This window comes from Dermacentor variabilis, chromosome 11, assembly GCF_050947875.1.
Source record: "Dermacentor variabilis isolate Ectoservices chromosome 11, ASM5094787v1, whole genome shotgun sequence".
NCBI classification, from domain to species: Eukaryota; Metazoa; Arthropoda; class Arachnida; order Ixodida; family Ixodidae; genus Dermacentor; species Dermacentor variabilis.
In genome coordinates this window covers 121,240,944-121,313,032 of record NC_134578.1, presented here as the reverse complement: position 1 = coordinate 121,313,032, position 72,089 = coordinate 121,240,944, and the positions used below count along the sequence as shown (strand labels likewise).

At 46.7% G+C, this 72,089-nt stretch overlaps 2 protein-coding genes across 2 annotated transcripts; both read right to left on the bottom strand.

The window, feature by feature from the left end:
* Positions 1-39,776: 39,776 nt before the first annotated feature.
* On the bottom strand, positions 39,777-40,428 carry LOC142563481 (achaete-scute homolog 2-like). Its single transcript, XM_075674034.1, has one exon. It carries the CDS (start codon positions 40,426-40,428, stop codon positions 39,811-39,813), a length of 618 nt encoding a protein of 205 aa, XP_075530149.1. The 3' UTR covers positions 39,777-39,810.
* Positions 40,429-43,196: 2,768 nt separating this feature from the next.
* LOC142563480 (uncharacterized) lies at positions 43,197-69,347 on the bottom strand. The gene is made up of 8 exons (XM_075674033.1): positions 69,053-69,347; positions 66,961-67,166; positions 65,457-65,638; positions 61,640-61,733; positions 58,787-58,977; positions 57,684-57,813; positions 49,498-49,727; positions 43,197-43,545 (listed from the first exon to the last, which is right to left on the bottom strand). Exons 1-8 carry the CDS (start codon positions 69,345-69,347, stop codon positions 43,296-43,298), a joined length of 1,578 nt encoding a protein of 525 aa, XP_075530148.1. The 3' UTR covers positions 43,197-43,295.
* Between the last annotated feature and the right edge of the window lie 2,742 nt (positions 69,348-72,089).

Here is a 72,089-nt window from a genome sequence, read left to right as displayed (position 1 = left end):
TTCGGCACAGCAGGGACGCGCGGCGCATGCGTCCAGCACTTCATGAATCCGGCCACAAAATGTGCGGATCACAGTAGAAAAAGCAATCCGTGCATAATTTCGCTACGTTATCTGGTAGCCAGGCAGCACGCGTTCATCGTGAAAACGCACAATGTATTCAGAAGGCTTAAAACCAAAAGGGAAAAAAAATAATTCATTGTAAAACTTCAGCGCGCAAAGCAGTTCGGATGCACCGGTTTTCTTTCGTCATAAATATTATTACACGAGCGCTTTTGCCGTTCGCCGCCATCTACAATACTGTCGAATGTGAGTGGGAAACCAACTTCTCGGTCGCATTCATGAGACGCGCTTCTTTGTTTAAAAGCGCCACCAAAGCTGCTCTGCGCCGATATCTGGCCCACTGTTTCCCCCATTACCGCTGGCTTCGGAAAGTTCATTGTAGTTTTGTATTTCCACTTCTTACTGTTAAAGAATACCGGTGTTTTCCGGAAACCCTGTTCTGATCTCACAGACAAAAAGATTTGCCCAAAATTACTGAAAGAATGACTACGAACTGGATTGCTTCCCTATATTGCATGGTATTGTGCAAGGGAAAATGGCTATAGTTATAAAGAGAGAGCTTGTTTGTAACCTGATAAATGGAGCGCGATCGCAAAACCGACATAAAGTTTAGCACAAAGACATCTAGTGAAGATTGGTCGCCAGAATATCTTGGTTGGCATAACTGAGAACTATGTAGAGATTTTCTTCGAAAGAAAATTTTATACGTGGACGAACTAGCAATCAAGCGAACACGACGATTTTAGCCTTTGAGTTACCTTTTCAACACAACTTAATTTCATATATAGAGGAAGAATTCATTGCCATGCTCCGTATGATAAGGGGAACATTGTTTTATTGGTACGCAAAAAGCAGTGAATGGCTTACAAATCCTGGAAGAGTGAGCTGTGGCGTAAGAAGGAAAAACAGCTTCAAGAAAAATAAAATTGAGGATGACGGATATCCGCAGGAAAACGGAATCACATCTATGAAGCCCGTTTCGTATGTAATTGAAATTGTATAGACTATATTATGTAATATATATATATATATATATATATATATATATATATATATATATATATATATATATATATATATATGTGTGTGTGTGTGTGTGTGTGTGTGTGTGTGTGTGTGTGTGTGTGTGTTACTGCGACTTTGTTGAAGAAAGGTTAATATCAGCAAAAATGTTGAAGTGACTACATATTTTAGGCGCAGGAATCAGTTGTTTGTGCAGTATTTAACAGTATGATTTTGCTGGAGCAGTGTAAGGGAATCATGCAAGACTTCGCTTCCAATATAGAAGAGTAAACTTTCCATTGCGATCAGGGGACCCCAATTACATTAAGTGAAAGCTTATACTAACCTTAACCATGCGTTTTTTTTTCCTTTTTTTTTTACCAACGCGGGCGATCGTGATACCGTGGTCTGCCATTCGCGTAGCTCCAAATTTCATGGGTGAGAGCGTTAAAGAAAAAGCGACATATTTTAAATGTTGTAGAAATTCTACTGCACGTTTTAGCATGTAAAAGGAAGTAACAAGCATAAATGTTGTGCAGCTATTTCCTCTTGATACTAAACTTGGTTCCAAAGTACGGGAAGAAGGTGCCATTGACCATATCGTGACGTCATCAAACATGTAGAAAAGGTTGCTGACGACGTGTAGTAACATGGATATTGACCGCGAGATCGAGTGGCGTCGCCGCCTGGTGGACACTGGCTTAACTACGCATAATGTGGTTGGCGCGTCGCATCGTCTGGTGGCGGCTATCTGTTTACACGTGCGCGTGAGGCATTCACATCCTTGAAAAATGGTTTGTCTTTGGTTGAAACCCAGTCGTCCCTGTGGTATGCATTCTTCTTTTTTTTGGGGGGCGGTATGGAGAAACGTTTGGATTTGCACTGTAGTTTTGCCTCTGTATTAAGATAAGTGACAGCACGATTCCAGCAAGCGATTTCTCATTGTCGCACCCTCCATACGCCGCGATTATTTCAATCTGATTGCCACTTTGCGTTTCAAGCACGTCAAAAAATAAGTTTGGCGTTGTTTTAAGCAAATAAAGTGGTCGTTGCGAGAAAGGATAGCAGCGCTTTAGCGATCCCTTGTCGTGATGTGTTGATGATTCCGCAATACGATCGACGAAACATGAGCAAGGTGGCGTGACGATCACTCAGAAATAGGAAAAGGGATCATAAGCACTTATATGGTCATCATATGGTACAGTCGATCCTGAGCGTATAATTTCGTGACTCTCACATAATAGTTGCACGTTTATCCTTAGCTTTTTCTGAGGTGTCCTTATATTTGCATATGCCACTACGCAAAACTAATTTCGCCTCGCTAGTGAGTTTTGGCGCTTTAATACTGTTGGTTCTCTTCCCCGATGGGAAGGATAAATAGAATATCACAAGAAGATCATGTGTGAAATTGCAGTTGCAAGACGGTGGACGCGAAAACAGCGAGTTTCTGGCGGCTATAGTAATGCGCTGTTTAGTCTAGCGTTGTTAGCTTGACGAAAGCAGTGGGCATTATTTGTTTACGTAGAGAAAACGACATGCGAAGTGTGGCCATTAAAATAATCAAAACTACTACTCATCACCCTCAAGAACTTTATCACCATAATGCATTTTTATGATTTAACGGCAATTTTTTGGTGTTACTGCAATGAAAGTAAACGCGTGCGACGCCACATGGCCATTCTGCTAACCCTCTGTCCGTTAAAGTGGCGGACTTGGAAATTGAACTTGGTAACTATTGCCTACTTCACAGAGAGTTGAAGAAAAGAAATACGCTTAGATATTCGCACCAGCAGTGAAGTAGAGCGCACATTAACTAACTACTTTAAGTTCATCGTAACTTAATGCATGAAGTTTTATAGCCAGTGCAAGAATAGCAGAAATCCGAAATGCGCAACGGCAGCGTGAACAGAGTTGGCGGAAGGCATGCTCAGCACGCACGAAAAACGCCCATGATATACTGGAAGGGAAACTGCATTGCTTTTTTTGCACGTATACTAGGAACGTTCTGCTCGTTTCGCGCAAGAATGCGGCATAGGAGGACAATATATTCTTACTTTACTGCAGTCAGCGTGCTTCCTTACCAAACAATCAGTGAAAATTGCTCAAATCGAAGCGCCGCCAAGTGCATTTCAACGCGCGCCGGAGGCGACCTATCCGCACCAACGCGGCGACGATGCTGCCAACTACAGCTGGACCCCGCGGCCAATAGGTGTGGCCACGTTGCCTACAAAATCATACAGAATGGGGCTGCGCAGCTCTCTTGACAATGACAGCGTGTGACGTTCACAGTGATCAAGGGAACGATGGGACGACAGTACGCTTGCAGCTTCTCGTTACCGAAAGAGAAGTGACAGAAGTATACATTGGCGAAATTTTTGCGACACCCCGGCTCTTGCCAGTTTGTCTTTCTCAGAATTTAGCCTTCGTTCAACGGAAAAGGAAAAATTCCGAGGACGCCGAAGCACTTACGAGTTGTAAAAGTTGTAAATGCAAAAGCGTTAATGTCTACTTGAACGCCGCTGAACGGCGCTTAGAGTGATGAATTCATCGCGGGCAGGCGAGCACGTTGAGACGCCTTTGACACGTTTCGATTTCGCCTTACCGATACGCGGTTAGAACAGAAGCGAGGGCTTCCGCGGATAACACAGGCGTCCGAAAGCGGGAGAGGGTGGCGTGGCGTCGCGGCGATGCCCTCTCACTACATGCAACACCTGGAGCATTTAGGAAGGCCTGCAGGTCTTCCTTTTCGCCCGCTCTGCTCCGTCGAGGTGCGGTCATGACGTGGCGTATATACCTAAGTATATACGGGAATTTTCGCTCATGAACGCTGACGCTGGCACCGGATTTTCTGGGACGCAGGACTCTTCACGCTCTCGCGTTAAAATGCGTGTCAATACTTCTTTAACCTTCTTTCTTAAAGTAAAGCCATGAGCATGAACATCGGACATTGAAGGCGCAGGCAGCGCCCGAACATCAAGCAAAATACAAACCGTGAAAAAAGTAAAGTATATATGTATATTGACCGGTAACAAAGACGCGAGCCCCTTAGGAGCCTTTGTCAACCGAGGAGGTGTGAGGAGAGACAGAGTTGTGTGAAGGCCTTCTTGAAATCTGCCTGGGCAGAAATGGCACGAAAAGTACTGCTATGAAGTGCAAAACGAGCGCCATGGTACATCACAGTGATAGCATCCCCCACACTGTACTCTATTTGACATTTCTACTTTGCTTGTCAAGTGAACTCCTCGCCCTTTAAATTTGGAAAGGGCTTCTGCACAAGCGTGACCGGAAGTGGACTCGGTTGGCTCCTTCAAACACGCGCGCGGCTGCCATGGAAAACATTTTTTTTTTTGCTTTGACAGGTACCGCATACACATCTATTTTTCTTTCCATCTTTCTCCCTCTCTCTCGCTCTGACTCTTTTATTTCCTTTTTTTTGTGTGTGTGTCTGTTACTACAGCTTGAAGCTTCCCTGCTGCTTTCGGTGACAAGACCTTCGTCCACACAATGCAGGGCTCAGGGCGGGGAGAACCCCAGCAGGAAGTGCCGAGTCGGGTTCGCCAGACCAGCGGTCATCTTGACCTTCGCCTGGGGCACACAAATCGAGGGAGGCGACCCTGACCCAGTGCAGCATTAAGCAGGTTGTTTGGACTCTCCATTATGTACTGTCGCTCCTCTTCTTCCGTGTCCACGTTCCTCATCTTTTTTCTCTCCTTTTTTCGACTCACCGTGACGTCCCCGCTGTTTACCCTTAGCTTTCCAAGTTCTGCTGAAAATGCAGGCCCACCGCGGCGCTCCGACCATCGTGTGTTGTTCCGAGCGGAAGTGCTTTGGGAAGTGGAGCCGACGCAGCGTGGGTGGCTGATTGAGTGGAAAGTAGTCGAATAAAATGAAAAGGAAAACATCAGGTGGGTCTCGTGCAAGATTGCCATCAGAGGCGAAGTGCGCAGATACGGTCGCTTCGTATCAGTACGTACTGCATAATGAATACCCCTTATTCTGCGCGAGGGCGCATGGTTATTTTTCTCATTCGTAGGTCGCATTAGCTGTTGTGTGCCGCTACAATGTTGAAATAATTTACCAAGCCAGCTTGTGCTCTCTTTTTATGTTTCCGTACTTAATGTCTTCGTGCCTTAATTCCCCTGTCCATATGCTTGTAGCTTACTGATTATTGCGTTCTCGTACTAAAGATGTTTATGCGAGTTACACTTCCGACCGTGGGGGACTCTCTGTTTGGAGTGAAATGTCAGAACGCCTGTAGGTGAGGAAATGTAGGATGATGTTAAATATCAGGTGATTAAAATTAATTCAGCGCACTTAATTACGGAGTCCGTCAAAGCCACCTGGAAGTTGGGGACGTCTAAGTGATTTATTCCTATCGTTACTTAAGTCGCAATTTGTTCCTCCTCCATACCTAACTGTGTGCCGTCCTTACATTTTGGATGCGTCCGAGACGTACAGGCAGAGACGGTCTCTGCAGGTAAGGATTACTGCCTCTAATAATAGCGGCGATAGGTTCGGTGGAGGCTTCAGATGGATGGAAGCACACACAGATGACACTTGAAGGTACTTTGCATTTGCCCCCATTTACCCAAACATTTAATAAGATGCGTTTTGGCATTACTGACGTACGCATGGTAAACGTTAAGCGAAAGTCACGGAGACAAAGCTTGCAATGTGATTGAAGATAAGGCGAGATTCAGGCACGCAAATTTATCGGCGCGCACTCAGTGCCGATAAAGCCTCCCTGTAATTCGGAATATCTCACTTAGCGACATATTTGTCTAATTACGAATACGCGTGAAGACAATATTATAGAGACGACACTGACCAAACTATCTATATGCCACGAACAAGACAGTTGTGCCGTTGGCTGCGCGTGTGCAGTACATATACGTAACGTTTCCGAGAATCGAACTTGCTTTCGAAAGCTAAGCAGCAATATTCAGAATACTGAAACGCAAGAGGTTATTAAGCACGCGTCTCCGGTGAAGTCTGGCCTTATTTGGTCGTATGTCTTTGCGAGGACAGCCAGAAAGTATGTACGCCAGAACTGTGATGCATGCATTTCTGAACGCCTGCGACATTGCTGAGAGAACTCACCGTACTGCTTCGGTAAGCGCATAATAGTTACTGTCTGCGTCGATACTGTAGCGGATACCCCGATAACGGCGATATGGCTTCGGAGCACCTGCGTGAAGAACCGACACAGCTGCGTGCCTTTCTTTGATTCCAGAGAAATGGTTTTCACACCGAAGTTAGTTCGAAGATTGCGTCAGAGCAGTAGCTTTCGGCAAAGCTACTTCCATCATAGAGGCAAGTTCAGCCTTTAAAACTCAAGCCCGCCACAAGCTCAGCGGTCAGCCAATCCAGCTGTTCGGTAATGTACGTGAGCCGCAGCTGGTGGCGTGCGACGGGATAGTCTGAGTACGTGAGCTCAAAACGTAACATCGAGCCTGCCGACCCAGAAGGCGACTACCAGCCACGCATCCCTGCTGCAGCCCCAAATGAGCACCAAACGACGGCCGAGCTGCGAAAGGGCACGCGTAACGCGTTCGTGGCCTTCTCACGCGCCCAGCGCGGTGCTGGGCACGATCTATCGTTACTGGCGACACGTGTGAACTCACGAGTTCCGGATTTCGGCGAGAACCCTGATCCCAGGCCCGGATATATGGATGGATAGAGCCACGGAGTTCAATTACGCCACCTTCTCCCCTGTCGATTCGAGTGTGTGTATAAGCTTCGCACGGACGCTGGCGCCAAAGTGCAATTAGGCAGGCCCCGCGATATTAGTAAATATCTACAAGTCTCCAATGTACCAGAGGCTTGCCGACAAAAGCCAATCTGGCTCCTGCAAGGGATAGCATAGCTGGGCGAGTGTGGGAGCCGGGGCGGCCGTAATTTGGGTGCCACACGACGGCCGGCCACTTGAAAGGAGCCGCCTCGCCCCGAGGGCGTTTATCTCCCAGGGCGGCCGCCAGAGGTCGTAACCTACCGGGCTGCCTCTGACGGCTTTATCCGGGGGTCGCGTAGGCCTGACCTCTGCCGCGGCGCAAAACTAAAAGTAAGAGCCACCACGCCTTCACACTCTGGCTAGTTGGGGCATTTGGTATCCATCATTTCTTTTCCTTTGTGCGTGCGTGTTTATCACAGTTTATTATTTTGCATACCGCTATGAGTATTTTCACTGCTACTCCCAGGAGGATCAAAGGGTTAAACATTCCCACCGTTTTACGTCGAAATTCGATGGTTGTTTAAGAACTGGCACAAGCAGAAAATATAGAAACACCGTCACCACCTCTTACTGAAACGGATGCGCGTCCTCTGTCACACTGACATGCGGCTGATACGCTTCGAGAGGGTGCTGTCCTTGATAACTCTCCAAGTTCTTGCATGGCTTCCATTATTCACCCCGTGTGTTGTGTAAAGGCTTGATTGTTGCAACTTTCCTAACCTTGTCTTATATTCACCTCGAATGTTCCCTTAATTTGTATTTCGCCAATTAAACTTTCGTATGTTCCCAATATTGGACGAGAGTGTTAAAACATCTTCGCTAATTGGCTTGGGCTACATTCTATGCAATGTTCACGGCGTTATGCATTGGATAGGTTCAATTTGTTTTCCACTCTTCGCATTATTCTGAGAAATCAGATGTTAAGCTAAATGCATTCATAAAGCATCCATACATAAAGATGCTCTCTGTTTCTCTGATATACTGCTTCTTTTGTGAGCGTGTTCTACAGTTCTCCTTAAAAGAGGTACCGGGAAAATATGCAGCAAACACAACCATACCTGCCATGGAGCATGCGCGCACGACGGTATTGTCTTTTTGCAAGCTCTATCGTGCAGTATAGATACAGCATGGTGGTTCCTTACAATTATTGTTTGGGTTTTAGTCAGCTACTAGATTTACACGTATCCGCATCAAAGTATCTGCAAGGATGAGCGATAAGCATAAAGCTTTCTAAAGCAACACGCACATATTATTTAGGAGTGTGATGTTCTCACGAATTTGTCACGTATAATTCGCTCTCACGACTTATAGACTCACCCTATTAAGTGCAGAATTTATCGAGTTGCCTTTATCACTTACATCGTACACAGTTTTACGCTAATGCAACCATGTGAAACGAACAGACAATGAGACAGGAAAACTACACGGATATTATCTGCTATTTTTTATTGATATGCAGAAAGAAAAATGAAAGAAGATATCGGCAGACCTAAGCTATTTTTCCTGCATTGACTGTGACAGCAGCATTCCCCCGAAGTGAAGACCACCGCCTTATTATTGCTTGCTTGCTTGCTTCTCGGCGTGAAACGTTTCTCAGTTTGGTCTCCATAGTAGATTCTCTTGCTAAGACCGCACGCTAGGAAAGCATGTAATGGCATTATCGCTTATATTTTTGTAACCGTACTACGTATGCGTTTTACTTTGGTTTATTATTTATTATTATTATTTGTTTTGAACACATATACACATATATACAGTTAACAGGAAAGGGAAGGCGAGGAGCAGGCTGGCAACTGCCACCGGAAGAGGCACAACGCCTGCCTACTCTTCTGAAGGGAGGTGACAGCAACACAGAAATGGAAGATAGGAAGGAAGGGAGGAAAGAGGAAAGGAAGAGCAACAGGACAAATCTAAAGACTAAAGTAGAATACAGTACACTACAACGTTGTTCCGCCGAGTTGCGACTCTGCAGCCGGAATTAAAGTGACGCCGCATCGAACAGCCTCCACAATTATCAATCACATCCATGGCTAGTTTGCTACGCGGCTAATTGTGCGCTCCACGATGAGACGCCAAGTATAGCTGCACGCAATCACCGTTTCACGGGTAGTCGGTTCACAATATACACTACAAGGTGTTTGAACCCGCCACCTCCCATCTTCGAAGGAAGAAGCGTTAGGATACAGTACAGATCACACACAGTAGGGCCTTGGTTTAGTTGAGTGAAGCCATTACTCGTTCGTGCATGAGTCGTGGACACAGTACAGATCACACACAGTAGGGCCTTGGTTTAGTTGAGTGAAAGACATTACTCGTTCGTGCATGAGTCGTGGACACAGAAGTCGCCATTATTGCTCCATGCATGACGCAATCGAAGCTAAATATGGCCTTTCGATGGTCCCTTGGAGAGGTATATAGCTTGGCAGACTGTGTACTAATACGAGCAGGCTTGGTGGCGTTTGGGGAGCTCACTCGGCCATAGTAGGCATAATCCATAAAACTCAAACTTGTGCACATCAGAACTTGTAAGATTACAAGTGTGCAATTTGCTGCAGAAATTTTACGCCTTCTCGGCTATGAAGTTCTTTCGTTCAACACGCATAGGTTCCAGAAATGGCGTGCATTGAGACTCAAACATTAAGGCCGAGCGATGTCAATCCTCACGAACACGCGTTGACCACAGCAGAACGTGTATAGTCAGTTTGCATGCTGTATGGTGCAGCATGAATAGAGCGTACAAGTCTATATAGACCTTTTGCATCCGCGATGTGGCAGCAGTGAGTTCATGACCCCAGGGAACTTCCGGTCAGTCAACTTCGACAGTCCAGTTAGCCAAGAAAAAAGAAGTATTTGGTCGCATAGTATACTCCAGGCACATATTCTTGGTGTTTTCAGATATAAGGAACGTGCGCTGAACATCAAGCTCATGTAGGGGCTTTTCTTTTGTTGAACTTAATACTACAATTCACCTGTCAAACATTCCAACTCTGCAGCAAAACTCGTGCCAGCTGGAGGGTCCTGTAAGTTTATAGGCTATTGTAACATATGCCGCTACTGAGGGGTTAACCGGAAGTCTTCTGGGAACTCTGTTTGTAAGCATGAAAAGGGTCTATAGGGCGCGCAAGCGCAGGCGTTAGTTTCATGAGTTTCGAAACTTGATTTCGAAAATTGCGTGAGCGGGCCACTCTATACTAACTGTGACATAGGATAAGCATGTAAGTATGGTAATACGTGAATGCCTAAGTTATGTATTTGGTTACAGTCCTTTCAGTACCCTAGTGGCCACACACCCTTTGCAGCAACGGACGAGACGCCCCGCGTACCCCACTGCGGCTGCGTCCCCGACACAACCTACACGACTTTTCCGCTTATAGCTACGCTAACCGACTACGGGGAAAAGGGCAGCGAGAGAGCAGTTACAGCGTTCTTCATTCGTGGAGGTGGGGGGGGGGATGCACAGTCACAAAATAATATAATAATTTTGAGCATGAATGCGAAAAAAAATGCCATTTTTAATTTAATGTTCGAATTGCAATTTTGTCCTGCGCGATATGACTCAGTACCATCTGTGACATTAGAGCTAAATACTTCATTCTTCGTGCACATTTGCAGTGCCGATATATCGGGCAGTTTCACGGCTCTGAATGCGCTGAGCCGTTGTGCAACGAACCTTGTCGCATAATTATCATCACGACGTCACTCATACTTTCTTCGCCGTCTTCCACTAACAGCAAAATTGTGGGCGCCGCCTCTATTCTGAATATCTGCAATATTTGAGGCTTATCATCACCATTATTATGTAAGCCTGTTTCGCCATTCAGCTGTTTTTTCGACCATGATAACAAAGAATTACACGTCAACAAATTGCCACCTTGCCAAAATCAATTCAGAACGATGCGCATATCGCCATTCTCGTACAGCACTGCTTCTTCTGGTTTCTGAAATATATGGGCATGCGTGCACAGACGTCTCGGTGGAACACAATACGTTACATTGATTGCCAAGCGTATTTGCACTATTGTTTGGTGAAGAAGGCCGCCTCATATTTGCTGGTCTCTGTTTTCATTCCCATAATTGGCGGGTTATTTGCGTCCGTACGCGTTTCAAAATGAATGATCAGAAGGCTTTCTTCCTAACTTGCGCTCCGCTGCTAGACACTGATAGAGATGTGGCAGTGTTGGGAAACAGTAGTTTTGTTTCCAACGCCAGAGGTCACTCAAACCTAAGGAATCGTCATGATACCAGTGCTGCTTTAGTTGAATAATTATTGTGTTACCACAACATAATAGACATGGGACCATACACGCCATCTCAGGTGCGTCTTTCGTCTCTCGTGTTCGGTTTGACCAAGCGTACGCCTCCTCGGCTATTTTTTTCTTATGTTTGCAACTGCGCTGTGACGTTTATATTGTGACGTTTAGCAGGTGTTTTATGAGGTCCGCGTAAGTTCGATTATTTTACCTAAACTGGAAATTGTAGAAACTTAACATACAACTTTTGGGCCAGAAAACATTTGCAAGGTCTATGAATTATTTCTGGATATAACAAAGCTCCTACTCTTTGCTCGATTGGAAATGTTCCAAAAGAGGGTCAACTATGAAGCGACTATGAAACTATGAATGCTGAATTTATTTTTATTGTCACAATCTACTTCACAAGCTCGACAGATTTATGGCGATGATGGCGCATCGACGACGGTATGACAACGATTAGTTGACGACGACTGTATTGCTATGGCGCTATACTCCGACGATGGCTTGACCGTGACGGCATATTCTAGATATAATGAAGACAAGCCTTATTATAATAGCATGATGACCAGAGAATCACGTCTAAGGAACGACAAAGGCGGTATGACAACGTCGGCACGCCATAACAGGATGAGGATTCTGAAATGAACGCGACTGTGCGACGAGCGTGTGACGGCGAGAGCATGATGACAATGATATCGCCACGACTGAATCATTTAGGATGTTTATGTTTAGAAGTTTATACGGCCTTGCTTCGTTTAGCTCTCCCCTAATTTGCTATCGCAATCGGCGCTTCGACCTTCGGGAGACACTGCGACTATTTTATTATGACTTCATGCATTACGGAGAGGCTGCATGATCGAATAAAACACCGAGTGACGTCGCTCGCCAACCTATCCTTTTTGTAAAGAAGCGGCTCATGTGCGTGGCTTGGTTCAAATATTTGACTTCGTTCCGGAATGGCTTGCCCTGCTGGACGCTCGTGTTCGTTAGCCTGATTTTAGAAGTTTATACGGGCTCTTGAGCATAAATTCTTGTTTATTTTTTGTGAGTGTCTAAATGTATTGTAAATATTGTTCGCCTTACTTTACTGTCATTGTGTCCACGGAATAAAGAAAAACAGGCGCGCGATTGTTCAGACGTAACGGTGCCCAAATCCCAAACACACACTGCAGCAGTGATAACGCACACAATTCCAGTCACGACGGTTGCAGGTAAAGTTTCACTTTTCTTCTCTCTGTAGCGATACTAAAACGGAGGCTGACGAGATGGCATGATGCCAATAATGGTTTTCGTCAGCGTGATATTATATATGGACAAGCCAAAGGCGGTTTCTAGCACTTGACTGCTGTCGGAGTAAAATGAAGGTGGCCAAAAAGACAATATCTTACAAATTAGGAACGCTGCTATTTGGTGTTTTCATATGGTTCCATTAACAAAAAATATATATACCATCCTCTCGGTTCCCCTTTTTCCTTGCCGTATTGCGCAAGTGTTACTTTAACACCGCCCCGCTGTAGGGCTGAGGATGCTTGCAACGAAACAGGGTTCACTGAATATTTGACACCGCCGACTCAGCGCTAAGCACACTTTATGCAGCTCGACGTTTTCGCATTGTTTGTACAGAAGTATATAGGGATTTTCATAACAAAATCGCGAGCATTTGTAAAACACAAGGACGCTTGCAATCACGAAACACATGGGAAACTATTGGAGAATACGCGTTCGTATGATGAGTGTTCTGCAATTTTAGCCCTTGACTTTAGGTGAACGATCGTATTACCAGTTGGCTAGAACGGTTCTTTTTCCTAATATACATAATTAAAAAAATTCCTTGTGGAACAATACGTTTTTTTTTTCTTTGAGCTGGATTAATAGAGCGGACAGAGGTTACTTGCAGAATAAATCAGAATGAATAATCCGCTAACTTCTGTAGAAATGCACCGTCAATGTTCCTGTAAAAATGTAGTGATCTTCTGTTTACTTTATTGTGAAAACAGCGTATTTTTCTGGTTTTATGATTTTTAACACAATATATTTGTCGAAGGTGCGCACGTGGCTGTACCATTGGGTTTCAGCTTGCATGCGTAGATTGTAAAGAAAGAAAAGAAAGAAATTTTCATTGCAATCGGTGGCCTAGCGAGAACCGACCCCCGGAAGGCAAGAGCTAGTTTCGGTTTCAAGGAACATGCGCGCTCCAAGCGCTTGCGGGACATCTTAACCTATCTTTTTATTTCTCTTTTTGTGAATTATTAATCGGGCAAAGCGCGGGAAGTCCTTGTGTTTGTGCGTCCGTCGATCTTGCCACTCGCTCAGGGATATCAAAAGTCGGATCGCGCTTAGTCATCTGCTTCGGTTGTCGTCCCAAGTATGAAGATGGGAAAGATAAGACAGAGAAGTTTGATCAGGCGTGCAACCAATGCAATACGCAGGAAACCAGGGGCAGAATCTTATAACGGTTCGGAAAACGAACCGTTCATTTCGCCGCTTACGTCACTAAATGGGCCACTCCCAAGCCGGAGGTGGAAGAAGGGGAATGATGATGATGTGTGGTGTTTTATGGCGCAAGGGAAGAAGGGGAAGACGCGACCAATAGAGCAGTTGGTATGCTACGTAAGCTATGCAATAGTCGGTCCGGAATGCGGAGAGATCCACTTTTAATGATATACAAGATGTATGTGCGGCCCATTTTAGAATTTGGATGTGTTTTATTTTCTGGTGCCCCAGCTTATAAATTACGTCCCCTTGTTCTACTTGAGCGGGAAGCCATACGACTGTGTTGCGGATTACCGAAATATGTTGCCAATAACATATTACACCAAGAAGTCAGGTTGCCTTCAATATTGTGTAGATTTCGGTTACTGATGGTGCAAACAGTCTTGAAATTGTATGAATCCCCTATTAGAAGATTGAAATACATATTCATTTCTCAGCCTGCACTTTTCTTCGGAGTACACTGGCATCGTTTTCATACACCACAGGTCGTCTTCGTACAAACATTGATAAATCCCTTAAATGTACGTCTCTGGGAGGTACCGCCTATTTGTGATGTGCGAGAGAACCTAGAAATTATATTTGATGACATCTACCCAAATAATGCAAAACATCTCCCTTATAATATATTAAACGGATTATTACAGGATCATTTATTGAGTTTAGCTATAAGTACGGTCATTGCGACAGACGCCTCACAGTGTGAAGAAAAATCTGGAATTGGCATTTTCTCTCCCTCTCTAAACTGGTCATTTGCAATCAGGATTCCGGACTTTTATTCCGTATTTTTGGCTGAATTTCTGGCTGTAGTCCTAGCCTTACGCAAACTAAATCTGTCAACATCGGCGGTAGTAATTATAACAGATTCTTTATCCTTATGTTCCTCGCTCACAGCAAATGGTGTCACTACCCTTTTACGTACATTTCATTTTCTAGTGCCTGCCCACATAAATTTAATTAGATTGCTTTGGGTGCCTGGACATAAAGGATTAGTCATGAATGAAATGGCTGACAGTCTCGCGAGAGCGGCCCTCAGTGGCCCTGTATTACCATTACTTCCTACAATAGCTTACCTGACGACTACTAGATTCAGGAGATATACAATTACTCAAGACTTCTTGAACCCAGCTGTAGCAAATTTTTCAGAATATCGACACCTCCTATTCCCTTGGCCTAAAAATTCCTTTCATACCAGAAAAACTGAAGTCATCTTTACCCAATTACGTTGTCGAATACCAAAATTAAACTTCTATCGTCACAGGGCAGGTCTGGTGCCCTCCCCTCTGTGCCCAGTCTGTGGAGAAGATGAAACAATAGATCATTTTTTCATATTCTGCCGCCGTTTCACTTCTTTAAGAAAAAATCTAGAATCAAGATTTACACAGCTTGGTTTGAGCTTTTCAATTATAAATATCCTTTCTCTAGGAGCCTCCTCTCTTGGACAGTGCCGCAGGGATATTTGCTCAACCGTGGAGGATTTTATAATTGCTACAAAGAGATTGTCTTGAATTCTTAAACATTTTATTTTTGTTCATTTCCTCCAGTTAGCTTTACCATTTTCAGTTCTTTAATAAAGATAGCCTAATTTCATCCAAATCTTGGCCAATCCACCACAGTGGGTGTGCGCCATCGCATAAGGAATACCATACCATACCATACCACAAGAGGGTGCCGCCTCTGAAGTGCGCGTCATCATATGACGAGCTTATCGAGGAACTGCAGAATGTTCCAGCTTGTTAATTAGACAAAAAATATAAAATAAATATTAAAAGGCAAGTTCTAAGCTCTAAACGTGCGTTGCCGGGCGTTGACTCAATGCTTGAAGTAATTTATTAATGTCATTCTTTTTCATTCTCAGCCGACAGGCGGTATCGAAAGCGTAAATGAATTGGCAGAGCGCAGCGCTATGTCGTCTGCTGTTAGGAGCTCTGCTGCCAGGAATGCACTGCCAGCAGTTCCTAAGTACTGAGTGGAACAAAACCGTGAACAGGCTCTTAGGGCCGCCTTTACTAGCCGACTATATCAATTTTCCGTCTTTTTTTCGCCCTTCGTCATCGACTCGGGCATGACTCGCTCGCCGACTTGTTGCCGCTATCGCTGCTATCTGCCTCACGGCGCGTCGCGTTACACAAGCAATGGAACTTGAAGTCGAACATTACGATATATGGGTCCTGCATTGCCTGCGCGAAGTAAAATCGAAGGGCGTGGTGCTGACGGTGCGCGGTGTGCCATGAAATTGCGGACGGAAGTGCGGCACTCCCGAATTAGAGCAAAAAGGGCAGCCAAATAAGAGATCTTCACAATGTATATTCTGGTCCTTACTGTGTAGTTTTATCAGCCGAACGAACGGAGGACCAGCCAAGGTTGAACCCTCCCGATTGATAAGATGGCGATCTGCGAGCTATACACGTTGGCGATAGCACTGGGCATTGGATCTCACCATGCAAGTATCTCCTTGGCATTGGCTTTGAAGCGGAGGTCGCGGGAAAGCTGACCCAGCCCTTCTACCGGCCAACACACTAATTGCGAAGGCAACTTCGTGGACAGTGTTGGCAGCAGAGATCCAGGCCATTCCGATAAATCCTTCGCTTCCGACCGACCTCTGGGAGCTGCAGGCCGGTGGCGATGAACCGCAGCGCGCAATTTCTTCCTATGCCTGGAATGACCACTGGTACCCTTGCACCCGAGCCTCCTCCAATTGGTAGCGTAGCCTGTAAAAGGGCTACTTGGGAAGCCGGCAGGGGTGGTGCCAATTATTACCCGCCCTTTCTTCAAAGGCGTATCGCACTTGCAGCCGTGGTCGACACCGAAAGAGCAACGCCAAGCAGGCGACAAAGGCGAGTAATGGACTTTGAAGCAAGCAACGCACGTGCGCGCGACGCCCTCGTGTCTCCGTGGTCGCGCGACCGGCGCGCGGGGCCAGCTGGTCGCAAGCCAACAGCCAAGCCACAGCAACGGAACCCAAAGCGGACTACCTCTTCGCCGGTTCCGTTCTTAGCCAACGACTGGTCCGCTTTGAAAATGATTGACAGATGCGTGATGTCATGGTAATTTGCGGTGGCGCCCCGCTGTCTCTGACGGCCCCTGACGCAAGCAAAAATTTTGATCAAATAGGTGAGGCCAAGTGAACGATTTCCCTTGCGAACCGTTATAAGATTCGGCCCCAGGTCAACCAAGCATTAGACGAAGATGGCTAAATCCGAGCATCACATGTGTTGCGCGGCTCTGTGGTGTTTTAACACCGGCAATTGCAGTTCTGCGACACTTTTCAGGTTTCCTAACGACAGCTCATAAGCACATGTATTTCACTTTATTCTTTGAGCAGGTATTCATTTTGCATGAGTAAACCAGTTTTTTGCAAGCATGAGTGAACTGACATAGGAGCAGTGTCGCTCGACTTATTCGTCATGACGGCAGTCCATATGCTGCCGGTGAAACACTTGCACTGAAGGGCTTGAATGCTTGTCTCTTGGGCTATACGTTTTGTGCGTTCTTTACTTTGTCGACACATACAGCCAAGGCTAAAGTAAAAAAAATAACCAGCAGTGATGTTTTACCAAATTTCAAAAGAAATGATGGCAAAAGCATGCACGCACGCAATTTCCTGTTACGTTTTGATGCACCATTACTAAGATATCGTGCTGAACAAGGTTGAAGCTCTCGATTTTATCTGAATTTTGGAGCGAGACGGTACCATACGCTCAGTTATCCTTCTTTAGGCTCAGTATTTGTGTGTGCATGTTCTTGAGCACCTGTATTATAGAGGAGGCGCAATGTTATTTGTTTTGCCTGCAAAATGTATTTAATAATACGAGTAATAGATTTATAGAGTACTTAACGCCAATTAAGTACGAACTAGTAATCGCCCTTCCGATGAAGTGTGCTATTAAGTATTTTTTTATGAATGGCTGGTTCCTTACTTTGCGGTTGTTTCAAAATAGTGTCCAATACTCGCTGTTCTTTTCTGCATATATGAATATGACGCAAAGCACGACGACACGCAGATTATATGCGCGTGTAAGCTCTACAGAAATATGCTCCCTCATTCGGCATGTAGTTCAAACAATGAGACAAATTATAGGTTACTTCCTGTTGATGCAGACGCATGTAGTCAGTTTAAAATTCTATGGGCCCTTACTTCTCATAGTGCCAATGAGATACATGTATTATACTCTACCTTCTTTCTGTAAGCCACAACATGTGTCGCCGTCATAACATACGTGATAGTCAAGTTCCGTGTGACGATCTTTGTGACTAATTTTCGCATTCGTTTGGATCTTCTGGAATCTATTCGCTCAATATGTACAAATTTCATTTCGGAATGAAAATTGCTTCTGCAGATTAACACTTTCACACGGCGCGGACGTCAGTCTTTTTCCAGTACGGAATGTGTCCATAAACGTTCAACTTGTTGAGTTTTGGCTGATTGAGAAATCGGCCAACTTTAGTTGATTCACTTCCCAACATACGAACAAAATTAACGATTGATGGTGCCAGGAAGTTGTCTTCTTTATGCTGCCCTCATTACATCTGTGGACTAGTTGAACTATAGCCCTAAACGTAACCACAAATTGGGAATTTCAAAGCAACTACTTCCACGAAATGACGAAATATATCACCTGCGAATATTGGAAGTTACGGACGGTTTGCTATATAAATACTTTTCATGAGAGTTGCTTGGCACTGGTGTGTACGATCGCTGTGCAAGCGCTTTCAAAAACTGAATAGAAGCTTCCAAGGTAAACGCAGAAGAAAGAAAGCGCTCTGTAAACACGGCACACTTCAGCGAGTTCCGCACCGCGATTTGGCCAATCTCTCCGCGACGATAGTGGACCTGCCAGAGAGCACGAACACAGCCCTCTTCCATGCGAAGTGAGAAAGGAGAGCTCCGCGGCAAGCCTCCTCCTCTCGGCAGCGCGCACTCTCCCTCTAATTTCTGACCTCAACGGTGACATCATGGAGGAATTGTTTTGTTTGTGTATTATTTCCAGTTGGATATCCGGCAACCGCCAGTGGTGGAAGCGGCGCTGCCGCCGCGTGATTGGCATGAGACCGAGTGTCCTAAGGGAAGTATAGGGAGTTTCCGCACCCTAGCGACAACTTTAAACCAGCACTTTTCGCAACCCCGCCACTTACTGCCATTTTTATCCTGAACTCTACACAGGTGACTGCAAATTCTGCGCATACGTGGCCCACCTCCCTTACATAATCTAGTGGGGTCCCTACGGTAACCAATAAAAGCAGAAACACAACTCGGCTTTACTATATCAATAAAAACGATGGAGACGTGGCAGGCCGCGCTGCTCAGCTCTGACCTAGGCATCCAAACCCGGTTCATGGCAGATGGCAGAGGACGCCACCAGGACCCACGGACTCCTGGCCGCCGCCGCCTCAGGAGGAAGGAGCGACTCTTCCTCGCCCACGTTCGCCCTAACTCAATCCGGTCACAATAAATGTTTTACGTCTCTTTCTCTCGCATAGTTGCTGTGCTTTTCCAGGCAATACCGTCTTGGAAGCGATCAGTTTCGTAAGCCCTTGCAGACGGCCGCTACCGTCAGCAGAGATGGCGTCAGGATTGAATGCCTCTTTAACAAACAACGTTTACTAACGCTTTGTTACTTACAATGACCGTAAAGTAACCAATATTCCTGCTCCAGGCCATTGCGTCATAAGGGTAGCTGCCTACCGCGAACCGGTCAGTTCTGGCAGGCCCATGTGATTCTACCTAGGCGAAGCTTTCATTGCGAACGAACACTCCCGCACTTTCCTAACCGTGGCTGCTGGCTGCTGATCCTATCATGCTGAACAGCGCAGACATAATAAAGATGTAGTTGAGTTACATGCCTCATGGTTGCGATTGAACTTTGGTCCCCCATCACAACAGTCCGATGCTGCAATCATTAGACCGCATTCGCATGATACCACTCGCAATTGCATGAATCGTATCAGACCGCAAACGCACGCAATCGCACGTATGAGTGGCCACGAGATAGCGGCAGCAATGCGTTCAACCCGTTTCTCACAAACCCATTTCTGTTCTATATGCAGTTTATCACTTTGCCGGTCCGAAGCTTCAGCCGTTTCACCGGTGAAGCAGTTTGCGTCATCGACTGCAGATGAGGATGGCATGTGCTATGTACCTTACCTTGATAACAGCGTCCCTCCCATCGCTGGCTGACCAGCGGCATCGTCACCCACAGTCCCGCCAGAAGATTACAAAAGCATCAAGGATCCCGCTCCCGCCTTCAGTGGGCACGGGATTTTTTAGCTGCTTATCCCGTGTCCAAGTGTATTCTGCCAATGTTTTTATTACTGTATACTAGTGGCGAGAAAGTTACTTGCCTCCGGCGATGTTGAGGTGAATCCTGGGCCTCTCAATTATTCACAGTATAACCGACTGCTTGCAGCAATCTGCAACCTGTCATCCAAATTTGACTCGAGACACATTGATATTATGGGGGCTCTTAGTGATCTTAAACAAAAGGAAGAGACACTCTCTCGAAACGTGTCTGATTTAACCACCAGACTGGCGAAGGTTAAATCCTTCGTCAATAATTTTGAGAGCTCCCCAGGTATGGCTGAAATGGGCGATGCAGTCAAGGAAGCAGTCAAAAATTAGAAGAGTGCCCTTAAAAGGAAGCTGAAACACTTTAAAAAAAAAAAAGATGAGTTCCCTGCGGCATTCTACAGTTTTTAGGCCATTGAACACGAATATCTAGTTCAAAAGGGGCGGAAACAAACGCAATCGGCTGTTTTTTGCAAGAAAACGCTCACCAGTGCCTCAGGGCATTGCGCGAACGCCGCTGTTGCCCGTGATTGGTCGGGACCACTGTGACGTCATTCACGGGGATCAGCGGTCGGCGCCGCCGTTTAGGAGCGTAGCACGCTGTTCTGGTCTGGCTTCACATATGAGTTGTAAGCATTATGGAACGTTCTCGATGTCTCGGATAGCTTGTATTTTCGCCTTACATGTTCGAACCGGCAGCCGATACAGAAAACGATGGCGGCAACGACGATGTTGAGTCTGCCAACAGCGAGAACGATGTGTGCACGTTCTCGCGCATTGGAAATATTAGCTGGTACGTATGTTTTTTCATGTAGCTGCACGTTGCAATGACAGGAGAAAAAACGCGCTAAAGTGTCACTGGGAACTTGCTGCTGGAAGAATGCCGAAGCACTAACTTCTCATTAGATTGTAAACACGGGTTCAATTCCGCGATGTCAAGCACCTTGCCGCTGCTTGTCTAAAGTTTGGTGGTTTTTCGCGTGTTGATACACGATCGCGAACATAAGTACCGCGTTTCAAAGCGCGCACATACAGTGCTGGAGGTACAGTCATAGGAGTTGATTATCATACTCATCCAGATCGAGATGGCCTGAGGGATTATATGTGTAATATTCAGACTATGGTTCGACGACTTTGCGATTGTGGCTCAATCAAGAATTGGCATGCGTGCTGCATGCTACAAGCTGAAATACAGATATTGGGAAGTTTTAGCACCGCCGTGTGGTAAACACGGTAAACTTGCGGTAACTGCAACCGTACGTCGAATGTCGCTAGGCAAGCCTAGCAACGCTAGCAACAACACGTTTCCGCATTGGCCGTAAGGCAATCCGGCTACGCTAAAACTGTGTTACCAGACGTTCATGGCTGCAAATGTACGCATTTCTCGAGTGCATCAATGTGGGCACCGGGACACCGGAACTGGAATACCGACTGCCCGCATCGTTGTCAAGCTCCGATGATAATCACTGTCGCGGAAATGGTTCGAGCACAGCACAGTTGATTTCGTCGGCACGAATTCCTCTCTCCTCACCGCACGGACCCATTGCGCTGCAAGTTTCTTGTCCTTAGGGAACATGTGAAACACCACATCGTCTCGCCCGCCTGTGTTCGCACAGCCGGATGCTGCACAGAACGAGGGCATGTTGGGCGCGCCTCGCTTTAGGCACTCACGCAGCACAAAAAGGAAGCACAGTTCACGCAAATCACGAAAGAAAGCAAACGTCAGCGGCAACAGATCTCTCGTAGCGTCGTCTAGTAAAGCGCAGGACGGAAAGAAACACGCCAGCACATGCCAGCAAGGCGGTCCACCGGCACGCTACCCCGGGAATGATGTCACTCTCGCCGGTCCTCTGCTCCGGCTGCCCCCTCACCCGGCACTCCGGGAAGCGACGGGGTCGTGTCCGCGGGGGGGATTTAGAAAGCAATTTCCGCCCCTTATTTTAACAAAAGGAAGAAAAAAATTTCAGAACCATAAATTAATAAGTCTGTTCTTCCCAATCCCAGCAATTCATGGAATTTGAAAACCGTTTCAGCTTCGCTTTAATTCTCACTTTGATGATCTTGAGGATCACTGAGTCGTTCCGTCAGTCCGTTTGTTTGGGGATGACACGCCGTTGTCTTCCGGTGGGCGGTACCACTTAGACGTAAAACGATATTCAAGAACTTAGCCATGAACGCAGTACCTCTGTCCGTTTCGACTACTGCGGGAGCGCCATTCCTTAAAACGATGGATTTGAGAAAAAACCGTGCCGCTTCATCTGCTGTTGCCCGTTGCAGAGCACCTGTCGCAGCACATCTGATGCGATAATCCGTGGCGACGATTATCCACCTATCCACGAGCACTGCCGGTAGTAGACGTTGGAAAGGGGCCAGGAAAATCCACGTCTACTTGTGCAAATAGTTTGGCCGGTACTTCAACAGGGTGCAGTAGGCCGGCTGGCTTGACGGATGGCGATTTGCAACGTTGGCAATCGTAACGTGACATTTAACGTAACGTAATCGAACGTAACGTTTAACGACGGCAGTAAGTCACGGCCAGTAGTAATTCTGCTGAATCCATGCCAATGTCCGAGTGTAGCCCAAGTGTCCAGCAGTCGGGTCTTTGTGGCAGGCGTGTGGATTTCATGTCGAAGCAATGAAGGCACACCGAATAAGTAGTTCCTGTCGCTAGGTGAGAAGTTCTTCTTGTAGAGGACGTTAGGGCGCAAGCAGTACGAAGCCAACCCTCTTGCATATAGCCTCGGCAGGCTGTTGGTTCGTCCTTCCAGGTAATCAATAAGCGGCCGCAATTCAGTGTCATTCCGTTGCAGGCGCGAAAGATCGGGAGGAGGAGGAGGAAGTAAACTTTATTGCCCTAGAAAGAGTAATTCAGCGGTCGGGCCGGATGTCTTCATCTTCTACTGGTTGATGCCGATCTCCGACCTGCATGGTTGGCGCCCCTATTCCAGGGCACCACTGAGCGTGGCTGCTCGTCGGGCATGATCCACCAGCCTCCGTTGGAGGCTAGGGTCGCCGCTGCAGAGCACGCTCTCCCACTGCTCCGTACTCGGATTTTCTATATTGTGGAATGCCTTATTCGTATAGCACCCCCATGTGATGTGATAAAGTGTGGGTATTGCGCCACACCACGGGCATGTGTCCCTGTATTGACCTGGGAACATTTTGTATAGTTTATGTAAATTTGGGAAAGTTCCTGTCTGCAGCTTTCGCCAGTAAACTGCCTGTTCTTGAGTGAGTGTATTGTGAGGCGGGGGATATTTGATCCTCGTCCCTCTATGGTAATTTAGTATGTCAGAGTACGTTGGTATCACTGTCATGAAGTCCTCAGGATCTCTGTTTAGGTCCGCTCGGTTTGTATGCTCGCGAGCGATCCAATCTACCCTTTGGTTGCCCTCAATCTCAGTGTGCCCCGGTACCCAAAAGATGGTGTGTCTAATGCGTTTATTCTGTTGGCCAGCGCGGAGGAAGATTTGGAGCGCTTTTAGACCGATTCTGCCGTTAATGTAGTTTCGGCATGTTTCCTTGGAGTCTGTTAGAATTATAGGGGGTCTATTTGTGCGGAAAGATCGGGAGTGTCCACGAGTCCCAGAAAGACGGTGTCGTCATCGTGTTGGGCTGCCGGCTCAAAAGGAGACCAGGAAAGGCAATCGGCTTCTGCGTGCCGTTTTCCCGACTTGTATGCGACAATAAAGTCGAACTCTTGGAGTCGAAGAATCCAGCGTACGAATTGTGATCGCTAACGACGGTGAAAGACCTACCGTACAAATACGGACGAAATTTCATAACTACTCATACCAGTGCGAGGAATTCTTTTTCAATTGTGGAATACCTAGCCTCTACTCGGCATAGTCTCCTACTGGCATAAGCAATCACCTTTTCGCTGCGTCCTGCCATTATACGAGCACTGCCGCTAGACCGACATTACTAGCGTCTGTATGCAATATCGTCGGGGCATCTTCGTCGAAGTGTGCGGGCACGGGAGGCGCTTGCATGTGTTGCGGGAGCTCGTGAAATGGCCGTTGCTGGTCTAAGCCCCATGTGAAATGGATATCTTCTCTGATGAGCTATGTTAGCGGCCATGCGATGCGTGAGAAATTTGCAATAAATCGCGGGTTATATTCACAGAGTCCCAGAAAACGTTGCACTGCCTTTTTGTCTGATTTGGTCGGAAAATTAGCGACGGCAGCAATTTTATCCGGATCAGGTCGGGCTCCTTGTCTACTGATGACGTGACCGAGGAACTGGAGTTCGTGGAAACCAAACTGGCACTTCTCAGGCGTCAAAGTTAGACCGGCAGAGCGTATTGCTTCAAAAACAGTTTTAAGCCTTCGTAAGTGTTCGTCGAATGTTGCGGAAAAGACCATCGCGTCATCTAGGTACACAAGGCATGTTTGCCATTTGAGTCCAGAGAGCACAATGTCCATTAGACGCTGAAATGTTGCTGGCGCCGAACACAAACCGAAGGCAAGTACCTGAAATTTATAAAGTCCGTCAGGCGTCACAAAGGCGGTACACTCACGGTTTCTTTCATCCACTTCAATCTGCCAATAATTGCTGTGCAAGTCCATTGACGAAAAGTAGCACGCGTTTCGCAACCTATCCAAGGAATCATCAATACGTGGCAGTAGATAAACGTCCTTCTTTGTGACCTGATTTAACTTCCCACAGTCGACGCAGAAGCGCAGGCTACTGTCCTTCTTTTTCACTAATGTTACATGTGATGCCCAAGGACTATTATATGGTAGAATAACGCCATCTTCCAGCATCATCTTTACTTGTTTTTGTATTGCTTCGCGTTCCTTTGGGGCCACAAGATAAGGGTTTTGTCGAATGGGTCTGGGGTCGACATCAGTAATGATGCGGTTTTTGTTTGGTGGCGTTTGAGCAACTCTTGACGCAGTAACAAACAGTCCTGGTACTGATTGATGAGTTCGAGAAGACGGTTTCGCTCAACGGTCGTTAACGCCGGATTAACGTCGACAATAGGACGGTAAATGGCCTCCTGTGCTAAGTGGCCGTCTGGTCGAAATAAGTGACAGCAGTGCCTCTAACGATATGTCGACGTTATTTACTGAAATTCGTCCGCAAGAGTTCGGCGCTTCCGTCAATTACATTGATAAGTGCTCTGGCAATGGAGAAGCCGCAATTCAGTGCTAGCGCATTGATGTCTACAGCGACTCCAGTCCCATTGTGCAGGCTGTCAGAGTGCACGGGTACGAGAGAGCAACTGCGCGGCAAAAGTGTGACGTCATCCGCAGCAAAACGTAAGCGAGGTTGTTGTTGCTTCTCCATGGTGACATTATCTGTGCTCCTGGCAAACGTGACGCTTCTGTCATGGTCTTAATCACGGCGCCGTACTCACGTAGGAAATCAATGCCCAATATAAGTTCCTTACAACACTCAGTAAGGATGACGAGGGTGGCGACGAAGGTTGCACCAGCGATTATAAGTCGGGTCGGGCATTTCCTGACAGGTGTCATCAACTGACCTCCGGCGGTTCTTCTGCTGGGCCCGTGCCATGGTGTCTTCACCTTCTTTAGTTTTTCGGCGACCTGTAAGCTTATGATTGAAAAATGGGAGCCAGTGCCGACAACAGCGGCTACTTGGAGGCCGTCAATGCGAACGATGAGGTCGCCGCTGACGACGACAGTTACGTGTTTCGTAGTTGTACACATCGTATTCGTCCTATTAGTCATTGTATTTGGCGTCTTCTTCGTCATCGGAGACTTCACGTCGTCGTTCGTCGATAATGGGGGATGGGGAGAAGCTAGAGTACTGACAACCTCAGCCCCGGAGATTGCTGCAGTTAGTTTCCCCGTCGAAGACTAGGGGACCTGCGCCTAGTGACGTCGGTAAAACTGCGACGAGTCGGCGAATTGCAGCGCGCAGAAGATGGAGAAGGAGAACGTGGCTGGGGCGTCGTCGTATTTTGCGGCTGACTGTTCACATGAGCGTCGTTGTAGGCGCGCCGACCATCATGCGCAGAAAAGGCATAGTTGGCAGGAACATTTGGGTATTGAGCGGCGCGATAGTTGTTCCATTTACGGCGAGCTTCATATACGTGTCCAGTTTCGCCACAGTGGTAGAACACTGGTCGACGGTCGACGGTGCGCCACAAATCGGTTTTCCAACGCTAATAGCTCGGCGGCAACTCTCCATGGAGCCAAGCAATGGCATGCGCATCTCGAAGATACGGCATTGGCTGTGCTGGCGTGATTAGCAGGGTCATCAGAGTCGACGGGGGTGACGATATCGACTCTGTTTGGAGCGTAGGTGATGTTCTAGTTGTGGGTGTCGACGGCGCCGAAATTGTGTTCATTGCATGGCGAACAGCCTCCGCATAAGTAAATCGCGCCGCGGCATGTTACCACAGTCTGGCGATGAAAAAGTTTGCTGGACTCCTTCCCGGACCACATCAGAAACAAACGATAACGCTGGCGCCGGTTCCGTAGGCGTAACAAGAAATCCGAGCAGCCGAAGCTCTTTTCGCACAACCTATCGGACAACTTCACGCAGAGACCTGCCGTTGCTCGCAGCCAGTACCGAAGTGTTCGCCGCCGAGTTACTCAGGCCATGCTGGCGGTATCGTTGCTGTAAGGCCCGTTCAAAGGCTGTAACCTTATTTGTGAACTCCGCCAGTATTGTCGGTAGATTTAGCACAAGGCCGGCAAACAGTTGCTCTTTCACTCCCCGCAAGAGATACCGCAGCTTTCTTTCCTCTGGCATGTCGAGGTCTGTCCTACGGAAAAGACGGGCCATGTCTTCAGAGAACATAGCAACGCTCTCATTGGGTTTTTGAATGCGGATTTCAAGGAGACGCAGCACATTTTCCCTCCTGTCGATGTTTGTAAAGGTATCCAGCAGCTGTGCGCGGAAGTCGTCCCACGTGGCAAAGCTCCTCTCCCGGTTGACCTACCACGTACGAGCATTGTCCTTCAGATAGAAATAGACACTGGAGAGTTTGTCCGCCGAGCTGGTCTTATGGTTGTACTTGGCGACGCGCTCGAACTGGCCTAGTCAATCTTGGACGTCTTCGAAGGTATCACCATGAAAGCTCTCCGGAAGTATATGATTCTGCAGTGTTACTTGCGATGGAGCTGCAGTGGCGATGATAGTTGTAGGAGGCAAACGATTCGTCGAGGTTTCTTGCAGGGGACTGTACTCGTGAGCTAGGCCTAGTAGGCGACGACTGAACCGGTGGACCGGTTTTTCGATGCGCGATGGCGATTCCGTGCTCGATCGTCGGCTCGGCGCAGGGGCGCCAAACATGAAGAGTACTCAGCACCTCCACCAGTGTAACGACGTGGCATCGACGAGAATGCGGAGCAGCACCACGAAAATTACACTTTATCAGTCATCAAATAAAATCGACGTCTTCTTGTCTTGTCTTGTACCCTAAACAATGGCGCATCCCCACAATGGGGGATTGGCTATGAAGCATGTGGTTATCCATATGCTTACAAATAAACCGAAACTAGATTCGAATAATTGAGCGTAGGACTATATTATTCGTCTCTAAGCTTAGCCTAAAAACCCGCGCTACTTCAATATATATATATATATATATATATATATATATATATATATATATACTATGGTGCTGTATTTTCTGAAAGAGCGTAGGTTAGGGCGTGTTGGTATTCCATAACTGAGGTTTTTTAGCGCATGAAAATGGACGAAAGACAGTGGTAAGACGCGGACACAGCGCTAACTTCCAACAATTGTTTTATTCCACGAAGCGGTACACATACATATGGGAAACACACAGCACCGTACGCCTGCCCATATGTACTGATTTCTAATCAAATCAGACAGCAACGAGGCATGCGTAATGGAAAGTTAAGATGATATCAAAGATGAAAAAAACGACCATGCATAGCCAAAAGAAAGTTTTTTTTTGTAATTGCAAGATTAAAATTGTCATCTCCATCAGGCGACCCTCTGTGTCACGTTCAAAACATCGAGTTCTTTTTTTGAAAGATCGATTCAAGGAGCGCTAACACAAGCGCTCCCCAAACTAGCGATCTTCGCCGCTTCAATCATCTCACGTGTTGCTTGCGCTGGGCTTCTTCCTATCACCGTGCACTGTTTATAAATGGGACTGCATCCATATTTCTGCAGTGAAAAGTCAGATGCTCCAATCCTCCAGTTCGCACATTATTTGCGCGTTCACGCAACCTGTCATTTACGCACCTTCCCGTTTGGCCGATGTATCTTTTGCCGCACGACAGGGGCAGTTCATACACGATATTGTTCTCACAATGAACGTTGCATTCCTTGTGATTTGTCCGGCAACGGGGCTTCTCAGAACCACAGCAGCTGGCCTTGCACAAGTTGGGCAGCTTGTGACGCTTACATTTGCGTTATTGCCAATCTTCCTCAGTCTGTGCGAGATATCGTGGATGTACGGTATGATTGCACGTTTCTGCTTCACTCGCGCATTTTCCGGTGAAGTAAACTACTCATCCTGTCCCCCGCGTTTAGCGGTGTTAAGGAGACCTTCGGCCACAGCTGTGATAACATGCTGCGGGAAACCGGCCTGTTTCAGGCGATCTCATTGCGCCAGAAAACTGGACAAGCACTTATGAGGACATGAGCGGCGAAGCGCATTCATTAGCGTTGACTTTGCCATCCCCCTCTTAACCAACATAGAGTGGCCCAATCAAAATGGCAGTAGCGGTTTGTTCGGCCTTGGTTCATATGCCCAGCACACCTGGTGTCCCTCAAAAAACATTCTTATATCGAGAAATCGCAAAGTACCATCCTATGGGATTTCATGCGTAACAGTGAGCGGTTGTAAACACTTGTTGAAAAGATCTGGCACTTGCGTGACATCAATACAAACCTCCCCGCTAGGACTTGGATCGAGAAGCACAAGGTAGTCGTCAACGTAGCTATGCACCTTTCTTACATTTGAATTTTCTAATTTGGCATCCAGTATCCTATTGACACGAGCAAGCTAAAGGTCACTTAAAATTGGCGCAATACAGGAAACAATGCAAATTCCTTGTTTTTGAGGGTAAACACTTCCATCCCACTTGGAGAACGTCGAGCGCAGGTACATGAACGCAAATGTAAGCGTCGCCTTTTCAGCGCCAATCAAGCTGCCCAAATTGTGCAAGGCCAGCTACTGTGGTTCTGAGAAGCCCCGTTGCCGGACAAATCACAAGGAATGCAACGTTCATTGTGAGAACAATATCGTGTATGAACTGCCCCTGTCGTGCGGCCAAAAATACATCGGCCACACGGGAAAGTGCGTAAATGACAGGTTGCGTGAACACGCAAATAATGTGCGAACTGGAGGATTGGGGCATCTGACTTTTCACTGCAGAAATATGGATGCAGTCCCATTTATAAACAGTGCACGGTGATAGGAAGAAGCCCAGCGTAAACAACACGTGAGATGATTGAAGCGGCGAAGATCGCTAGTTTGGGGAGCGCTTGTGTTAGCGCTCCTTGAATCGATCTTTCAAAAAAAGAATTCGATGTTTTAAATGTGACACAGAGGGTGGCCTGATGGATGTGACATTTTAATCTTGCAATTACAAAAAAAAATTTTGGGGGCTATGCATGGTCGTTTTTTATCTTTGATATCATCTTAACTTTGCATTACACATGTCTGGTTGCTGTCTCATTTGATTACAAATCAGTACATATGCGCATGCGTACGGTGGTGTGTGTTACCCATATCTATGTGTACCGCTTCGTGGAATAAAACAATTGCTGGAAGTTAGCGCTGTGTCCGCGTCTTACCGCTGTCTTTCGTCCCTCTTCGTGCGCTAAAAAACCTCAGTTGTAGTTTTTGAGTTGGTGCTGATATTTTTTCAGGCTTGGCCACTCGCTTTCTTGTAGCTTCCCTGGATTGAGAAGCCTCCAACCAGACCGTTCATTACACCACCGCTCCAAGTCACGTGCACGACACAATATGTTTTGAGCCGCCCTTGTGACGCGTCACAACTAGTTCGCGTGACGCCTCCAGGAGAGCTGCGACCTTCTATTCCCGGTGCGGGCACGTCGATCTTCGCCAGCCCGTACTTCGCTTTAATTATGGCCCTCGCTTACTTGTAAATGTGACAGCCATTTCTCGCCATCTGCAGCGCTTTGCACAAAAATTATCTCCAAGTGCATAGTTATTTATCCTGATTGAGCTATTATACAATCATACCTTTATAATATTGAAAAAGAAATCTCCGGCTTTGACACTATTTGCTGGGCAAATGCCAAACATATAGTAATAATATTACTTCTAATATTTGTCGCAGGTTACCTTTTAAAGCACGTTTATTCTGTCTACACTTTAGTGCATACCTCGCGAAAATTTTGGTCGCTATCGCTCTACTTCTGCAGACGTGCTTTAAATCACTACAGAATTTGCGGCAGGAAAAGTAATAGGACGCGCGAAGTATGGTGTGCCGCTGATAATAACTGCTGAGTCAGTGAAGGGGCAAACATAACGTCGTTTCGAAAAGAAGTAAAAAAAAAGGAAGCAAAACAACCGCTGTCAATTGTCAACTTTATTCAGTGGACCCCGCGAAGAGCCTACAACACACTAGCCAGAAGAAACGTGATTTCGCCAACAGCCAAGGTAATAAAAATATATGCAGTCTCGACTTTCATCCACAATACAAAGAATCGATGGGATATTTCGAACAGTAGGCGCAGCAAGTCTTGCACTGTTTCTTGTAGTGTAATTTGGGGTACATATCTGTAGATGCGCGCGAACGACCTCCTTTAGAAAAGAAAACATTATTTAATTACGACTTTGTTATCCTGTCAACGCAGAGATGGGAAACCAGAGGGGTCGATTTTTGTACATCGACTCCATATAAGGCCAGCAGAAAATGCCGCCCAGGGAAGCATGGGGGTAACTACCTATGATTTAAAGTTAAATGTAGAAAATAATGAAGAAAGGGGAAAATGAAAGTTGACGAAAAGAAAAGCTATTGCCGGTGGGAGACAAAACCAAAACATCTGCATAGCGCGCGCGTTCCACTGCCAATTTCCCAAACTGCGACGGCAGTCCATCCATGCACTATCTTTGGTATTGATGTGTACCAGATCTAGCCCTAGGAGTGTTAGCCAGTGCCATCACTCAGGGGTATTGCATACGGATGTGAAACGTGCTTTTTATGCTTTCCCTAGCGTTATTATCTGTTGGCTTATAAGGTCGCCATTTTACGCTGTACAATTTTTAGATATTTCTAAATTTGCACAATACTGAAGTGTGCTCAAACTTGGTTCGGCAACCTAAAGGGAAGTAATTTGCACGAATGATCCACTGCCGAAGGGAACACGGCGCCCCGTGGCTTACACTTTGGGGGTCCCCCAGGTGATGTCGACAGCGGAGTTCCAGGTGCAGTCCTGCCACAAATTCGCAGCCTTCCGTGGTAACGTCGACGGCAGAAATAGGCTTACGCTACATGATCCTCTGTCTCACCTTGATTAAGAATGGAGCCGACTGTGTTTTGCACACCACCGTAAAAGAAGTGTTTGACCCATTTGAAGCGACGCGTGACCACAATGTTGTGTTACAGAGTTACAGCACAACGTTGCCGTCTTTACGTTAGCTCCACGGGGACCGGCAACCACGACTGCGCGTGGGCAGAGATTACCGGACTTGAGTAAGTTTAAAGAGACGCCTTCCCCTGGTTATCCTAACAGTATGGCGGTACCCAGGCAGCCTGCTTCTATCCTAGCTTGCTCGTGTTTCCTAGTTCCATCCTAGTTAGCGACAAATTAATTTTGTGGCCAGCCATCACTGGTTTCAGCTCAAGCATAGGAAAAAGAATAAGCGATACTTCGCCGTTACTATTTAGAGAAGTTCGTGGTTTTGAGGTTGTTACGTCTAAATGTGACTCCACCGAGGCGGGAAAGCAGTCGGTTTTTACGTGGCAGGACGCATCACAGCTCTGCTTAGCATTAATAAACGCTAAATGTTTGATTGCCAAATATTTTCAATATCTGCAGTTTCTGTGAACCAAAGTGTTCGACGTCATCATACCACGACGAATGGACGGCAATGCTATTATGACGGCAGCTCACAATAGTAGTAGTCTTGCAGCTGCCGCATTCCACAAGAAGTGCGAGGACAAGGGCTCAAGATTGCCAGGGGTAGTGACATTTCATGAAATACAATTTAGCATTCCGAATTCTATAGATTTTCTAGCATGAGATACAGGAATGAGTGCCTGCGCTGTCTTGCAAATGCAGATACGCATTCACAAAATCTCAAGCGGGCATAAATCCTTCGATCATTACTGACATTGATGTTATTTGCTTATCAGAAGCGTGAACAATGACAAGGACAGAAAGCAAAACTACATAGAGTATCTGTTGTCGATGTAGAAGCTGTAGTGTACTTGAGTATGCAGGTTTGTGAATTTTCACAATGTTTGATCGTTTCGGCTAAGTTTATGCCATCGGTTCCTCACAGCATGCAAAGTGTCAAACATAGGCCATTTCAGCGCTGAAAGTAGCAGTAAACGTCAATAAACGTACACATTAAAAAGGGAAAAACTTTTATTTAACAACGTCTTCCTTGAACAGAACAATATATGCGTACAACGCAATGAGGTCATTTTCAATGAGTTGGAGCGTGTTTTCTGGTTATTCTGTTCCTGAGGATCAACAAATGTATAGGCTATGGCACTCTGAGGTAGTAAAAAACAGTATCAAAAATGTATAGCTATAAATATTCGGACTCACGAAAAAATGTCTATTTACAGTGGTCCTTGGCACAGTAACTTTGGAACCACGCAAACTGTATGTACAGGACGTTGGAACCTGGAAACAATAGGAAACCTACGTTTGGCAGAAGCGAAGGCATCACAACCATGCTGTCTTTCTTGCAATTTTCGACACGCGACGTGTCCAGTAATACTGCAGATTTGAATGGCACCGCAAAGCACGTCCTCCACTCGACATGCAGAAGGTAGATCACATGAGCGAGGTGTCGTGGCAAATCCTAGAGGCATCCCTCGAAGCAATAAAGAAGCTCGGCCGAGTGGTGACACGCGTGGCCGTTGTTTTTCCGTGGTGGGTGCGACGAGCACCCCTTCGCCCCCTCTGATCCCAGGCCGGAACGTCCTTGGCAGGAACCTGCAGACTAAAAGACGTAAAACGTTGTTAGCAAATGGTGTACGAGGGTACCGACACTGTAAATCTGTTGATACATTTTTTTCTTTTCTTCAAATGTACATCGTGACGTGTTGAGAAACATTACACAATAGGGAATATGTATGTATGTATGTATGTATGTATGTATGTATGTATGTATGTATGTATGTATGTATGTATGTATGTATGTATGTATGTATGTATGCATGTATGTATGTACGTACTTTGTATGTATGTATGTGTGTGTGTGTGTATGTATGTATGTATGTATGTATGTATGTGCGTATGTATGTATGTATGTATGTATGTACACATGTACGTATGCTGTATGTATGAACAAAAATTATTCACAATAAAAAAACTCGCACAACACCGCAATTAAGGCAAGCAAACTAAATGTTTAAATTCAAGAATTTTGACTGGTAGGCCAGTCAAAACGAAGTTCGAAGTATCCGGTGCAGTGTACAGGCAGTAGAAGAAAAGTACAGAAGTAGAAGGTGACGGCTTACTAGCATTTCAGTCATGGTATGACCTACGTCGGAGTGAGTACAGCAGAATTGTCGTACAAGAACATGTGGTTCGCGCGTCGACAGGCTGGCTATATGATCCTGTAATCGCAGCGAAACGTTTTACATTACTGTAACACGTCAACTTTTAGGGAGCTCAACTTTACTTCAAACAATCAGCGCAACACTTTCATCAGGCAATCACACAGGTTCCTGCAGTCACCGAGAAAAGGTTGATGTACGTCCTCTGTAGGCAGTGAGAATTCTGCTCTTTCGAAAGGACCACAGGATTAAAAAAAAAAAATTCGGACGCAGTGTGCGGGTTTTGTGCCAATCCATACCTCAGCAGCAATAATCAGATAAACGATGCTCCTCAGGAGAAAGAAAATCAATGCAAACGTAAAAATGGCTTAACTACCAGACGTATTCAGTTAACAATACCTTGTTTGGCAAAAGTGAGGGAGTAACTTCCTACAATTGCCAAAAACACTCAAAACTGCATGCTTAAGTAAGAATTATTTGAAAAGACGTCGAGCACATGGTTGGCATTTAGGCTCCCGAATCCGTCCAAAAACACATGACATTGGCGTATTCTTCACAGTGGACAGTGATTATGAGACAAATACAAATGAGTTAGAGAGTATATGGCACGCACACTGTTCAGCGAGTAACGGCAGATTAATGATGCCGTTCAAAACGATATCATAAACACATTATACTGCTGTTAACCTGCGGTACTTAAATTTTGACACAATTTGTCCAATTACATAAGTCCAAGCTCTGTCCTCGGATTTGCAATGACGGCAAGCGAGATTGGCAAACGAGGCATAATTCCTCCTTTGGCAAGGGCCTTGTCGGGGGTTCTATATACTACTCCTATAAAGGGTGCCCAGGTTTACTTCGGCCAGAGAGAACGGTGTGTGAACGACCGACTTAGGAAGCGTGCTCTAACTAGGAAGAAGGACAACTAATACCATTAGTCCCGCATATTAAGTAGTGTGGATGGTGGGCATATGAGGCGTGGTTTCGCGAGACCAAAATTTATTTATAAGAAGTTACCAGCTGCAGGTTCTAGGCAGGTCTGCACGTAACGCGACCCGGTTGGCTTTGAAGGCTTTCTTTATTAACACGCATTTCGCTATGGGCACAAACAAGGTGTCAAATATTTTGCACAAGGGTCATCCTGAGTTTTAGAGTGTTTCTATTTTACACGCACCGTAGTTGATGATGTCATAACGATAAGCCTTCGTACATTCATATGAAGAAGTGGCCTGATGCGCTCGCTCGATCAAGCTTTGAAATCCTTAGTGTGTTTATAGAAATAAGTTATTGATAGCAGCGTTAGGTGCCATCTGCTCCCAGTGTTAGGGTCCAAATTTTTTTGCGCAATATTTTACCGCCAACATAATAGACCAACTAGCCCAACATCCAGTCTTCTTGTAGAGAGAAAAATCGGAAATACCTTATGGCTGCAGGAAGAGCGAGAGAGCGAAAATGTATAGCTGTACGTTTTAGAGAAAAGAATACGGCAGCAGAAATTACGGAGAAGGAAAGGATACAACTGGTATTCTAGTGGATGTTAGGGGCGAACGCGGAGTTGTGTAGGTAACGTGATGCACTGTTGCGTCTTTATTTTCTCAATTAATAATAAACTTTTGTTACCACCGAAAATCGAAATAGATCAAGGAATGGCTATCGGACATGGTTACGCTGTTCTATTGCATCTGTTGTATGTGCTTTTGATGGCGGGGACAGAGGCTCAGTACTTCTTGTAGAAATTTGCGAAGAGATATATGCAAATTAGAAAAATTAGTATAAACTTCGCCACACTTGCATGCAAGTGCATATGCACATAATAAGCGCAGCATATTGCAGCTTTAAAATGGACGCGCACAAGAGGAAATTGGCTGTCATGGAGTAGAAACGGTCCCGAGAAGAGCCTTTTAGAGGAAATATGGGTTCTTACTAGTAGCGGTGGAGTTAGAAAAAACATTCATTTCACTTCAAATAATAACTATTCGCTTGATTCATTCACCTGCACACATTAAAGCTAAGGTTGCCTGGGCCGTTTTGTAATTTCGTAATTGTAGTTATTGTAAGTTTAAAATAATAGCCTCCGTACGACAGTACTTAACTAGACAGACACAGCGTGCAATGTGTGTAGGCTAACATATGTTTGGCGATTATAAGTCACTACAAGCATATTGCAAATTCCCACCAGTGCACTTCCATGCAGAAATTAAACCATTGAAATTTGCCGAGTATGCCTGTGATTTCAAGCGCTCTACGAGCGGCACTCTCATTGGTATCGCTGTTACTCCGCGCGAAAATCATCCAGCGATTCTGTGGTGACTCGGCCGCAGAGCTTCGCGTTCAATTATTGGGGAACATCAGCACATTCATGCAAATAAAATCAGACGTTCGAGGGTACGCACTGTGTGATTCTACGCCACCACTACAACATGAAAATATAGCGCGTGCAAAGATAATAGTGTTAATATAGTGCAAACAATTATAGCGCTAACATGAGCCGTCGAACGTAATGCCTGACATGCTGTTTTGTCTGCTTTCTTAACCATGGAGCGCAATATGACTACGTACAAAAATAAACTGGCCGAAAGCAATGTTTCCTATAGATGTTCTCATATATAAGTCTGGCGTTAGCGTCTAGGGAGTGCAACTGTGCCCATCTATCCAGCATAAGAGCGACGCATTTAAGAATATAGCGTCCTTGTGGCATCGACGGCTTTTGCCGCTTGCAAAGCGGTTTTTTCCAAGGAAATGCAACAGGGGGCGACGATTACGCACATGTGTGGAAACCTACTGCATTCCTATTTTAATTTACAAAGCTACGATTTCCCTGAAATTTAAGAGGGAAAAGCGCGTAAAACAACGGCGCTAGCACATCTGAAGCAACGAGCAAAAGATTAAAGCCCGAATAGGTGCTTGTTCTCACACGTACATATGAATGATCGCTGCCTCAGAGTTCCCTCCAGTGAATTTTGTAAGAAACCACATCGCCGAGACAACTTCAAGGTGCACATTATGTCGTTTCTTGACTACGAAACAGGTAGTGCTCATGAATACAAAATGCCGCGGCAAATTTACCTTCAATGAACATCATTCCGAACGCGCCAGAGTCATAAACTGCGGACTTTGTTTTGCAGTCTACCGCTGGCGTTTAGTAGCAGTACATTGATCTGGGCACGGACGGGATGTTCATGATTTCTTATACAAGATTATCGGACGCCTATTCCGGGACACAACTCTGAACAAACAAGAAATCCTATCAAGTACCGAATTAGTTGCTAGGTGTTCACGTTCTGTCGTACTTCGGCAGCACACTGCCTCGTTCACCGTACGGTGCGCTGCAATAAAACATGCATTAATTAATTTATTGTTCATATTTCAATCAAATTACTCTCGGAATACTGCCACTCGCTGTGCATCGTCGTATCGCTTCTATTTGTTTTTATTCTTATGACGTACTAAAACTTTCATAAAGCAGCTTTCATCCCACTAGCATCGCGCATATCTTACTGGACTAGCCGTCCGGGACAAATTTCACAAGCGCGAGCTCAAACATCAGCATTCTTAGCGTGGTTGTGTGTCTCTTGTTCTTTCTATTTTTTTTTTTCGAATGACGACAGACAGGAACGCTGCCTCCTTCTTGACGCTGCTGACATAAGGTGACCATCCATGTTTCTGCTTCGAGTCACTGACCATCTCGAACAAAGTTGTGTTCGAATTTGCATTAATTTCCCCCCTTTTTGTGTATTATTAAAACATTTTGTACACCTCCACTTATGTAATTCCTTCGAAGTCGCCTGTCTTCAAGGAAATGAAACAGACCTGAATTGAACGATAGAGCGAATGAGCGCAAATGCTGCTCGTAATTTTCAGTGTGCAGAGTACAACAGAGAAATATTTTCCTATTTCGTGCCTGACAGTGAGACTTCCTGAGGAAAATAATAATTAACTACACATTAGCGTCACTTACCCCATTAATAAAAGGCATGAAAGCCTTGCCGTGTTCATGTGCCTCCAGAATATTTATTAATGCATGTGCGCATTGCAGCCGCTTTCCTCGTAAAGCTACGAAGCGAATGACAACACGGCGTCATATGCCCCCCCCCCCTCTTGTTTTTATATCTCGATATCCCTAACTCGACCACTGAAAATAACCGCTGCATAAGACCCTCTTTCTCTTCTTAAAGTTGAATGTTTCATAAGTGGCCTCTCAGATTTCAGATTGTTCTGACAGCAATATTGTGTCCTGATGACCACAAGAAATGGTTAGAGAATAGAAAGTACAACGGGAATATCCGTTTAAATGTGTAAGACCTGCCCATTTAACGGCCCTCAATTAACTTCAAAAGTCAACAGCGCTAAGAACAGGGCTAAAGAGAAAGACGCTAGACTTTTACTTTTTCTATGGCTTAAAAGTCGCCTTGCGTGGAAATAAACCTTCAGTTGGTAGATGGCGCTCCGTCTTGTGTCTTTCTGCTTAGTCTCGCTCTCCGCGCTGTTTGCTTTCGAAGTGGTGTGTACCAATGAGCTCCTCAACGCGCGTTATTGGCTGAATTAGCAAGCTGTGAAGTACGAGAATAAAGCAAGCATTTATTTAGGAAATATGTGGCGACCAGGTTCAGTCATATACATCCTAAATGTTTGAACTGAAGATTGAACAAGATTGCGATGCTCTCTTTAGTCCGTACAATGTTCATAAAACTGCTCAAGGGATGCGTAGCTATATTTCGCTATGTACATTTTCGTGCTCGATACTTGAGCCTTTACCATAACATTCCCTACAAAACGATCCTTCCCATATTTTAGAAAGGGTCGAGCAGCAAATAAATTATCAGCGATTGATATTACACTCACTGTATGTTGCATCCGATCAGAATCATAAATTTACAGAAGTAACTGACTTGCGAGACTCTGCAGAAATAAATTAGTGTATAGACTAAGGTACCGAAGCATAACACGAGTTTACCACGCTCATACTCCACAACAAGAAGGCTGTAATTCCTGGCGGTGCGCGTGTGACACGGATAGTTCAGCCGCATCTCGAACTAATTTGTTTGATTAAGCACGACAGGCTTTCACTTTCGTTCCCACAGCTCGCTTTCTAGAACTGTCCGCCAACTATACACGCAGCACAAGATCACGGCAAACGCATCAAGAGATTCAAGCAACTCCAAAGCCGCTTGCGATCAGTGAGCTGTGATTTAATGAGCACGGACCTGCCGCGCATCACAAGTTACTGTGAAGTAATTCTAGCTGCACGATTCCTTTATCTTCAGCTGACGGGGCATGCAGCGAATCCTAAAGACCACTTGGCGGCTAGAGTGAGAACAGAGAAAGTTGCAGGGGAAAGTCATAAAGGAAAGCGCCTGGCTGAACTGAATTCCAGCAATCGAATGACCCACCGTCTTTTTCTGCTCTTTTATTTTTCGTTTTATTGCGTTCTACTAGATGGTGAGTGCGCGTGTAGTCAATGCAATTTACCCCAGCTCATTTTGGAACAGTAGGAACTGCTGCAGAGTGCTAGATGACAGGACGATCAGAAAGATTCCCCTGTTCCCTTTTAAAAATGCACATATGAGCATATATATTTCTTTTGGGCAAAAAGGACTTGGCTGCGGGAACTGCGCAGCAGGCATCATATCAGGCACTTTGAAAGAACTCCCATTAAGCATGCCGTGCAAGGTATTTTCCAAGCGCGCAGTTGCAACATTTGTGTACAGCTTTATATCTTGTCGGGAATGACCATGATGGTTAGAAGTGAACCCCAATTACGCCCGTCGCAACGGTATGTCCAGTACTTTGAGTCAAAGTCTGAGAGGTACCGGGTACCGTTCCATCTTCCCCCGAAACCTAGCGGCAAATTTTGTCCACGTCCACAGCGGTTGAAAAACCTTTTTTAACAACCAATGAGAGTTTAAACCACGCAAATGTGCCTCCATTTCAAGGATTTCAAGTAGGAACGCATGATACATTTCATTACAATACAAATAAAAAAAAGAGAGAAAAGAACATAATATTCAGTGGATAGTTCTTTCATATCCTCTGTGATATAGAAGAGCACTTATTGTCATATGTGCAGAAGTGGGAAACAGCCCTGGACAACTGAAGATGAAATGGCGCCGGAGATGTTCAGCGGCGCTTTTCTGCGGATGCGAGCAGATATATAAGAAATATGATGAAGCGAGTGGCAGCAGATGTCTTCGCAGGCAAGACAAAAGATCTGTTAACCGCGATACTACACACAAGAACAGAGAAAGAGCGCACTTACGCAAGAACTTCGTCCACGGCGACCGCAGGAGCGTTCAACAAAACCACAAGCAAGAGTCTTTAGCCATGCTACGCCGCGGGCCACCAGGAAGCGAGTTCCCACAGAACTTCCTGTTCGTCGTCAACGCCGCAGGATTCCGTCTTCGGTGACACACAGTGGTCTTGGAAACTACCCGCCCGCTGAACGTGGGAAACAGGCGTCCCGCACTCATTGCTGCTGCTGCCGCCGGGAGACGACGCTGACTCCGCAGTCAGGGGTGGCGAAGAGCTCAGGTATCCGCCCTCAGGAACCCTGTTTTCCTTCGGAGCACTGTACTGATCTTCGGGAAGTGATCCCGACTGGCGTCTTGTCAGTTCCAGCAGCTGCTGCAGTTCCCGGATGTACTCGACGGCCGACCGGAGCGTTTCCACTTTGCTCAGTTTCTTCTGGCCCGTCTGGGGCACGTGCTGGCGGAGCGCGTTGAACCCGCTGTTCACCAGTCGCACCCTGTTTCGCTCGCGTTCGTTCCGGCGGGCCACGGCCGCGGTGTACGGAGCCGCGGTGGCTGCTACGCAAGAAGTCACGTCCGTGGGCCTCGGGCTCGCCGGCGGGCACTGGCGCGAGTGGTGGTGGCTCTCCGCGTGGTGAACGACCGCGTGATGGTGATGGTGGGTGTGCTGAAAGAGCGCGATACGGTCGGGCTTCATGACACCTCTCCGCGAAGGCAGTTGCGCGCGTACTGAGCACCGGGAGCGGACCACGCGGCCCGCAACAACTTGCTCGCACGGGGGACGGACGGGAGAGAGTGGTGGTTGTTACGCGGGCGAGGGAGTCACGAGCCCGGCAGCGGCGGCTGGTTCGCTATTTTCTTTTTTTTTTTTTGCCACTTCTCTTTGCTCTTCTTTTCGTCGCCATTAGAGCTCCCGCTCTTGTTGTGGCGCACGCTTACGCACGCGACCGCTCTGCGGGGGTTGAGGTGTACAATGGCGAACTTCTCTCTCTCCTCCAGCCGCTCTCCATCTTTTCCGCTCGCGTAGAGGAAATGGGCCGCCGCTTGGATCCGTCCAATGGCGGCGAACTTCTGAGGGTTCGCCCGTGACCCGGTACAATGGGGTCCTCCTTTCCGTGAGGTCCGTCCCACCGCCTTCGTGCGCGCTGCGTGAAGCCGGCGGCACTTTTGGTGCTTTCGTGGGCTAGCGCTCTCGTGCCAAGAGTCTGCGTTACGCGCCCACAGATGGCAGCAGACGTCTGCGTGCGGTTTCTTTGCTAGGAGCGTATAGATCCGAGGAAATAGTTGTTTGTGCACAGAGACTCAAATATTGCATCCCGACTACGGTGGCCGCATTTTGATGGGGGGCAAAATGCGCAAACACCCTTGGATTTAGGTGCACGTTAAGGAACACCAGGTGGTCCAAATTATTCTGGAGTGCGTGCCTTAGAATCAGATCGGCGTTTTGGCACGTAAAACAGCATAATTCTTTTTTCTTCAGAGACTCAAATATTGTCGGATACCGGTATCTGCTGCAGCCCCTGCGTGCCAATGTGCCACTCGGTAGCTGTCCGTATAACCAACTTCGAACAGTGGGTACCGCTGACTGGGATCTGCCACTGCGCATCTGAACATTCGTGGCCAATCCCCCACAAAAGGTATGTGCCGACGGGCAGGTGCTGCCGATTTGACAAGCAGAACAACAGGCAACAAGTGAAGAAATCGGCAATAGAAACAGCCTGATGTGGAGCAAGAAGTGAAGGAAACGAATTTAAATCAGAGCATGCATTGAACAAGCAGCGGTTAAGATATGTATGTATAGAAGTGAAGAAGACCTGTAAGTGAAACGATGACACGGTATGTATATCAGGGCAACTTAAGAAGGAGGGAGTACAAAATGCAAGAACGGGCGCTCCACTTAAATGCCCGTTCTCTTCTTCCTTGCTCCTTTTTTCCTACGTTCTTTTTTTAATGTGCTGATATGCATAGCTCAGTCTTCAATCAACTAGACAAGTATTGCTTCCGCAACCCTTTCTTTATAGAATAAACGTTTTTCAATGCAATTCATTTCAACTAGACACGCAACAAATTTTATTGAAGTGAGGGCACATTAACAAAGATCAAACAAAGTTTCGCTTATCACCGACTCACATATGTGCGTGTGATCAGGCAATTCCATTTTTTTTTTGTAATGCTTTTTCCTCTTCTTCTCGTACAAAACTTGTTTCCACGATCAAATTCTACAGAGAGCACTTAGCCGAACCACACAACTTTGCGGCCACAAGAAACACTGCTTGGTAATCAGCGTCCCGCTCCCAAAGCGAATGAACGCTGCCGTTCGATGAGCAGGTGCGATCCTCCAGTTTGAACGGACATATTTAACATTGTTTATGTCTCGAGGCAATCTATACATTCCCCTGCGACTCTGTTAACCGTGACAACCCAGTCGCTCACATAGAGCTCAATCCTCATCGTGTACACTCGATCAAGAGGCACGACGCGGTCGCCTTACTGTTCAACGTGCACTTCCTTCAGCATGTTTAATAATGCTTCAAGCTCGGTGATCTCCCTGTAAACCAATGATCTGTGAAAGTGCAGCATCCATCTCGTTCACATTCGACGAGGAAGGAGGCAACGAAAAGACCACATGGAAGGAGTTATTATTCCAGCCTAACCCCGGCATTCGGAAATGAGCTCTGACTGGACTTGGCCAAGTCCGGCATAAAGTATAAACCCCATGCAAGCGATCCTGCACGCGACAGCGACAAGCGACGCGATGGAGATGGCTTGTCGCGTTCGCTCGTCGCCTACAAGTTGTACCCTATGCGAGCGATGACTTCGAGCGATGTCTCCCCAGTGTTGCCGGTATGAGGGCAGCAATATAGGCGCCGAAACTAGCGTGACGTGTGCTTAATTAACTTAAGTTGATGTGTTTTAGTGTAAAAAGCAGCATAAATTATTTCTGAAAGTGTTGGAGTAGGTTCTTATCCTTGCGCGTATAAAAATTCAATCGTTTGCTCGTTCCGTGTGACAATCGGAAGTATTTGAGTTGTGTACATCCAGTTCCGGCTTCGCGCTATTGGCTAGTCGCTCATAGCACTTCCGGGTGACGAGCGACGAATTATAGATTTACAGAACCGAGCGCTCGCGCGACAAGACCGAGCGATCTGTTCACGCGACGGCCCGATCCGTCGCTCGAAGCCGTCGCTCGTCGCTGTCGCGCACAAAATCGCGCTCATGGGGTTTAGCCTTAAGACAGCGCCTGACGTGAACGCGCCGATGGAAACGCAGTGAACATCTTGGCAGCGTTGACGTCAGGCGTTACCTCAAGAAACTCGACAGAGTTACGTCGTGGCTTTAAGGCGCATATCTGAATACGCTGGTAAATAGCGAGTTTTTCAACACTACAAACATGCGGAGACACCCATCTTTCTTTTCTAGAAACTTTAATCAGAAAAGAAAGGGAAAAAAATGACAGAGACAGCGATGGGGGCCCGTGTATCTCCAGCTTCGTCGATACTTCTTTTCCCCCAAGACCGGGCCGATCGCGGCTTACGGCCCCTCCTTCGGTCGCTGCATGTTGCACTAAGGCAGCGCGACTGTGGTGGACTCCGTCTTGGAGCTGGTGACGCTGCTCCTGCGGCTCACAGAGTCGGGCAGTTCGACTTTCTCCATGGAGGTGAGGATGTCGCTCAGGGTCACCTTGAGCGCGCCCGATGCGTCCACGGCCCGGTCGTACACGTGCTCGCACACAGCGCGTGCGTTGCGCTGTGCGTCCGCCGCCAGCATGGCGAGGAAGGTGCTCGTGAAACCTTCGGTGCGCTTCGCCAGCAGTCTGCGTCGAATGGAGGAGAATGTATGTACATAGCCGAACTTCATTACGCGTTGAAATTTACCGTTAGTTTGTCGTTCTTTTTTTTTTTTGTGGTGCGCCAGAAGTATACACTCTAAAAACTAGGCAGGGTATCGCAGTAGTGAATCGGCCGATTTACTCTTCAAAGCGTTGTTTTACTCTCGCAAAATGTCGAGTAGGGTGAAATGCATTGTTTACCCCGTCATCAAGGAGAGAGTGAAATTTGCTTTTCACTCTGTCCTTCTGAGAGACAGTAGAATGTCCGTTCTACTCTTGCGGCAATAGAGAACAAAACGTAGCGTAATATTCTGCTTCAACTGTAGGAAGCTGGCCCCGAACATGGCAGTGTATCACTCAAGCACGCTGAGCAAAGAACACACAGTTCTGCTTCTAAGAGAACAGGCAGCCATACTTCAAAGGAACGCGGAGCGAGCGCTCTACTTTTTCACTCGGAGTCACTCCACCGCGCGTGCGCGCTCAAGATCGCGGAACAGCACAGCACCGGAGAAAGGTGATCCGTCCAGCGAGCGATGCGATGGAGAAGGCTGTCGCGTTCGCTCGTCGCCTACAAGTCGTACTCCGTGCGAGCGCCGGTTTTGAGCGACGCCTCCCGGGTGTTCCCGGTATGAGGGCTACAAATACGCGTCGAAACTAGCGTGACGCGTACTTTAGTAATTTAAGTTGATGTATTTCACTGTAAACAGTAGCATTAAATATTTCCGAAGGTCTTGTAGTAGGTTCTCATCCTTGCACGTATAAAAATTCAATCGTTTGCTCGTTCCGCGCGACAATCGGTAGTATTTGAGCGATCTAAATACATCCAGCCAGTTCCGGCTTCGCGCTATTGGCTAGTCGCTCACAGCACTTCCGGCAGACGAGCGACGATTTCTAGATTTCCAGAACCGAGCGATCTGTTCACGCGACGGCCCGTTTTGTCGCCCGAAGCCGTCGCTCGTCGCCGTGGCGCACTAAATCGCTCTCACAGTGTTTATCCCTAAGACTGAACTGTTTTTGCTCATGTATTAAAATGGTGTGATTATATGTCTGATTTTATGTCTCCTGTTGTGGTTTTTGAGCCCGGTGCGAATCTGAAAGGGTGCTTATGTCTAGGAACTCGGTGAATTCTCAAGCAGCGAGTTATGCATCGGCATCGAATATAACGGCTGCTTTGTGGAATTACAATTGCAGGGGCGCTTTGCATACGCTTAAGGTTTTGGAATTGCCTGTGCATTTGCTAATATGAGTTGTCGTTTCAGAGTTATGTCATATGAACAGCTAAATCACCCTTACTAAGGCGGTTACAAGCGTTATGTGTGCATCTTGCTACTGCATGGCAGATCAAACTGTGTTTATCGCTTCAATATTTTTAGTAGAGAAATAAAGTGTAAAAATAAAACGTTCCTTCAATTCCGTGTTACCCGTCGTATGTCGTACACAAGACAAAGAGTTGGTCTAATAAACTAATAACTGCAGTCTAACTGCAACTTTTACAGGCCTTCAAGTATGTACAATGCTAGATTTCAAACTGCAGCAGTAGTCGAGTCTGTCAAAAATGAACTCCATTTTGCACCTTATAAATTAAAATAAGTTCATGCCTTTTAATAAGCTTTGATGCAGGGGCAGTGAACTGTCTTGTTATTGTTTCAATGTGGGTAAGCTTGCCATAACAAGCCTTGTCGTCCTTTCTTATAGCCACATCCAGTCATATCCATTGAACTGGAGAACCATATTTTCATGCCTACTGAGCATCGTGTTTGCAGCTATGATCCTCAAATTATGGCTTGAGCAGTGGCACAACCAGGGATGATGCGGGGGGCACACTGGGCACGTGCTTAGGATGCGTCACAAGTGGTGTTTGCGACACACCAGACTAATGACAGACCTATGAAATCTCACAATGACCAATATTCTATTTATTAGCAGGAGTATTTTAACATTGGTGCCGAATGAGGACGAACTGTCCGTTATTTCTTTTTCGTTTAAATCTAAAAATGGAAGTTAGTTTAGCATTTGAGTGTTGCAGTCACTTAGATGTTTCGCATAGATTTCAGTAGGAATACTAAGAGCTAAGACTTTCTTTTAGTGTCATGACCTTGACTGTCTTGATGTTGTTTTACACCATGCCCTCGTGTTGACTTTTGCACACGATATTTTTTCAGGCACCAGCTTTATATAACGCAAGAAGGCAGCTGCAAGGATACAACGATATCAAAGAGCCAGCCCAGCGCTACTTCACGTAGTGCAGAGGAGCACACGCGAAATATTCAAAATACATTGCCATGCAATTTCGACAAGAAAACTAGAATGTGGGTATATTGGGTGTTCCATTTGACTAAATGTGAGGAGGCCAACCGTATAATATAATATGCCCCTGTACAGGTTTGAGACCGGGCAAGATATTGCTGCAGAACCATGACAAGATACACTTAGAAACAATGGGGTGCAGCCCATACATGAATAACTTTATGTGAAATATAAGCAAAGCTAGCTAGACCTGGAGCCTCACATGAGAATATATAACACATTTCTAGATGCACTGTACTCTCGGACAGGAACGTCCATACGCTGTACAGGACGTTATCAAATGAACTGCTGTCTTAGAAAATGGCCCACAAAAAACGTTTCTTGCCCAATTTATCTACATTACCAGCCCCATGCTTAGCAGCTCAACTGGTAACCTCTGCCATATAAGTGCACGCGTTTTGTGCTAGAAGTGTGTCTGCTGGCCAGTAATGCGGCGCATATTTCTCTTCGATCAGTGTCAATAATTTATGAGTTTGCGCACGTTTGCTCTATGTTTAACTTTCCATTGTAAACTTTATTTTTGAAAAGAAGGAGGCAATTCAAATTAAAGAATATTTCTACACTTTAATACTGATGAAACTTTAGAGAATATGCTTATGTTTTATTACAAGGTGTGTTCTAAAGTCATGGGCATCATTGTAATCTGATTTGATGTGTATGTCACTATGCTTTTCAAATTATTATTCAGATTGTCTTGTGACTGATCAATAAAGATTTTGACCTTTTAAGAGAGAAAATCTTTCATTTGAGTAACTCGGCGACTACAGATTACATCCCATTCACCAAGCATAATTGCAGGAGCTGCTTATGAAGGAATCAAATGTTCCCCACATGTAAGTATGGCGAATCCCTTCAAATGTGACCATAAATCTACATCTTGCTTTCAAACTATTGGGGAGAGTACTAGCACTCTATTCTGAGTACAAGCACTCTGTGGGAGTAGAAACACTCGGCTTGGAGGAGTAGAAGCACTCGATCTGGGGGAGTACTATTACCCCTGTGGGGAGAGTATTGGCACTGTGCGGAAGAGTACTAGCACTCCCTTGCGATAGAGTAACAAAACTCTGTCGGGTGGAGTTGACCTACTCTCGAAAAGAGAGTGAAATATGGGACAAGCAGATACTCTCTCAAAGAGAGTGCCCGGAACTCTCTTTGTTTTTACAGTGTATTAAGCTCACTTATTAGATGGCTTTAGTGTGTCCGGATACTTCATACCATTTGCGGCTTACAGGATTAGCGGAGCCATAAGTATGAGTGGCCGGGTTGGTGGCGCAACCTGGTCGCGCAGAGCTAAACCAGACAGACACAGTTAATACTGGCGTAAGTGGATTCTACCTTGCTGCTTGTGTAAATAATGAGCAGTGGCCTAACGCTGGACACGTTGCATTTTTGTAAAGTTTTTTTTTCGACAAGAGCACTCACGGAACACGAAAACACGTCTGTAAGTCATTGCAGCTAGACGAGTAGTCACAATAAGTCGCTACCGGCTTATTCTGCAAATCACATTTGCATCATGCAAATGTGATTGCGTATACTGAAATGTCAGAACCCATGAAACTCTAACACTGGACTTGTCTCACAGGTTTTAGCATTATATAAATGAGGTTTTAGTAGGTTAACAACCTGACGCCCTGCCGAAACAGAGGCACAGCCACCACGCAAGGCCTCGGCCGAGCGGGGGTGAATATAGTGTATCAGTTGAGAGCCTGGCAATTGGGAGATTATGGGATATCCATCAATGTGATCAGTATAGGGTGCGCTAAAAGGCGCCAGAAGTTAGTATCGCCCTATATGGCTGCCATATACTGCAACACCAACACAGAAGCCATCGACTACCGCGGGAGTCTGAATGATTTCTAGATAAGAAACAAGTAAAGAGCATAATCTATTCATAGGCAGATCAATGGAGAAAAAATGAATTGTGAGGCATTGTGGGGCCATACTATGCGTAATTGAAGTGCATTTCATGGAATAATTTGTTGGCACCTTGAAAGTTATCGCATCTTCAGATATCGAAGTGGCATTGTAATATACTTTGAAGTCAGACTGGATTCATTTGCGCGGTTACAACATTTCCCTAAATTTACTAAAATAAGGATAATTGAAATAATAAGGCTAAAGCTAAATAAATAAAGCTAAATAAATAAAATAAATGATGAGCGCCTCATCAACAACGCGTTGACGAAAAAATATAAATGCTTTGTATCTTTACTACACCCTTAAGAAACATTTAAACATCTTGCTAAAAGAGATATCTTGCTTTACACCAGCTGATTCTGATGACAATCAACATAGCAGCAAGACGACAAGCTGGACTTATTGGTATGGGTACATGCTCAAAAACACGTAGACGAAGAAAACAGGCAGTGTTGTCTATATACTTATTTTGCTTGACTCCGTGTTTTTGACGCTGTTTTCTTTTTAAAACGTCGTTCTCCATCGGGAAAATATTACATAATATAGAATATCAAAGATAAGTGAAACTTATTCTCTGTGATAAATAATCCTTTTTTTTCAGTAATACCAATCAGTGATATTCTTGAGCGCTCACACGAATAGCCAAAGAGACGGTGAAAAGAGAAAAATTTTGTTCTGAAGAAAACCCTTATCAAGAAAATGCATGCATTGCCCACGAATTTCATGCAACTATAATTGATTTTAACACCATGGAGCAAAATGTAAGCTTAGAGAAACCATATTGAAGCGCTCCAGAATATACGTGACCGTTTATACGTTCATTGACGGCAAGCACCAAATGCTTTGAGCAGAATCTTCGTTTGAGCTAGTTGTTCGGTAATATTTAAAGAAATTTACGCTGCAAAATAGACGCGGACGTAGAACGCAATGAGAGTATGGGCGCCAACTTCTAACTGATTTTAGTCAGACTAAGAAATTGCTTAATTAGCACCAACAAATCACGTGATCGCAGTGAACATGCTGCAACAATACGTCCTTTCATGGTGTTCCATGTCATCATCTAATTAGCACTGTAATTTTCTCAGTACGACCGAACGCTTGCTGCGCGAGCCCTATTGCAAACAGCTGCCTTCAATATTTGACCACAGCAGCACTGAATTAAATCAGCGACCAAAATGTGCCCAGGAGCAAAGCCCAGGAGCATGCCCAGTAATTTTGCACATTGCTACTTCAAAAATCTGTTGAATTTAAGCGCAACGCGGCAGCATAGCTGAAAAACTAAAATAAGAAATATTTCGCAAGAGTTTCAACAAGTTTTCCTAGCAACGTCATCTAATAACATATGTCTTTCAATAATAACGAGTCTCATAACAACGCCTTCTAATAACATAAGCATTTAGAGAACTTACCCTAACTTCACTTTTGGTTTACGCTGCAATAAAAAGAAAACAACACGCAGCAAATGCACTGCAAACAAGAACACTGCCCTGCAAATGCACTGCAATTAAGCAGCAGCAAGTGCCGACTGAGGGCCGTAAATGCGTACGTCCTCAGATGGAAGTAACCTCTCGACGTTGCTAACGAAAAGTTGTTGAAACTATAGGTTGATCTATCGAATTTCTGGAAGCGCCGCCCACTGAGTTACACCGGCCTGTCGCGGCAAAGTTCATCAACGGACTGCCGCAGGGGCACTGTCCCGGGCACGCAGCGGACCTGTAGTCCTCGTCGGTGAGCGCGGGGCTGCGCACGAGCTGCTTGAGCAGGCACAGCCGGTCGGCCTCCTGGGGCAACGGCGCGAACAGGATGCGCTCGAACTGCGAGCGGACGTCGTCGTCCAGCAGCCACGGGTTGTTGATCACGCCCAGCACGAGCACGGGGCCCGCCTTGGACGGCAGCCGAGACACGCGCTCCAGCCACGCGCACTTCAGGGCCCGCAGGCGCTCCTGCGAGCGGGCGCGGAGTTGCGCATGCGGAAGGACGCGCAGCTGACGACAGACCTGCGCCGCAGCTGCGTAACACGTCGCCCATGAAACCCGCCACGGCAACCAAGTGCGTGGCTACGGTGCTGCGCCGCCGGTCACGTGATAGATCTAGCCCGGGGCGGCCTGATTTTGATGGGGGGCGACGTGCACGAACGCTCGTACACTTCTATTCAGGTGGGCGTTAAAGTCAGCGAGGTGGACAAAATCTATCCGGGGTGGCTCTAGGTGGCTCCCTTAGAAATATTAATGCTAATAAAGAAGCCAAGAACGTCAGCATAGCATTATAGGGAAATGAAAGAGCAAGGAAGAAATGGGACAGCACAAACGAAGTAGTAAAGGCAAGGCGCAGAAGGCCAGGACTCGGGAAGAAGAACACAAACCACAGGACCGGCGCCACTCGAGACTGGCAAGCTGAGACGGCGATCAGGTTGACGCGCAAAATGGCAAGATCGGTACTTCAAGCATGAACCAACTAGCCCAAGCAAGAGTTTTACTTGAGCACAAACGAGGAACTTGACTTAGAACGAAGCTTCGCAAACGCAAGCCCGATAACCACAAACAAAAAAGAGTTTTTTTTACTTAAAATTCGACAATTTAAAATTATTTTAATCACAATAAATCTGAAGATATAAACATCTACGCGATTGCTGGCGTGCGTTTCCATGGGCTAAAAGAACCAGGTGCATTCTGATCGTCGCTGCAGTTTGACCGCCGCTTGCAATCGAATGCTCCAAAGTAACCACTACATGGCCGCATGTGGCAGACTTGACCGAAGGGGGAGTAGGCACGTACCCATGGCCGCAGCGTATGCGGTCTCCGACCTCGTGGACTTTTTTTTTCTCAGGCTACAACCTTTTGTCACGTCTTTGTGTTTCCAGGGCCAGTGCTTGGACGTGGCAGAAGAGATTCACGACACCCTCTCCGCAGGACCGCTCCCTGAAGCGGAACTGCGGAGAGGGTGTCCTAGGTACGGATTCAATTGTACGAGATATTCGTCGCGATTGACGGCGTGTGCATCGAAGCTCGCGGATGAGAATTTATTGGGAACCTAGAGCCACCGACGCACTTTTCCCGAGCACCGGCCAATGGCCTCTTCAAGTGGGCTTCCACTGTTTCAGGGCCCGAGTTTGTCTTCTGCGACCATAGAGGGCACCACCTCAGCACAGTCGTTTCGATTCACTGCAGGTGGGAGGCGCGAGATGGTCGTCCGCACATGCGCCGCCTAGGGTGCTGGAGAGCGGCCACACTCAATCAACGTTCTCCGCCAAATATGCACGGAAGTGCTCCTCAGTCAACAATTTTCGCCAAATATCACCTTTTTATTTATTTAATTGCTTATTGATTTGTTCATTACATGCATCGTGCAGGCCATGTAGCCGAAGAAGTATGGGCGCTTACAAATATTGCCGCTAATAAAGAAGCCAAGAACGTAACCGTAGCATTACAAGATAATGAAATAGTAAGGGAGAAATAAAACAGCAGCAACTATGAACTTGACTTATCACGAAGCTTCGCAAACGGAAGGTTCAAGTTAGTCAAGAAAACTTGTGATTTCAAAGGTTTTCCTATTCATTCATCCATGGTCCTTGCGAGGTTCGAAAACCTGGATTGCTCAGTTCTGGAACATTTATCAGTTAGATGATATTAGGAAAGGCAGCCCGCAAATAGTAAAATGCACTTAATATTTAAGAGCTTTATGAAAACGTTATGAAAATCGGCCTCAGCTTTGCAACTTCCCATAGTAATCGCACCATAGCGCCTCGAATTCGCCCAGTAATGTTCCTAAAGTTTGTGACTGCGCGTTGTTCGTAACTGCCGATTTTAACGGCAACAATGTGGAGGGAACCATTCCAAGAAAATAATTGCACCTACAGTAGCATAGCGACTGACGCGTTGAGAATGAAAGGGATAAGAAACATTGCGCTCACTATATTGCTCCTAATAATCTTGTCGCTCACAGTTTGTTCGAGCTAGCTTTCGCTGGATTAGCGTGCCAGTACGTGTGTGTTATAAACGAGCGCGAAATAGAAGGTTCTAGCTTGTCCGCATGCGTATACTACTCCTTGCGGAAATGTTGTGTTATGGTAAGCGTGGACGGCAGTAACATCTGCTGACGGTTTGTCGACAACAATGCATGAAATGATTTTCTGTTTGCACCGGTGTTCTCGTCGAACCGATATCAAACAAAAGGAACAGCATGTCGATTGCGACGCGTGCCGACCCTTTACACCAGCAGGTCAGTAGAATGCTGATATTGTACTAGGATAATGGCTAGGTGCTGTCTGGTTAAATTCTGCGCCACAAGATAGCGTCACCAATACAGCTGCTTAGGTTTATGCCCTAGACGTTGTGCGGTGGCCCTCACCTCACAGCGGCCAAAGAGTGTAGGGACAAATTTCAACTTCCGTATATCGTCAGAAGAAGACGGCGGCAGCGGCGTCGACGCACCGAGGAGCTCAACCGGGGAACTCATTTTATCACGTGGTTCCCCGCACACATGGGGACGAACGTTCTCGATGGTTTCCCAAACCTCAACGAGCGGGCCCACGGCCAAGCGCGAGAACTCACGCGCCGCGACGGTCTGGAGGCTCCGGAGGGGCGCAGGAAGGGACTCAGCCGAAGGATCCACTCTTCATATTTAATGAAATTACTAAACATTACCAACTTGGTCGGAGAATTTATCCTCTGCCTCACCCGAAGCTCAGTAGAGGTCAGTCAGCTACTCTTAGAATGTTGCAGACGGGATCTTTCCCGTCGCGGGGATTCCTCAGCAGAATGTACTCAGATGTGGACACTAGTTGTCCCGACTGCAGTGAAACGTTTTGTTCTGTGGCTCACATGCTCTGGCGATGTCCGGCGTTGCCTAACGATTTCCTCTCCAGCGAAGCCCAATGTGAGGAGGCCATCAGAAGCACGGTACTCCAAAATCAAACCCAGGCTATCCAGAGGGCGAAGGAAAGGGCGGAGCGTCACGGCGTTCTGTCCTCTACGTGGGTGCGGGCAGCGGCTACAGCTACAGAGGCCTCCCGTTAGGAGGTCTTGACAGTGCTCCTCAGGATTAAATAATGTTCGTTGTCTGTCTGTCTGTCTGTCTGTCTGTCTGTCTGTCTGTCTGTCTGTCTGTCTGTCTGTCTGTCTGTCTGTCTGTCTGTCTGTCTGTCTGTCTGTCTGTCTGTCTGTCTGTCTGTCTGTCTGTCTGTCTGTCTGTCTGTCCCTCGGAATTCAGACAGTAATGTCGCGCGTTCGAAGGTCAAAAGAGCCGAAGGATCTGAGCGAACTTCGGGCGCTTGGACAACGTCACCACAGTTGCAAGTAAGGACGTCGCTGTTTACGATGACATTGCCTCGATGGTGCATAAAGTGTTTCAAGTTAAGCTAGCATGACTTCAGGGAATAGGTGCTGGCTATCAGTGCGCGTTTGAAGACTGCATTCCCGAAGATTGAGTGCCGACCGCCTTCTTAAGAACCACATTTAAATAACACGAACTTTCAGACTCTACCGGTGAATCTCAGTCGCCACCAGTCGTAATGAGTGCGTTGTGAAACTAGGGAGTACTACTCAACACCACGACGTGTTCCTGCGGAATACCCGATGCCACGACGTTGCTCCAGCGGAATCATACCCGGCACCACGCGTAGCTGCTCCATTTATTTCCAACCGCGATGTACCTGTCTGAGGACATATTGGGCGCTCTAGTCGCGTCCGCCCGCAGCGAGCGCCACGTTTTTCGGCGTACACAGCTCGTGTGCACGAAGAACCGCCCGAACCATTTGAAGTCCACCCTCTGCGGCAACAGTGGTCGTACCAATCACGCGATGACTCAGCTGTCTTCCAGCGCAACCTAACGCCGCTGCTGACCCGATATGAGTCATTCGCCGTCCCCGCGCAGTCGTCGGTCGCATTTCTCGCCGCAGCTGGAAAGCTAGCTGGCGCGGACGATGGAGGTGCAGTCGCCGGACGGTCAGACTTGCTAATTCCTCCGCTTGTTGTTATGCCAAAGTACAAAATCTGTGCGTGTATAGACAGTGCAAACAATTCTGCTCATGTCGATACAGGTGCCGCTATTTCTGTTATGAGCCTTGGCTTCAAGCAGACCTTAGGAAGGAAAGTTATATTCGCGTGGGATCGCAAAGAAACTTTTCTTGGAGTGGGAAGTGAAATGTAGTGCCCTGTTGGTGTTGGTTTTGTTTTGGTTGTGATCGGAGGACAGAGGTTTGGAGCCGAAATCACTGTATTGATCCAAGCAACTCATGATGCTATTTTAGGCACAGAGTTCCTGCGTGGGTGCAGCGCTACACTTGACTGTGGGACTGAAGAGATTTTACTAAGGAGCACGTTGGGGGGGGGGGGGGGCAATCGTCATACTTGAGCCGACGTGTTTTTGCGTTACTGCCTGGTTGGACAGCCATGTTTGTTCCCGTGAGCTCTTCAGATGTCCGGATGAAATCATGCAGTACTCTTGTCGTGCCAGATGATAACAATGCGATTGAGAAGAATGTGTTTGTCCCTCGATCTATTGTTCAAGCCAACGACAGGCGCGCTTTCTTGTGGACAACGAACGCTTCTACGGAGTCTGTTACCCTGCCAGTTGGACTTTAATTGGCAATATTTGAGGAGCAAGACACAATTAATGTACGAACAGTTGCAGCGTCTTCAGACATCAGTCGACCATTGCCCAACTATTCGGATGACTTACGACGTATAATAAACAAGTCGTTGTCGTCTTCCGAGTGGGACGTACTCCAACACGTGCTCGCCTGATACACCTCAGTATTGATTTTACTCCAGCATTCCAGGATGTTTCCGGAATTCCGCATGCACCACCACATAAACACAGGCCAAGCGACTCCGATACGTCAGAAACCCTGTCGCGGATCTCCCACGGAAAGAAAAGTGATCGCCGAACAGGTCGACGACATGCTCCAAAAAACGTTATTCAGGAGTCTCGCCGCCCTTGGGCAGCTCCTGTTATGCCAGCGAAAAAGAACGACAAGTCATGGAGTTTTTGTGTCGACTACCGCCGCCTGAATACCATCACAAATAAAGACGCGTATCCCTTAGCACGCATTTACGATTCTGTTGACTGCCTTCACTCTACGTCGTACTTTTCGTCAGTTGACCTCGCGTCCGGCTACTGGCAGATACATATGTACCCGCCTGGCATAGAAAAGACCGCTTTTGTTACGCCTGACGGACTTTATAAATTTAACGTCATGCCGTTTGGCTTATGTAATGCCCCAGCAACCTTCGAGCGATTTATGGATTCCATTGCCCGCGGTCTCAAATGGAAGATTTGTATGTCTTATTTAGATGATGTGATTAATTTAGAACTTTCCAGGGATACAACCAGTGCTTCGGCGTCGTTTTGAACTACATTCAGAAAGCTGGCCTCATTTTAAACTCTGAGAAGTACCGTTTCCGTGAGCGTCAAGCCCTTGTGCCCATCTCGTCGACAAGGACGGTATACGGCTAGATCCCCAAAAGATTGCTGCTGTTCGCAACTTTAAGCGGCCGAAGACAGTGAAGAACTTCAGTTTGACCTTGTTGGTGTTTACTGCATATAATACTGGCCGTAAATAAAGACGGCGGCAGCGGAAGAGAACACGAAAACGACACGGGCGGTTTCGTTTTTGTGTTCTCTTGCGCTGTCCCCGTCTTTATTTGCGGTCAATATGATATGCCATATGAGCACAGTGAAAGACCTCAGAACCTTTCTCGGTTTTTTTTTCCCTATTTTCGCAAGTTTGTTCGACTTCGCCCAGCTTGCTTGTCCACTGACTGACGTGCTCCGCAAGGACAGCCCCGACATATGGTCCGCTCAGTGCGACACTGCTTTTCAACAGCTGAAGTTGTTGCCCATCTCTGGGCCATTTTCCGCCATTTCGATCCGGAGGCGTTCGCCAAACTGCATACTAATGCAAGTAGCATGGGCGTTGGTGCTGTGATCGTCCAGTTTGATAACGGACGCCACCACGTCATTGCCAAACAAGTCGTGCTCTGACGAAAGCAGAGAGCAATTATAAGTCACGTAACCGGAATGTCTTGTTATTACTTTCGCCATCCACAAGTTCAGATCTTATTTGTATAGCCGCCATTTCAAGATTGTTACTGACCATCATTCTCTCTGCTGGCTCCTTGGACTAGGAATCAGCTGGGCAATTGGCTCTATGGGCCTTGCGTCTTCAAGAATACTGCTTTTTTGTTGCTCATAAGAGTGTTCGGTGCCACAATGTTGCCGACTGCTTATCTCGTCTTCCTTCTCTGTGCGAGGGTAGTGATAGTGACAATTTCGACGACTAAATTCCATTCTCAGCGGACTTTCCTGACTTTGCCGTCTTCAAGAACGAATGGCGTGATCCTTCGCTAAAGCCGATTAGTGATGCGACCCACAGGTCTGAACGGGCTGCGCCATTTGTGATTCGTGACGGTCTGATTTACCAAAAGAAGTATTCAAACGACGATGCTCCATTGTTGCTCGTCGTCGCAAAATGTAGCCTTACTGTTCTTCGGCCATGCACGACGACCTTACATCCAGTGACCTTGAATTCGCTCGAACGTCCCACCGCCTCCGACGTTTCTTTTGACTTCAATCTTGGAAGACAACCAAGCAGTATGTCGCCAGCTATGAGTGCCAATGCCACAAACAACCGACTACAGCTCCTGTATGAATTCTGCAACCGTTCAGATCGCCTACTTCACTTTTCCGATAGTTGGTATAGGTTTACTCGGTCGCTTCCCCAAGTCTTCTAACCGCTACCGCTGGATAATTGTGTGCGTGGATTATTTAACACATTATATATACTGAAACAATGACACTTGTCTCAGCCACAGCATCCGATGTTTCCGTGTTTCTTCTGCATTCGTTTATCCTCTGTCATAGAGGTGCTGTTGTGGTAATAAGTGATCGCGGATGGTAGTTCACCGCTGACGTCTTGAAAGAGTTGCTACAACTTTATGGAACTCAATATCGTCGTTCCATGCCTTACCATGTGCAAACCAATGGCCTAACCGAGCGCACCAATCGTACCTTCGTCAACATGCTTTCAATGTATGTCTCAGCGGACCATAAGAACTGGCATACCCTATTACCGTTGATCACGTATGCCTTCAACACAGCCAAACATGAAGTCACAGGATACACACCTTTCTTACTCCTCTACGCTCGCTATCCTCAAAGTTTTCTCGACACCAGACTTTTTTCACTTAACGACGATGCTTCTCTCGCGCAGATATTGGGTCGTGCCAAAGAAGCACGTCGACTTGCTTGGCTCAAAACCCTATCGTCGCATGTCCATGCTAATGCTTGCTACGAGGCACATAATTTGCCCGCCAGATTCGCCAGATTTTTGTCGCTATGGTCACCGGTTAGGAAAAGGGTATTTTGCCAAAAGCTTCTTTCCAAGTATTAGGGTACGATTCGTCATTCTCAAATGCTTGAGTGAAGTGAGCTATGTCATGCTATGACCTATGACCTATGCTAAAGAGACCGCTGATAACCGCCGGTCACGCCAGACGCCAGTTGTGCACGTCGCACGATTGAAACCGAGCTATCAACGCGCACTATGACTCGGTCGGTGAGCTTCGTCTCCCCGGAGAAAATGTAACGCCGCACTAGAGAACCGTGGAAGAGCAAGAAGTGGGCCGAGCTTTTTCGGGTGATCAGCTGCTTGTGACCGTCCCATGTTTGCTTTACGATTTTCACTGTAAATAAATCCATTCTACATCGGTAACAATATGATACCAGAGCTTCGCTCACCAACCAAGTTTACAGCGTGGATTGGAGCCACTTCAGATAGAATGTGAGCTATACTGATTCTCTAATTATTCAACTGCACTTAGTTTTTGCTATCACTTGTACGCAAATATTACGCGATCTAAGAGTACTGCCGGTGATATCGCGCAGTGGCGTAACTATACCTGGTCCCTTGGCGACTTTGGGAGGCTGCACAACGCGTCGAGGTCGTCGAAGCAGAGCACGCACGGTGACCGGCGTAGAGCGTCGTCGAAGAGCGAGTGAACTAGCACGACGTCCCCCCTGAGGCGACACCTGCGACGAGATTCACTCCGTCATGAATAATGCTCACCCATGTCCGTGAAAATAGGAGTAGTGCATCATCAATGTATGATGCCAGGACTCAAGTGGTGTCGCAACTTCCGGAAAGTACAAAGCTGAAAACGCTAACGAGTTCACAATGTGCGGTGGACCGGATAATACAAAGGCTTAGTTTGTCCGACCACATCGCAGCATTTCCTATTTACCTGTAGGTGTGTGGCACCAACAACACCGGTAGCGACAACTTGTGGCGGATCCTCTAACCACAACGACTTAGACGCGTTTTCTTGGTGCATGATTGTTCTTGCCGAAAAAGAAAATTAATGGCAAAGTATTCATTATACGTCGTTACCAAACATTTACACCAACCGCGAAGTAAAATAAACTTGGTTACTTCAATAATGCATTTGCGCTTGTCTGGTTAAGCTCTGCGCCACCAAACGGCGCCATTAGTCCTTTCACTAACCTTTATATCTCTGGTAATCCGGTAATCCACAGGCAATAAACCCGCCGTCGTAGCGAAGTGGCATGGTCTTGCGCTTACCAGCGCAACATCTGGGGAACGAATCTCGACCTCGGCAGTCACATTTTGATGGGGGCTGGATGCGATGGTCAAAATTATGCCGACATGTACCAATACGGCATGCCTCATAATCATGTCGTGGTTTTGGTACGTGAAATAGCAGAATGTAATTTTGAATCAGCACTTAATTTGCCTACTAACAAAAACGCTCTAATAAAAGACGGAACCTGGCGAGAAAGGAAGACGGCAGCAAACGCCGGTATGCTATTCCCGTTGACACTATAATACGCACGCCAAGCGGCAAATTTTTGGATCCTTAGGTGAGTGCACTTCGATGCACTGAGTGTCTCCTCGGTGGCTTGGTGCTGCACTGGAAAGCGATCACTTAGAGATTATGGTAAGGTCAATTAAGCAGGCTTCCTACTCAGCACGATAGGCACTCGCCTGTTGAGCAGCACGGGCGTTGACACGTAGTAGACGGTGGCATTGGTGTTACGTGCCACGATGGCACTGGCCAAGCATGTCTTGCCCGTCACCGAAGGACCGTACAGAAGCACCTTTCGCACGGGGCGCCGGTCGGGTGAGCGGGAACGACGCCGGGAGCGGGAGGACGCCAGCCCTGCCAGCCGTAGCACCTGGGCCAACGAGGAGTGTGTGTGGCATTACTTCAGAAACGAACAGCGTTACTCGAAATATTACGCACCCTCTAATACTGCGCCCTTGCAGTATATCTAGCAGTGGCAGCTTGAAAGAAGAGCTATATTACCCAGTTAAGAAATTAGCAATTTATAAGAACTTACTCCTGCGCGAAAGCTCTGCAACTGGCAAAAAGCGACGCTGAAATTCAATTTGATGCTTTTTAGTGCGACCCCGTTAATATGAGCATGCTAAGTTAATGCAAATATCAACATTTTATGTCGGTTAAAATGAGAATAAGATCAAACAGAGAAGAGCAAATACTAACAAAAGCTGTCTTGAATATCAAAATGATTTATGTGCACTTATCAGAGCATCGAGGAAACGAGAACATGGTGGAGAGGTGACTGAGTGTTACCTCCGGTAAACTTTGTTATAACCGCGAGCATTTTCTTGAAGCCGGGGAGAGCCGGTGCTGCGTACTTCTATCGTTACCAGCTGAGCTGGTGGCTCCTTAGAGAGAAAAACATTTGGCAGACTCATGACTCTGCGAAGCACTCGTGATTTATAGAGAATGGTAGTATGAATAACGTAATTGTTCTATAGTGAACGGTTATTTAGAGAATATACGCTGTACCGTTTATATTTATAATCAGTAAGAGAGATTGTTTGTACTGGAAAGGTATATAACATTGAAAGCAAACTAAAACGCAGTGATAATTCCCAGTCGCTCATCCGGCACATAATTCTGGAATGCACAGTCACCGGGATTGGCCCACGAAAACGACGTGTTAGTCTCGGCCAACAAAAACTGGACAGATTCGCAGAAGAACACTTCGCAGTAAAAGCAATTCTGCTGATTACCTTTAGACAAAAATAGCGATAACTGCGCCACAAAAAAGTGCACTTCCAGGCGCTCTCAGGACGTACCCTTTCGACCGACTGTTAGTGACACCGAGCGCGGACTAAGAGTATTTTGTAACTTATCTAGTGCTTATTCGTAAATAAGTCAGTTGAGCGCTTCAGCAACGTTGAGCACTTTTTCTGTAGAATATTTCACAGTGTTCCACACAGTTACAGCTCTTAGTGCAACTAGCCCTGGCATGTTTGTCTGTATTGCGATCTTCAATGTTTGATGGGGTTTGTTTGTATGTTTCATGTGACCGTATCTAGCTTCCTTCACGCCGACGTGAGTCACTGCGTAGCTCGTGGTCTGATTGGACGAGCATCTGACTGTTCTGCTAGGGCCACAGGTTCGACACCATCCATCCGGCCAAATTGCGGCACCAAGCGCGTCACAATGAGTATGTGCAACACTTCATATAACCTCTTCCACGCCCACTTGGTTCACTGTGTATATGACACACTTTAACGAACCTATAACACGTCAACGGGGGTCACAGGATATGCGGCATTCTCCATTGGACCACTTTCATGCCAACTAGGGTCACTATGTATGCGCCAGTGGCTATGCGCCAATCTCCAGTGACTAAAAAAGTCCTTCAAGAGTTCTTGGTTCGGGTGGAATCGAACCCACGTCATATTTACTTGGACAATATGATTTTGGGGCGCCGACGCTCGATGGCGTAGCTTGTTCGCGGGGCCGCGCGAAAAAGGAACACGGTCGCAGTACAAACCTGCTGCCTTTTGCGTTTCGGTGGTGGAATTACAGTCCGTCGCTGCGTTGTTTCGATGCTAATCGTAATAACACCGACAGACATCTTGAGATGGTCTCTGGCGGAATTAACAAAAAAATAAATAAATGAAAACTTCATGACAAACTATTCAAACTTGTCAATATACTGTCAATGTTACCGTACAGTTCAAGAGGCTAGTTCAAGTTATTACGTAGAGGGTTGCGCTGAGCTCCCCTTTAACCTTGCCTTCACAGGTGGGGCAAAAATCAAGCAGAGTGACAAGAGATTTCGGAGAATATTCTGGATTTTCTTTTAAAATCTCTATCTGAAAATAGCTAAACAACACAAATATTGGATGCAGTTCATGCAAACTCTACTCACATAAGAGCATCCTCTATAGAAATAGCGCAATTCTTGAGGTCGAAATTATCACTTGCCTAATGATCAGCGTTGCTCTGACTGGCAACAGCTTTAAAGTCGCTAGTAACTCAATTAACGAGGTTTGTTTAACGACTTCGTGCAAACCGACGTACAACACACTTACTTGGGTTCAAATCAACTATTTTTGTGGTGTTTTTTGCGAAAATACATAATTTTCCGGAATCGCCTGCGGAAGACAAAGTAATTTCAATTTGGCTCCATTGCTCACAGCGACGGGCATTACTCACACGGAAATGGAAATGCATTATCGAATAATTACCAAAAGAAATAAATAATTAACATACCAGTTAAACGCATCGACTTCTATTATTAATTGCAATATGTGCCGTAAAGGAATTATTTCGAAGGTTTATAAGTGAAATAGTGTATAATGGATCGATTACGCATATAAAATTCACGCGCAAGTAATGTCAGCTTCTTTGACCAATCCACCTCAATGACTAGAATAGTTATCTGCCAGAGACGATTTTTCGACATTTTCTACGGTCCAAAAAAAAATAAAGAATACACCCATCGGTGTATATAGTATTGTATACTGCTTCATTGTCAAAAGGACAATTGGAGTCATGGGTCAATTGCTTGCCTTGGGGACGAGCTCGACCAGGCCGGTGTCACTGCAGGGTCCGCAGGAGGATTTGCCGAGTATCAGCACGCCTTCCAAGTGACAGATCATCTCACTGCAGTCGCATGGGCACAGCATAAAATAACATGTTATAAAATGTGGTATGCTCTTTAGATTCTGATCGCATTAGATTCTAGTGGTATAGTGCTATTAATTAAACTAAGTCATTCGAAGGAAAATAATTATTGGTGCCAAGCTAAATGGGCTGCAGGGAAACGCTCGCGGTTGCGTAGTGAAAAGGGTGTCCGGGACCACAGACTCGCACGATTTCGCGAGATGGCAACCAAAATTCCAGCGAAGCAGGGATCAGATTGTTTTTATTTAGACGTAGTAACTTGGGAAGGTAAGATGTGTCACAGCTGCTATCTGTATCGTATTTCGTATTTAGTGTTTCGTAGGATCATATTCCGCTACGACTGCTTTCCTTTTCTTTTCGCCTTTGTCATTGGCTTTAACGAAGACGAGTTTCCGCTTATAGCTGGCACTGGTCAGCTGCGGCATGATTGCTCAGTGAATTCGCCCGAAGGAAAAGTCCACGCAAAATATAAAAACGGCGCCAAGACTTTAGATAACGATTCTGTTCCACTTACTTTCTTCACTTCGTCCATTGGGCTGGAAACACTGCGTACACGTTATGTCTGAGTTTCGTCTGTTGTGAAGGGCAAAGAAGGAAGGAATAGAGTATAATTCTTTAATGTTACGTTATAACGGCCGCAGAGGAGCTCTAAACAGAAACACGAGTCCCTTAAGATTGACAAGTTATTTTTTCCGAATCTCTATGATGGTTAATTTCGTGGCACTAATAGGTTCACTATTAAAATAAAAAATAAAGGTTCAAATCTTCCTTTCAGTATCACTCCTAAGCTCCAGTACCGGCGCGTCTGTGTGACGCCACGGATTTCAAGTTATTTGCTTGTACTTGGGCTGTTGTACCTTAATGAATGTTCTCTAAGTTCGATCTACGAATATTTTAGAACATAATGCAGTCAACCTTTATAATAAACCATTCACGGGGCGCAAGCCCATGCCGTCAAAGTTGGTGTCGCCCCGGCATGCAGATGCGGGAACTTCATGCCGATGTCGCCAGCTGTATTTCGTTCCTGTGCCTTTTCTGGCTGACCAAGCCTCTTCACCAAGCAAGAGTGGCGTTGTTTTTCTCGTGTAGCCTTTCTTCTGTGCCACGCTTCGGCATGGCAGGAGCGCTCTGAACCACCTCGGACATGGCGTGCATGACAGCGGCAGCGGCAGCAGCAGCATCATTGGCAAAGTCGAGGGAACAGGCAAAGAAGGCATCGCTTTAAGAAATTTACATTTGTGACGCCACACGAACGTATCAGCACAGCTGTATCGACGTCAAGTTATGAAATTTAAACTCTTCGGCCTTAATTTTACTGTTGTAATTAACCTATTATGACCCAGGTTCGACAAGGAAAACACAGGTTTGACAGTTCAGTACGTGTTAATTAGCACAAATGTGTAGAACATACCCAATTTGCCACATTTGACAGATTACTTTATCATTTTAAAACTGACCTTGTGCTTCTATTGTATAGTGCGTCTCTAAATGTTCAAACATTGAATGGATTACCGCAGGGAATAGTGTCACGCCTTGATACAATATTGACAACCTAAGGTTTATTTCATATTATTATTATTATTATTATTATTATTATTATTATTATTATTATTATTTTATATTAAGAAGTCGCAGTTTCGCCCTGAAGACGAAGCACCGATTGCGATAGCTAACTAGGAGACACTCATATGAATTAAGTTATCAGACGTATCAACTTGTAAAGCATTCGCTCGCTAACTAAATTAACAAACATGGTGTCAGGGCGCACATCAAACTTGGAACACATCGCACTAGATGACTGCGGATACTCTCTGTCAAAACGCTGGTGGTGGAAACCGCGGCAGCAGCAGCGAGTGAACGGACCTTCGTGCTGTCTATGGCTTCAACTTCCAAACTGAGTGCCGAAAACACACATCATGCATAAAGCTACGGCCACGCGACCACGCGCAGCCGCCACATACGCAGTTGCAGCCAGAGTAAAACGCCGCCCTCCTCTCCTTCCCCTCCCCCCGGTGCCTCGCAACGTTGGGTGCCTCACGCGCGACGTCATACGGCGCGCTTCTCCCCACTTTACTCCCTTGCGCGCAAACGAGATTGAACAACACCACCTAGATAGCACAAAGCCTTTTCACTCCGATCCTTGACGTCACGCTAGTGGCCGGACTGCCATAGAATCTAATGGGGGTGCTCCCGAGTAGGCAACAGTGATTTTGACATCACCGCTTTCGTCACGCCAGCCTTGGCAATGAAAATTCTGGGTCAGTAACATGACGTAGTGAATAGGCCTTGTGCTATCTAGGTGTCTATCTAGCCGCGAGCGTCGTCTACCCTCTCACGCTTTCGCTCGCACATATAGCCCTGGGCGCGCGGCGACGGTGTTATCGGCCTTGGACTTTAAACGGAACATGACGGCGACGGCAGAAAAGCACGCGGAGTGTCCATATAATGTTATCGCAATAAAAACGTCCTAAGGTCCCTGGAGTAACAAGATCATTATCCATCAATAAAAACTGTTTCGTCCCTTGCTAGCCGCACCGGGTCGGATGCTCTATAAAATACTTGTAACCTGTGGCAAAGTATACGACAGTGAGCACTGCATGATTGTTCTTTGTGAGAACATTCTAATGCTATAAAAAAATGCACGACGTTCTCGCCTAGACCGGCCACGCTAACCCAGTGGCTATGGCGTTGTGCTGCTGAGCTCGAGGTCGTGGGTGCAATCCCAGCATCAGCGGCCGCATTCCGATGGCGGCGGAGTGCAAAAACGCTTGTGCGCCGTACATTGACTGCACGTTAAGGAACGCGAGGTGGTCAATACTAATCCAGAATGCCCTAACATCGCGTGTTTCATAACCAGAACATTGTTTTGTTAGGTAAGGCTAAAGAATTTATTTTTTGGTAGCTTTGTTCTCAAATAACAAGTCATTGTCCCCAGTGTGCTTGCGTGTCATCATTAACAGCACCTCCATAGTCATAAGGAATCGCCTTCAGTATAAGTGCGATATAGATGAAGCTTCTCAGATTGTCAAACACGACGGCATGCCCATCAGACAGGCGTCGTTACTGCTATCAAGAGACGAGATAGCCATTATTCATTGGTAGTGATCTTCTTGTTTTTGTGAGTCTCAAGAGTACAGTTTACTTATTTTTTTATATATTTGTTTGTAAGCCACTTAAGGTACATAGATGTACATTGCAGAGGGGATGGGCGTATTGAAATATTGAAAATATTGAAAACTGCATTTCAATACAGAAGTATTGAAATGCGGTATTAGAGCCTGACTGCACAATAAAAGAACAAAGAGAATGCGTACAGAAAAAAAACTGATACAAACAGCGCGAAAAAAAGAATTACGTAGCACAGAGCAATAGAATAAACAGAAATATTTCCCAAATAACATGCAGGGTTCTGGACTGAAAAATTCCAGCGCAGTTTGTTTGGTGCTATATTACTGCACGGTATTTATTGTATCTTTAAGTAGAATGGGGCCACTGATGCTAATTAGTGGCGCAGGCAGGTAATTCCAATTCATGGTAGTCCCAGGAAGGCGTTATTGTGAGCACATGACAGCCGACGGCGTTATGACGAGGTACATCGCATCCCTGTGATTTGTGACAAGGCTATCACACTCGAATGTTTTCCTCCAATAACCCTTCAATCTCGAGACAGTGGTCGTCCCCTGTTCGTTGCTTAAAACTCACTAGTCGGGACCAGCAACGAGACCGGCCTCCTCGTCGTCGTCGTCGGATCCCGAATCGGACTCTTCCGGTTTCCGCGCAGCAGCGTCCTCTGTGTCTGCTTCAGCAGAGGCACGGCGCCGAGGCGTCGCGTAGTCCTGGAGCGCCCGTAGGCGACCCATGCAGCTGGTACAGCGAGCTCGCACCTGCGGAGATGCTGGGAACTGCAGTTGATCCGCTATGGCGATGCCTAAGGCATGGCGGTTGTGGCGTATATCAGACTCCGCAATTACATCCGGCGCAGGCAGTTCGCAAAACCATAGCCTTCGAGATCTGTTTCTGTTATTGAGAGAACACCACCGCTGAAGCACCGCTGGAAATTGTACTTTGACCGTCATTTTCTCTTCTAATATTTTACCTATTACCATGAAGTTTTAAAGAATACGGTTTGAAAGAACACTTCATTCGTTTAAATGGATCGATGGGTACTCTTTGATGATCGTTCCACTGGGTTCCAGCTGCAGAATCCCGGAGGCGCTTGCGCAGTTCACGCACAGCCGGAAACACCGGAGGAATAGGCGTGGTGCACACACAACGTAGCAGCCTACCCGGGCAAACTATTACCACTCAATAAGATGAAATCTTCAACCTGTAGAATGTGCGATTACGTAGAAAATGATCGGCAAAACGTTCACCACGTCCCGTAGAACGTTTCCATTGATGATGTAATGGTCAGAGAAACCCCGAAAACTTTTTTCACGAATAATGCCATATATATCGAGTGAAGCGAAAGTAATCAGCGTGCAAGCGCACGGCAACAGAGATAACACAATGGGACCAGCTAATATCGTACATTATCTTCAATGCCGCGCAATGGATATCGAACTGGGCGTGCATGAGAAATAGAGTGCATAGACGTTTACGTTTCATTTACCTGCTGCTTTAATCAATTTAAGGTTAAAAGAGTGCCGCAGTGGTGACGCATAATGAATTAAGAGTGCCCAATGAAGCTCCCACTGCTCTTAAATTTTAGGTTGAGATGGTACGTAAACCTACTCACACAGTATGACCATTAATATGGATCCGGCGTTGAAATAGTCTTTCCTATCTTACGACTCCCTTCATCCTAACTGTTTTACTTTATCAACGTAAGCGTTAGTTTACTACTATCTGTCACTTTACTGGACTCTCGGCTAAATGACCCAAGGTGTTGCGGAGGCGGGGTCGAACCCGGTGCCTTCAGCACAGCAGCGTGATGCTTTGGACATTAGACCACGAACTTCCCAGACACTCAAATTGGCAAAAAAATGGTTAATGGTGGACGTAGATAGATAGATAGATAGATAGATAGATAGATAGATAGATAGATAGATATATAGATAGATAGATAGATAGATAGATAGATAGATAGATAGATAGATAGATAGATAGATAGATAGATAGATAGATAGATAGATAGATAGATAGATAGATAGATCCTGAACAAGGCAGGAGTGTGCTTCGGCTGAGCGAGCGGCGCTTCTGGTACCTCTCGAAGTGCGTCCAGGTAGACTCCTCCGGCGAGGGCGTACAGGGTGACGGCCTTGCTGATGTTGCCCTCGAACACCTCGGCGCGCACTGCCTGCTGGACCTGGTCTTGGGCTTTTCGCATGAGGGACTCCAGCTCCGCCATATTCACGGCTTCTTCTGCGTCTTCTTTTGAAAACATGCGCGCGTCTCGATACGTGGAAGCCGCTGGAGCGCGAGAATCATGGGCGCCGGGTCTTTGTCGTCGTCGTCACTACAGGCCTATTGAATTTAGCTCTGATGCACGTAGCACATGAGGAGGAGGAATAAACTTTTATTTTGGAAACACTATTCCGGGGTAAGCCCCGGTTCTACTCTCGGTGGGAGGTCTCCTCATTCCAGGAACCCTCTGGCCTTCGTTGCCTCCTTGGCCCTGGCGACGAGGTGTCGTTGTTGTTCCAGATCCTCGGAGACAAGCTTGGCCTCCCACGTTTCTATGAGGTCTTCGCTTTGTCTGGCGTCGCAACAGTCTCTCGGTGAAGGCAATGCGTCTTTGTCTAGATGCCATGGACATTCCATGATCAGGTGCCCTAAGGTGTCCGGTACGCCGCACGTTGGGCAGTGGTATCCTTGTAGCGTTGGGTGCAGTCTATGCATGATGATTCCGTGGATATAAGTATTACTTTGCAGTCTTCTGAGTGTAGCGCTTTCTTCTTTGTTGAGCTTGGGGTGAGGTGGTGTGTACATCCTGCGTTCCAGCCTATGATGTTGAAGGATCCCTGAGTACGTGATCGGTACGGTCTCTGCCTGCGCTGACGCAGACCGGGCGTCTCGAGAGTAGGAAGGGTTGGCCCGGCAGGTGTGGCCTCGGGCCGCGGCATGTGCCGCTTCGTTCCCCCTCCAGCCCCTCGTGCCCAGGAACCCATGTCACGCAGGTGTAGGGGATCGGAGTATTGCGGTGCTTCAATATCTTCAGGGCTTATGTCGACACGCGACCCTTAGCGTAGTTCCTGACGGCTGCTTGAGAATCGGAGATGACAGCTACGTCCATGCACGTGGTAGTTGCTAGGGCGATCGCCGTCTCTTCTGCAGTCTCGGGGTTTTATGCACGAACTGTGGCAAACGCTAGCTCTCTGCCCTGAGAATCTACGACGCTCAGGACGTAAGCGTTTCTTTGCTGGTATTTGGCTGCGTCGGTGTATCTGGCGTCCGGATCTTGCCTGTGTCTTCGCCATAGAGCATCCACTAGGGCTTTTCTTTCCTTGTGGTACGTGGGGTGCATGTTGCATGGAATTGGGACTATGCACAGGGATTCGCGGAGGTTTGAAGGAATTCTTTCTTTTCGGTCCGTGGTGGCTATAAAGGTTTCACCGTAGCTCAGCCGTTGCAGCACTGTTCTTCCGGTGGGCGTGAGCTTCAGTCGTTCTAATTGACTGGCTTTGTGAGCTTCAGCTAGTTCTTGCCAGGTGTTGTGTACGCCCATCTTGAGAAGTCTCGTATTCGAAGCCGTAGATGGTAGGCCCAGGGCGATTTTGATGGCTTTCCGTATTTGAATGTTAATTTTTTCTACCTCTGGATTCTTCAGCGCGAGGTAGGGCGTGCCGTATGTTATTCGACTGGTGAGGAGTGCTTGCATCACGCGTAGCGTATCTTCTTTAAGTCCGCTTCTATGCCTTGCAACTCTCCTGACAAGATGCGTGAGCTGTGATAGTGTTCGCTGTAGTCGCGGGGGGGCGGGGGGGGTGGCCGCCCCGGACCCATCTTTGTGTATGTGTAGCCCTAGAACTAGTGGGGTTTCTACTTTTGGAATGGGCGTTCCATTGAGGGTGACGTTAGGATCGGGTTCATCGTAGTCGGGCGGTCTGCCTCTCGTTCTTGACTTGAGGGAGAGGTGTTCGGACTTCACAGTGTTCACAGCGGAGGCCGCATTTGTGTAAGGAGCCATCGGTGGTATCTACTGCTTCCTGTAGGCGTGTTTCTTGTGGTCCAGTGTTTGAGGCCCTTGTCCATAACGTGATATCATCTGCACAGAAAGCGTGTCTTACGTCTGGTATATCGTCGAGGAGGCTGGGTAGTTTGATCATTGCGACGTTGAAGAGCAACGGCGATATGACCGAACTGCGGGGTGTCTTTGCTCGGTAGTCGGAAGCTGTCGCTGCGCAGGTTGTATATTCCAACTGTGGCCGTGTGGCCCGTGAGGAAATTCCTGACATAGTCGTATGTCCGAGAACCGTAGCCCAGGTCTTCGAGATTGCAGAGGATAGCTTCGTGACTGACGTTGTGAAAAGCTCCCTTTACGTCGATGGCTAAAAGCGATGATTTGCTACTGGTACTCAGGTGGTCAATGAGGTCTTCCTTGAGTAGAAGGAAGACATCTTGCGTTGACAGGTCCTGCCTGAAACCGAACATAGTGTTTGGAAAATATCCGTTGTCTTCGAGGTACGAGGTTAGCCGGTTGTGAATCATATGCTCGAAAAGTTTCCCTACGCACGAGATAAGGAAAATTGGGCGCAAATTCTCGATGCTGAGCTGTTTATTTGGTTTGTGGATCATGCTAATCTCCGAATACTTCCAGGCAGCCGGTAGCTTTCCTTTCTCCCATCATGCATTGAAGTACTGGAGCAGGGCTGCGGTAGCCTGCTGCGGAAGGTTCCGAAGATGCTTGTTGATGATCCGATCTTTGCCCGGGCTGGTGTTTCTGATGAGCGTCGATAGTGCTGCAGAAAGATCAGCATGCGTGAAGGGTTGGTCAAGGTCGGGGTTTGGTTTCCCACCGTAAACTTTGTCATGTGCCGTCGTTTTAACGGGTGGGTCGCCGCACAGCTTCTCCTGAATTTCTCGGAGGAGGTTCTCTATCGATCCGGCGTGGTTGTGCACGAGCCTACAGAGGTTCTGTCGCCGCTGCGTCTTCGTATGGACATTGTCGAGAACGGCGCGCAGGAGATGCCACGTGCTGTTTGTGCTCAGGGTTCCCTGGAGTTTGTCGCAAAATGTGTGCCAGTTCTGTCTTCCTAATTTCTCCGCGTATGCCTGTGCTTGCTCGGTGAGGAGGACAATTCGCTTCTTTAATTTCTTGTTTAACTTCTGTCTCTTCCATCTCTTGAGGATAGCTTTACTGGCTTCCCAGAGGTGGAGGAGGTGCGTGTCGACGGCTGGCGCTACTTCATTAGCTGTAATGTTTTCGTGTGGCGTTCTGCCCTGTTGAGGACTTTCTTCAGCCAGTCATCTATGTTCTCGATGGTGGTCTCGACATTTAGCACGTCTCTGAATGAGTTCCAGTCCGTTACCCGGGCCGTTCCAAGCCTAGCGGGCTTGCGAGTGTGAGCCACAGTTAGTTGGAGGATGTGGTTATCGCTGCCGAGGGTTTCTGGGAGTCGACTCCATTCTGCCGCGGGCACGTTTAGCGTGAAGGTGAGATCCGGGTTTGTGTCTCTGGAGACACTATTACCTATCTTCGTTGTTTGGAGTGGGTCATTCCACATGGTGAATCTGTGCTGTTGTGCAGTGTCGTGCACTCGGGCTGCTTTCTTCGTGGTGGTCTGTTATCCCCAGGCCGTGTGTGGGGCGTTGAAGTCCCTTACTATAACGACTTGATGACCATCGGTGCGCTTCTTAATTTCTCGGTCGAGGTGGTCGAAGTCTGAAAGGGGGTCTCTGGGAGGGCTGTACACACTGACTACGAATACGCTCTTGAGCGATTTCCTCTCCGGCATGATTTCGATTAAGGTGTGTTCGATCGGGGTATTGACGGGTTCCAATTCCTGTACAGTGAGATTCTTCTTGGTGTGAATTGCCGTGCGTTTTTTTTTGTACATAGGCGTTGTACCCTTGTAGCCGGACGTTTTGTGTAGTTTCTTGCAACGCTATGAAGTGAGGTGGGTCTTGTTTGACAAATTCTTGTAAGGTAGCATGCTGTGGTCGATAAGAACGACAGTTCCATTGCCATATGCGGAGAGTCGAGAGCGCATCTGTAGTCCTGTGATTAGGGACCGCCATCTTCGGTTGTTTCTGTTCCCTGCCGGCGCTCGTGGGTAGGTGGAACTGAACGAGAGGCACTTCGGTCGTTTGCTCGCGGCCGCTTTCTGTCGGGCTGAATGTCATTGAGTGACGTGTTGAGGTGCTGTTTTGTTACGTACGTCTTCTTGATGTGGGCTATGAAGTTGTTTTGTTGCGCTGCAAGTCCATCCACCTTGGCGTCTAGCGTGGTGACCTTATTGGTTATACTTTCGGCGAAATTCATTATTGCTGCCTGTTCGATTTTCTCAATTGTGTCGTGGGTACTTTTCATGAGAGTTTCTTGGAGGATTTAGAATCTTGCGTCAACTACGGATTGAACATCTGCGTCGGGAAGTGAGGGTCGCGGCTCTGCAATGTTCTCTTGGACTTTCGTACATCTCTGTTGCAGTTTATCAATGATATCTTTTTGCTCCTCGCATTTTTGTAGCAGCCTGTTTATGTTGTCTTGCTGTATCTGTTGAAATTGGATTAGCTTGTCGATGAGGGCCTGTTGGCTTTGTAGTTGACTATTTCGATTGTGCAACGTGTTTTGTTGAATTTGCACCTTATTTTCGAGAGCCTGAAGGGCCGCAGTTTCGGCAGACAAGAATTTGGAGCAGCTCGTGGTTCTCGATCCACTCGATCCACTTACCACATCCGCGTAGCTCACGCGTTTGGGCGAGTGCGAGCGTGAGCGTGATCGGGACGGTGATCGGAGTATAGATCTAGATCTACTTCGTTTGGGGGTGCTGCCATCACTGCCCCTTAAGCTGGTGGTTAAGCTTCCTAATTGTGGGAATTGTTCGCCGCCTGAGCTCCAGCGACTGTCTCTCCCTTTGAGGCTGTCGATGCGTTGCTGTCGTATGTTGAATGGCACCGGGTTGGATTTCAGTCTTTTCTTACAATTTTTGCTTGCGGCTTCGTGCCCTTCTCCACATAACTTGCATGCGGGTTTGCACTCGTGGTCGGGTAGTTGATCGGTTTTGCCCCATTTAGGGCAGAATGCTGGCAATGGCCTTGGGCAGACATCCTGGCGGTGTCCCGTGTTTCTACAGGTTCTGCAGTATTGCACTGACTTGCGGTAGGGTTGGCATCGATAGTCGAGACTCTGGAAGCTGACGTAATAAGGTACGTGCGGTCCTTGGAAAAAGATCA

What these genes read in the sequence shown, in the direction of transcription:
- LOC142563481 (XM_075674034.1), bottom strand. Translation starts at nt 40,428, where the DNA reads ATGAAGCCCGACCGTATCGCGCTCTTTCAGCACACCCACCATCACCAT.
- LOC142563480 (XM_075674033.1), bottom strand. Translation starts at nt 69,347, where the DNA reads ATGTTCGGTTTCAGGCAGGACCTGTCAACGCAAGATGTCTTCCTTCTA. An exon ending in ACCTGGACGCACTTCGAGAG is followed by an intron (nt 65,639 to 66,960) that starts GTACCAGAAGCG and finishes GCATCTCCGCAG; the next exon opens with GTGCGAGCTCGCTGTACCAG. An exon ending in CTCGTTGCTGGTCCCGACTA is followed by an intron (nt 61,734 to 65,456) that starts GTGAGTTTTAAG and finishes ATGCGACTGCAG; the next exon opens with TGAGATGATCTGTCACTTGG.